We start from the raw sequence: 72089 nt of genomic DNA, 5'->3' as shown, positions 1-72089 counted from the left end.
AACTTTCTGTATAATAGACATGCTTATTGATTGCTAAAATGGTTGTACTAGATTTTCTCCATAGATACATAAGCCTAGATTGGCCAATAATAGCTATTCCCATTGGTTGCCTTGTCAGACTTAGATAGCATGACGTTACGTCATTGTATGGTACCTAATGCTTGGCTGCACTGTTGTTTACAATGGAGCTAATGAGGAGAAAGTGACAAAATCACATTTATTTTTACATAAAAACCTTGGATACATAATCCAGTAAGCCAAAGCGATTCTGTGATAATATCTGATAACCACCATAGGTTAAAACTATAAAAGTTATGAAATGTTGCACACAAATCATGAATCATCAGGGCTTTATTTACCCCGCTCTCCTATCCCACTTCTCTCTTTTCGCCTTCCCTCTTCTCCCAAGAAGAAGTGGGAAGGGGAAAAGAGAGAAGAGGGAAAAGAGAGAGGAGGGGGGGGGGCAAATAGCCCACCCACCCGAAGAGCCAGACCCTGGCTAGGTAAATAGACTAATATCATGCTGAACTAAACATGACTAAATATGATGAGTATGCAAGTAGGCTATGTATTAAGTCAAAAAGGAGACAGAATGATTATTTTACAACTGGCTAGGTATCTCGGTCACTAAAGCTAAAGTGTAATGATTGTATCACTAGCATCGTGGATGTTACCAACTATGATGTCAACCAAGCAACGAGTTCCCTAATCACAGTTAAGAATCGTGGTGGCTTGACTTTGTCTTCGCCTGTGGTCATTAAGGTTTGCAACCACAGTGAGAAAGCGATGAGAGTGTTCCTTAGTAGTGTTGGGTTGGTGACAAACTTTCCCAGGCTAGCACTAATTGCCACCATGGAGAGGTTGCTGAGGTTCAACATCATGCTATTGTTTAAGTGTAATCTTCATGCTAGTAGCCTAGCTCGTGAGATAGCAAATAGATATATTTCGATTAGGGCACATTATGAAGCTAAGAATAGAGCTGGCACGGGTAGCTCGTCTGGTCTTGACCCACCGGGTCAGAGGTGCCCTGGTCAGGCCACCCGACACTCGGGTCGTCTTATACAAAGACACGGGTAGGTTTATGGCTAAATGAGAGCGATTGTATATCGCTTTTTAAGTGCGATTGAAATAGAGTCGAGTATAGTCCTAGCGCAAAAGGACCAGGCAAAATAAAACAAGGTGCGTTCAGACTATATTTTTACGTCTGCGAAAATAGTCTTTGGACTATAGGTTTCACAACGTTTTTCGGCAAGAAATAATCAACATGTCGTTGGTCTGGGAGTTCATGAAGAAGCCGGTCAAGAAAGGAAAATACCAAGTTATTTGTACAAAATGCGAAAGCAAGTTAGGTTACAAAGAAGGGTCCACCTCAATACTATTGAGGCATTTACATCGAAGGCATCCTGAAGAACTTAAAAGTGTGTCTAAGAACGTTCAATCCTGCAAATTTATTTTATTTTTAGTTTCTTTTCAGTAATATCAGAAGCTTTAGGGAAGTGATGGATTTTTGCTCTCCACTATGCTGGGTTATCCATTTCTATATTTGCAAAGTATTTTTTAACTAATCTCTTCTTGTTGATTATAATAGGAGTTGAAAATAAAATCTGTAATAAAAACACTAGCCAAATCATGCTATTAATCTATCACCCATTGAATAGCATTGATCCACCAATGTCTAACCAAAAACTGTAAATTGCATCTATAAACCAAGCCACAAAATATAATGATTGGTGTGATAATAGGTTCTTTTAACTTAGGTTATTGATGTCACAACATTAGGCTGTAATAGAACTATCTCTTAACCTTAAATGAATAAAAAATTAGCCCATGCTGACCCGGTCCGACTCGATCTTGGCCCTCATTGCTGACCCTGAGTCTGACCCGACCCTGCATTCCTTGGTCTCATTCCAGCTCTATCTAAGAAAGCCACTGATTAAACTTCCCAGATCAGATCAAAACTTAACAGGCTCATCATATTTAGTCATGTTTAGTTCAGCATGATATTAGTCTTTTACCTAGCCAGGGTCTGGTTCTTTGGGTGGGTGGGCTATTTGCCACCCCTCTCCTTTCCCCCTTCTTTTTTTTCCCGTTCCCCCTTCTTTTTAGGGGAAGGGAAAAAGAGAGAAGGGGGATAGGAGTGGGGTTGGCAAATAAAGCATGATGGCTCATGATTTGTGTACAACACTTCATAACTTTTATAGTTTTAATCTATGGTGGTTATCAGATATTATCACAGGATCACTTTGGTTCACTGGATTATGTATCCAAGAAGGTTTTTATGTGAACATAAATATGATTTTGTCACCTCCTCATTAGCTCTATTGTAAACAACAGTGCAGTCAAGCATTAGGTACAATACAATGACATTATGTCATGATATTTAAGTCTGACAGGCTTTTTCCCTATTGGCCAATCTAGGTTTATATATCTATGATTTTTCCACTCATATTTGTATAGTCGACAGAGTAAGTGTGATGTCAGTCGTGTACCCATGGACCTATTAACTATACTTCAAGGTTGACTTGCAACAAATTTCACATTACAGTTATTTGGTTTCAAAAGATTCACCATGTCTTACTATGTTGTGTTGTAGGTGCCAAATATGTAGAAATGTGATTACAAGCTCTTAAAAGCTCAAAAACAAAAAGCCACCGTAGATTGGAATCTCTTTATTTCTCTGACGTAGCCATGAAATTTATGTATTGTCTTGTCACGTGATGTTCTCACGTGAATTGAAAGGCCAATATAAGGCTCAATATAAAGCTTTATTGTAGCTATCGTTTATGACAAGCACTTCGGGTTTTACCGAAGGCCCGTATCAAATATAGATGCTCGCTACTTTACAGTTTTGTTTAGGTTTGGTCTAATTGGCAAGTCGTAATCTGATCATGTGACTCAATACTTCACAAATAATTTCTGCAAGGCTTTTCGATTATCACAAGTGACCAACAGGCTCGTCATGATTATCAGACAATGATATGTACTCCTTCAAGCTAAAGCTAAAAAATTAAACGAATTTTTACGGTAAGTTATAAGATATCACTGCTAAAAGTGACAGCATTACAATGACGATAAAACAGACGCGTAAGACGGTAAGAACTATAGACATGGTTTTATTGAATGTGTGAAGTATATTTGTGAATAAGGTTGCATGAAAGTGAAAACAGAAACCATCTCACACAGCTACATCACATTTGAGCCGTTTTGGAAAGAGAATCCAAAATACGGCAGTAATCTACTGTGGGATTATTATTGTAGAACTGTGGATCAAATGAGGTCTGTCGTGTTGACTAGTTTCACACTTGCAGATGCAGGTATGTTGTTCCTGCACCAAACCAAAAACCTAAGACCAGTTCTTGGTTGTTTTGTGTAAGTATAGTCCCAGTAATCAGTACCCTCTCCATGCATATATTATTACTTACATTGCAGTGTGAAATAGACTCTTCGACAGTATTCTTACAGAAGATACCATCAACTATAATAAATATCAGGTTGTTATATGCCTATATGTGTAGTCAACCTGTATAGACACCAACAGGAAATCAACACTGAAGTATAAACACATAAACATAAGGCTACTAATTATTTCCAAGAAATCTTATATAAAGGCCAAACATTCAACCGACATTGGCTCATCGGTTGATGGTTGTCCCATGTCTGCTCCTCCAAAAACTCACAAGAGGTCATCAGAAGTTACTAGTAAGGCTACTAAGTATTTCCAGATGTTTTATCTAGAAATAAGGTAATCTCCCAACATCGGCTCATCAGTTGATAGTTTCCCTTTGATATCTTCTCAAAAGGTTTATAAAAAAAATCGTCAGCAGTTACAGCCCAACGTACTATTGGCACATCGCTAACCCAAACAGCAGCAACGAGAGACGCGTATGTTGAGGCTAGGAAGGGAAGTCCAACCAAATTGCCGTACAATGTCCAGTTCACGGTGCTGTTAATTCGCAATTCAGCATTCACATAATTTTATGCGCATATAACCTTTAACGTTAAAACGCTGCAACATTTCCTGCATTTATTATTCCTTCGTAATCTCTTCTCTTTCCTTTCATTTCCCACCTTCCTGCATCCTCTCTCCCAACTCATCTTCATTGATTGGCAACTGAGAGGGTTTGCTGTAACATACATAACGATTATATAATACATGTACATATAATATATACGTATATAACATAGCAAACTTTGAAAGCAAACTCAACCCAAAAGTTCCACCACATGACAAAACATAATTGAAGAACCTACAAGCACCTGTGACAAAAGAAAGCTAACGATAATTTAAATTAGAGCAATGACCTACAAAGGTAAGACTTCAGTACTTGTAGATGGTTATAATCTGTGTCCGAGTATATTTTTACTTTTGATGAAACCACAACACAATTTCTTTTATTTTCTCGTAAAGTTTTTCGTAATAAAGTGTAATATTTAAACTTTTCAAAAACAACCTGTTTCAAAATATTTATTGTAGTTGGTAAAAGCGAAGCACATACTAGCCGATAGCTATTATTTTTGTTGCATTATTTTGAAAGCTGTCTTTGATCTCTAGCTCTGCTTACCGTGATGATGATGGAAATTCTTTAGATCCTTTCCATGATAACTTCGTCATGGGAGAGTTCATTTTTTGTGTAGCCTGTGTTGTTACCATGCAGTATTGAGTGTACTCCATTGTTTAGCATCGAATGTTACCATGCAGTCCATGAAGTTGTCCAGTCTGTAGAATCTGATAAAACCATGCAGTGCTTATGAGCTCTGTCGTGGTTGCCCCTGATATTACCGCGCAGTGCTTGACATATTCTGTTTTAGGTCCCAAGCATTACTGAGCAGATCAATTTACGAATTCTTTAAAGTTTGTTGCAGTTTTTATTACGTTTTTCTTGCCATGTGGTATGCAAATACACAAGAATGTATTAATATTATTTTAAAACACTACATATACATTGTTAAATTCCTGAAGCCATTCCAGTAAGCTAAGGCATTTTTAACTGATACGAAGTATTTGACTTATGAAGCCATGAGTGATTGTTGGTTTCTTTCTCACTCTTGCAGAAACCACAGCAAGTAACAGTTCACTTTGTGACACCATTCGCTATTCGCTATTCATTCTGTGTAAACCGTGATAGATCTCTTCGGTAAGTCAACTAGAATAATTGTGTGAATTGATTGTAAACTGTAACACATTTTTTCCACTCGACGTTAGTTTCGTGGCTAATTTATTGCAATTGCGGTAGATTTGAGGTTTTTAAAACTGGTCGAACGGATAGAATAACTACATTCATAAAATGGGAAGTAGAATACCTGCAACTTTACATTATATGAAAGGTTTTACAATCGAGGTCACTTGAACTTGATAATAACTTTTTATGGAGCTTCTCGAAGCATTTATTGATTATATTAAATTATTATTAAATTGTTTTACAAAACATGTTAATCCTCAGTTTGTAAGTTCGTTTAATAGTGTGGTTTGCATTCTCCAATATTTAATACCTAGCTAACAGAACCAGCCCAGAAGTTTAGAGTCATATACTGAGAAAGGAAGAAATTTGATATGTTCTACATAAAAGTGGTAAACCTTATTAATTTACAGTAATCTACTGTATGATTATTATTGTAGAAATATGGATCAAGTGAGGTCTTTTGTGTTGACAAGTCTCACACTTGCAGGTGCAGGTATGCTGTTCCTGCACCAAACTAAAAACCTGAGACCAGTTCTTGGTTATTTTTTGTAAGTATACTAGTAATGATCAGTAACCTCTCCATGCATATATTATTACTTACATTAGAGTGTGAAATAGACTCTTTGATAGTATTGTTACAAAAGGTAGCATAAACTATAGTAACTATCAGGTTGTTATACAACTACATGCATATTTAACTTTTCTAGACACTGACAGGAAATCAACACTGAAATGTAGACGCATAAACATAAGGTTACTAATTATTTTCAGGAGATCTTATATGGAGGCAAAAAATTCCCCCGACATTGGGTCATCAGTGGATGGCTGCCCGATGTCTGCTCCTCCAAAGGCACAGGAGCCTATAGCAACTACCTCCCGACGTTCGATCGGAACATCCCCGACACGAACTGCAAGAAAAGATGCATCCATTCAGGTTCCAGCCACAAGTCAACACCTGCCCAGCCAAGTAGCCATAAAGTGCCCAGTTCGCGGTGCTGAAGAAACCATGCAGGTTACAGGAGCTTCAAAACTACCATCAATGTGCCCACACATGCTTCCACCAAGACAGCAGCCAAAAAGTAACAAAGCTGTTTTAAAACCATCTTCTATGTACGCGTTCATGCCTCCAACAGTACAACAACAACAACTTAATGAAGCTGTTGCGATGACCTCTGAAGGTAGGCTGTAACAATTGTAAACATTGTAATTTGTGTTCAGAAAAGTTTTTATTACTCATACATTTATAATAATAAATTTCAGCAATGAAAAATGCAAAATGGGCTGAGAAGCATCACGCTCTTCCTAAATGCACGGTCACGGGAGCTACAAAACATTCATCAGCATGCCCGCACATGCCTCCACCAGCACAACAACAAAAACGGAATGAAACTGTTGCGATGACCTCTGAAGGTAGGCTGTAACAATTGTAAACATTGTAATCTGTGTTCAGAAATGTCTTTCTTACTCATATATTTATACTAATAACTTAAAGCCCTGAAAAATACAAAATTGGCTGTACTTATTTTTTCGGTCATCTGCCTCTCATTTTGAAGTTGTCTTCTCACGTTCAGCTCCCTTCCCTGTTAAACTCCTCACCTTCTTTTCACCTCCTTGTATCCTTTCCCCTTTTTTTTGACTCCATATCACCTGTTTCATTCTTTCCTTCTCATGAGATTCTCATGATTAACCGATCAAGGTTTCGGAGAAATTTTGCAAGAATTGTTGAAACATTTCGTTGATTTAACTGACGATGTACACTGGTATTTCTAAAACCACTGTAACCCAAACTGATCATTTTGCATTGCAGAGATTCTGAAAGACCTTCAGGATTATGTAATGTAAGTACCGTGTGCTACTGCTTGCTCAAATGGCTCAAATGACTAGTTAACCTGTTACTTGTTTAAAGGAATCAACCTTGACTGTTCAGAAACTACTAATAATTCATCTCTAGACATCTTATGGTGGAACTTTAGTTCAATTACCCATAGTTCATCTGATCTTCCTCATTAGTTTCAGCATTCACCTGCATCTCTTCACTTTGGATTATTTTAAACATTGACTAAACTAGCTCTTGTTTTGTACTGCATCTAAGTATCTAAGGTCCCCTTTCCTACCTTTTAGTGACGTGACAGGAGATGACACCCTTGAATATGCCAAGATGATAACCCCTCAAAAATATCGGGATCAGTCGTGCACGTCAAAAGAGTCGCAGGATTATTTGTCTGCTGACGGTCGTGGAGATGGAAAAACTCGTTTGATGATGTAATTTTGTGTCGAAGTATAAAATTACTTAGACTGTAACAGTTGTACATATTAGTTTTATTTTATTCCGAAAATATAATGATTTCTTTCTCACCCAACACGACCATCTCAATTTTTATAGCGCAGTTTCAGGGCAGGACTTCCATTAAACTTTTTTAAAGGCATACAGCCAGGTTATTTTTCTTTAGCGAATAGTTGTTAACTTTTAAAAAATTAAAATATTTCTGCCTTCATGGATTAGCAGTTCCAGATAGCGGTCATACCTTTTCGCACAATAATAAAACATTAATGGAAGTTGTTCATGGATTAGTAGTTTTGAAAACCGGATATTCTTGGGCGCACAATAATAAAATCCATCAATAGAAGTTGTCTGCCTCCATATCTTTGGGTAGTGGTCATACCTGTTCACACAATAATAAATTATTAATGAATAGAAATAAACATAACAGTTATCCTTCACACCTGATGACTTTTACTAATATTATTCATATGTATATCTATAGCACATTGAGATTGTACAGCCATAGTTATCTTTATTCATATCACTGTAAAGTCAACTTATTTAGCTACTGGTGTGTTAACAAGAACCTGTTAGAGATTGACAGAGAAACTGTATCGATCAAGAACTGACAGAGATGAGCTCACGACTCAACTGGATACTTGCAAGAATGCGAAGAGTGTCTATGAAGTACTTGAGTGGCAGACTTGATAGTGTTACTGATAAGGCAGGTGTGTTCAGTTGAGACCATGTAGTAGGTCTTTGTTCAATTCTGAATCTTGCCCATTTTAAACACACTATAGTTGCTAGATAATGGAGTATTCAGCATGTATACATGCTGATCAAAAATTTTTATTAATTTAAAAGACAGGGATATTTAAAATAGTTTGATACAAAATTGCTATAACAAGCTACGATTACCTCTACATTTACGGTTACAATGACCTCTTCCAAGGTCTGTTATTATACTGTTGCTACGCGGTGCCACTTGAAGGCAATACATAGTGATAAGAGCCACTGAGTGGGCCATGTTAGACAAAAACCTACGAGCCCTAGTGGTTTTGAAGCTTTGTCAAAAGTTGGTTGCCAAGAAACAGCGCCCTTTGAAATCACAAATAAACAACCAAATTGCTGATATCTTTAAAAAGCAATGAAAATATTGAGCAAAACATGACATCGCTGTGAGAAAATTTGTACACCTTTGACCCGACTTGCTAGAAACAATTTGTAGTCTTTTGTATTATAAGATTGTCCTCCTTGATGACTCAACAGGCTCTGTGAACACAATAATAGACTCTGATGTACTCTACTTATAAACTTGTTACATAGTGACAGGCTTATTAATAATCCCTTCACAATATCTTTCAAGAAATAAATAAATAATAATCTCTTATAGTGATAGTTTACCTATTGGATGAGATATTTGAATAAAATAGTAATACTAACCGCTGTTTGGTGTCATAATGTTTAATTATTTTTTATTAATATTCATGTCCATCTCGCCAAGGACTTTAGAATAACCACAACTGCAGTAGCTGCTAAGAACACGATACTATTACACCGTATTATAAACTAGCTGAGCACACAACTCCAAATATTTAAACGTATCACTTTTGTACTAACCAATTATTTATGAAAACTTCTCTATTAAGTAGCTAAATCATGGTTATTGTTGAAGTATCTTGGCTATGTTAACGCAGTTATAACTAGAAGCCCAGTGCAAAGATTTATTAAAAATTCAGTTTCACTGCAGTCTAACTTGCAATGCTGGAGGTTATTAACAGACATCACACAATATACTTGAGATGTTAACTTTTTTATTGTCCATGATGCTGTAAAAGATGTTTTTTACAAACTTTTATTGCAATTTTTCTAGATCTGAGCACGATGATAAGATTGTCTGATCTGAAGACAACAAGAGAACAGGTAGCAACATAATAAAGGAACTGTAGAGATGGACAGAGGAAGCTCACAAATAGCTGAAGGTGAAATAACTAAGCCTAGTAATAAAAGGTTTACAAAGTAAAATAAGTAAGTCTACTAAAAAAAGGTTTACAAAGGAGTTTATCGTGAGTTGCTGTTGCATTATGGGTATGTAAGCTTACTTACCATCAGACATCAACCACAAGTAGTTGAGAGTTCTATTCATAAAAGGTTAATATACTATACTAGAAATTATAATTATTAATACTAAACTAGAAATTCCACTGTCATACAGCCCACGACCAAAGTAATAATGGGAAAAAGAAAGGGTACTGTTGGTTGTTGAAAAAGTAGTTCTCAGCAGGAATTGACAGAGTATAATGTAAATGAGACTTGTTTGAGATGATATAAAATAAATTTGAGGGAGCACGACTCTAAAATGGCGCAACAGAAATAACAGAAATGTAACAGAAATAAATATTAATAAAATAAATAATTAACTATCTCAAACTTATGTTTTACAATGATAAAATAAATATTAATTCAAGCTGTAGACCTAACCTACTTTACGTAATTTAACTAACAACAGCAATAATGAAATATGTTTATTAAATCTCTTATTATATTGAAATGCAATATTAAAAGTAAAATGGCAAGCTGCTGTGTAATACACAATTTGAAAGTTGGCTGTTGGTTAAAATAAATATTAATTCAAGCTGTAGACCTAAACTACTGTACGTAATTTAACTAACAACAGCAATAATGAAATATGTTTATTATAGCTCTTAAATGCAATATTACAAGTAAAATATATTGGAATATACAGTTTGAAAGTTGGTTGTGTTGAATGCAGAATAGTTTTGACAACGATATATAACATAAATAAATATTAATAATAAATATTTAGCTATCTCAAACTTATGTTTTACAATAATAAAATAAATATTAATTCAAGCTGTAGACCTAACCTACTGTACGTAATTTAACTAACAACAACAATGCCAACAATAAAGAAATATGTTTATTATATCTGTGAAATGCAATATTAAAAGTTAAACGGCAAACTGATGCTTAATATACAGTTTGAAAGTTGGTTGTGTTGTGATGAATGTAGAATGGTTTTGACAGCGATATGTAACAGAGAGCAAGCATTGGCATTTACGCGTCTGGAAGTTTTATGCAAATTGGAGTGAAATAAAGAAATATTCTTGTCATAAAAGGGTGTTGTAGTAACGCCCTACCTTGTAGATAAGATGTAAAGAAATCTGGCTGATGTTCTAGATAATTTGAAAAACCTTCGGTAATTGGACAAAAACGTAGACTAATAAACTGTGTACCACATTTTCGTACCTGTAAATCGGTCTACGCCTCAAACAGTACACGGTAAACAGTTCTACTATCTGTCGCACGGCTTTATTGGCGTTTTGTAGGTCGGTCGAAACTATTAATAAACCAAGCTGTTCAAGCGTTTTGTGGCGATTTGTGGCAAGACTTTATCGTTCTATTCTCTGTCGCTCGGCGTTTTAATTTCCGGTCTTAACTTTTATTAAACGAAGCTTTTCAAGCGTTTTGTGACGATTTTCGTCCTAATAAATCTGTCTATTTATGTATAATCCGATCAGATGGGTTAGTTTTAGGAATTTGCGGTAACCTTTCAAAGGCTTGGTAACATATTTAAATAGGTTTATATGCGTTTTGTATCATTATTATACTTAACCGACTTTACTGAAAAATAGTTAAATTTGTTGATAGGATTTCGTTGCAAGGGTTTGGTGACGGCAGTTAACGGATAACTTTTCAGGAGTTGTGTGCACATGTGCATTTATCATAATTCTCCCAATCAATCGTTTCACTCTTGTTTGGTCGTGGGAAAAGTGGGTCTACCTGTGCGTCGTCTATCCGTATCCAGGGATCAAGATTAGGATCTAAATTATATCTACTAAATTATAATTTATTCTTATTTTTGAAGAATTAGAGTAGAATTAGAATAAGAATTAGAGTAGTTTTCATTTTTTGGATCAGATTTAATACCATGAAACTTAACTACTTGGTTGGCTACACGACTGCGGCTTGAGATCAAAAACCAATAAACCTGTTCTTTTCAGTAAATTTACCACGATAAAAGCTTTCAGAATCCGTTTTGATGTTAGCCAAAACATAAAATTTAGTAAGACAGAGACGCTTTTTAACTTGATTCTGCTTTTTAAAGGAGTTTCTCTTCTTAATATTTGACACCAAGATTAGAGAGCCAGCCAAGAGTTCTGATGTAGAATCCTATACTGAAAAAGGAAGAAAGTGATGTTTATTTTATATAAAAGTAGTAAACTTTATTTACAGTAGTCTACTGTAGAATTATTACTGTAAAACTATGTATTACTTGATGATGTTAAACAATGGCTGGTGCATGTGAATTGTTTTTTACATATATTACAATCATAAATCACTATCATATATTATTTACATAATCAAATTTGAAAATTATAGTTAGTTATTCTGTATAAAAATTAAAGAAATAAAAAGACAAAAACTTGACTCAGTTATAATAGATGAAGATTTAAAGAACCATAAAGATAGAGCATTTATTATTATAAATCAATTGATATAAACAACTGGTAAAGTTCGACAACCATGTAAGTTGTACTTTTCAGTTTGTTAGTTTATGGATTTACTTGAGATGCTATGAGAATAGATGTTTTATATACAGTGGAGGTCTCTTCAAAATATTTGGAAATTGTCAGCCTTGCAGTAATCACATCGAATGACAGTTGATTTTATAAATTTTCCTATTATCATTTACACAAATTAATAATCTCTGTTCAAACTGCTGCACCTTCTACCAAAACCTTTTTCTTTACCAACCACCTTCAGCAAATAACAGTCCACGTAGATTCCTTATTGCAACTCATCATCGTTAAAAAATAAAATGGTTTTGTATTCAACTTGAAAGCTTCTTTATAAATAACATTCTCTTTTATTTTGCTCTAAATCCTCTATATATGAATCTAAAGATCTGTTTATTGTCTGTATGTCCAACTATTTCGATTAAATTTTAGCAATGGTAAAACCGCATAACACTGGATTAGAACTCTAAACTACTATTTGCCAATGCAACACTCTAACCTATTAAGCTACACAAGATACAATGTTTGATCTAGCAGATAGTCATAATCTGGATTATTTTGCGCATAATGGCGCTCTGTTAAGCTTGTATGAAACATAACAGAGCTAAAGTCACTAAAGCTTCCTCTCGCGGCTGTTATTAGTAGGTTTAGCAAAAGGATACTAGCTCACTCAAACTAGCCAATAGCAACTGCATTGCCTTTCACTTTTTATAAGCTGTATTTAATACCCGCACTACACTGGACATTCAACTAGTGAATATATATATACATAAGTAATGATTATTTGTTGTTTCCACATCTGATGCTACATAAAGTTGGCCATGAGAAAAGCACGATTCTTCAAGTTGGATCCAGTGGCCTAATACCAGTAAATATAACAATAAAACATTTTATATCGGATGAAAAGTATGTAAATGAAACATCTTTGATTAAAACATTACTCTCTTTTAAGCACCAGATTTGCCTTCTATTTAAATTACTAATATAATCTATCTCATTCTCTAACGTTGAAACTCTAGTGTGCCATGAGAGATTGTCAGTGATGCGGGGGATATTATCAATAATTTACCTTTTCTGTTAATGTTGATATTCTTTCCTCTAGCTTTTTGTGTCAAAGCACAGGCACCAGCATGATTTTACACGTTTCTCATCAACTGTCAGATCAGAAATAATCGCGAGATAGTATTTTAATGTGAGAGTTGCTTTCTTTTTGAGTGAGTGCCAATAACTCCCATCGTTTAGTTTAGTTCAACAAAACTACTATAGTTCCATTTTCTCTTACTTATTTTTTGCCATTTGATATATAACATAATGTATTAAGTTTATTTTGGTAATCTTCATTTTTAAACTCATAGTCTTTTGCACAATGCTAAAACATGTTCAATTATGTTGTTCCTGCAGCAAACCAAAACCTTAAGACCAGTTCTTGGTTATTTTTTGTAAGTATAGTACTAGTAATGATCAGTAACCTCTCCATGCATATATTATTACTTACATTGCAGTGTGAAATAGACTCTTTGATAGTATTGTTACAGAAGATACCATAAACTATAATAACTATCAGGTTGTTATATACCTATATGTGTAGTCAACCTTCATCGACACCAACAGGAAATCAACACTGAAATATAAACACATAAACAAAAGGCTACTAATTATTTCTAGGAGATCTCATATGGAGGGGAAGCACTCGTCCAACAGTGGCTTTTCAGTTGATGGTTCACTTTCCATGTCTTCTCTTCAAAAATGTGGTAAGGAGCCAACAGACACTACCTCTCGGAGGAATATTGAAACCGAGACAACCGAAAGAAAACAGCACAAGTCTAGCCATACTGCCAAAGAAACAACTAGTGTTAGGACTGAGAATCATCATGTTCCCCCTATATACCCGCTCACAGGAGTTTTAAGACCACTATCCATGTACACACGTACATGCCTCCAACAGTACAACAACAAAAAAGGTCATCGTACTCGTCCACGTACTCACAAGAGGTCATCAGAAGTTACCACTAAGGCTACTAAGTATTTCCAGATCGTTTATCTAGAAATAAAGTAATCTCCCGACATTGGCTCATCAGTTGATAGTTTCCCTTCGATATCTTCTCAAAAAGTTTATATAAAATATTCAGCAGATCAGCAGTTACAGCCCAACGTACTATTGGAACATCGCTGACCCAAACAGCAGCAATGAGAGACGCATATGTTGAGGCTACGAAGGGAAGTCCAACCAAAATGCCGTACAATGTCCAGTTCACGGTGCTGTCAATTCGCAATTCAGCATTCACATAATTTTATGCGCATTTAATCTTTAACGTTAAAACACTGCAACATTTTCTGCATTTATTATTCCTCTGTAATATCTTCTCTTTCCTTTCATTTCCCACCTTCCTGCATCTTCTCTCCAAACTCATCTTCATTGATTGGCAACTGAAAGGGTTTGCTGTAACATACATAATGATTATATAATACATGTACATATAATATATACATATATAAAATAGCAAACTTTGAAAGCAAACTCAACCCAAAAGTTCCATCACCTGACTAAACATAATTGAAGGACTTAAAAGCATGGTGACAAAGGAAAGCTAAAGATAATTCAAATAAGAGCATTGACCTACAAAGGTAAGACTTCAGCACTTGTAGTTGGTTATAATCTGTGTCCAAGTATATTTTCACTTTTTATGAAACCAAAATCTCTTTATTTTCTCGTAAAGTTTTTTGTAATAAAGTGTAATATTTAAACTATTCAAAAAAAAACTTGTTTCCAAATATTTATTATTGTTGGTGAAAGCAAAGCATATACTAGCCGATAGCTATTATTTTTGTTGCGTTATTTTGAAAGCTGTCTTAGATCTCTAGCTCTGCTTACCGTGATGATGATGGAAATTCTTTAGATCCATTCCATGATAACTTCATTATGAGAGAGTTCATCTTTTGTGTAGCCTGTGTTGTTACCATGCAGTATTGAGTGTGCTGCATTGTTTAGCATCGAATGTTACCATGCAGTCTTGAAGTTGTCTATTCTGTAGAATCTGATAATACCATGCAGCACTTATGAGCTCTGTCGTGGTTGTACCTGATATTACCATTGAGTACTTGACATATTCTGTTATACATTCAACGTATCACTATGAAAATTAATCTAGAAATACCTTAGCAACTTTTGATTACGTTATGAACAGAGTTATGTTGAACTGTACACTATACGTCAGGCTTATTTGTATGCAAATGGCTGATGAGAAAGCAATTGTAAGACGTATCATTTCTATAGCTGTCTATATGTTATTGGCATATCACGACCAATTTATGCCATATTGTTGAAGAAAACTAAATCAAATTATGCGTACTGTTTGCTAAAAACAGTGAATTTCAGAAAAACTCACTATAAATGTTTTTTTTTTAAATTTTACTAATGTGAGATACATGTTTGCTAATGCCTTTGTTTTCCTTTTAAAATTTCTTTTAGCTATGTAAGCTGTTCCGCTGTAAAACCTTTTCAATCAAGTCACAAGAGTTAACAACTCCTAAATCAAGAGTTTTTGAGTATAAGACGATAATCCAAAGACTTTTATACATTTGATGCACTAGGATAAAACCAATTTAACATTCTGGGTTTTGTCTTGATGTCCTTAATATACAATAATTTAACTTATCTCGAAATGGCACAATTTTCCTGATTAGTTTCTGTGTGAATAGCGCAAGTACATGCTGACTGCATCACAAAAGGCCAAACACATAGAATAAAATATTGCAGCTCATGAGAATTCTTCTTATTAATAATAGAGTTAAATAATTCTCCTTGTTTGTTACACTAATAATTTCTCTGTTGATAATTTTTGATTAAACCAGCTGTTATTCATTACAGCAGTTTAATCAAAGTACTGCTTAAAAGAGTATTATTATTACTATAATAAGTAAAAATAGTAATATTATATGCTAATAAAAACCTTTATTTAAACAAAACTTTTATTTGACACCCACTACTGGAGAAAGGTTTAAAGATAGAGCGTCATACTCTCAGTGAACCCAACCTCTATTTGTCCACTACATCGATCTTTGAAAACCCATAATAGCCAGTGATGAGTAAAACGGTGTCCACAGAACGGTATTAATATATGACACAGTTACATCTATAACAATTAATTCTTTCCTGATTACTATTCGTATCGTATAACTGAGAACTTGCTGTAAAATAGACATGCTTATTGATTGGTAGAAAAGTTTATATTAGATTTGTCTACTTGTATTTGTCTAGTTGACAGAATAAATGTTATTTTAATCGTGTATTATTGAGAATTGTGTGTAGAAGTTAGCTCTGAGTTAATAGGTATGCATGGGCCTATTAGCTTGTGTTCATCATGTACCACCCAGAGGAATACTCGCATGCAATAAAGAACCTGAGTACATATATCTTAGCAGAATTCTGCACAGTAGGTAAACCAGGATTTAATTAAATTTTTTGGAGTTAGATTTTCTGATATATTTTCCTAGTATACCTATTGGATGAGATAATTGATAAAGTAGTAATTACTAACTGTTATATATTGTTATAACTGTGGTTTGTGTTTTAACTGTTATATAATATTAACTGTTATAAATTGTTATAACTGTTGTTTGTGTTGTAACTGTTATATAATATTAACTGTTATATATTGTTATAACTGTTGTTTGTGTTGTAACTGTTATATAATATTAACTGTTATATATTGTTATAACTGTTGTATGTGTTATAACTGTTATATAATACTAACTGTCATAGATTGTTACAACTGCTATATATGTTATAACTGTTATATAATACTAACTGTTATATATTGTTATACTGTTATAATGTTTAATTACATCTTATTTATACCTTCCTTATTCCAACGCAGTTATAACTATAAATTCAGGTCAAAATTTATTAAAGGAGTTTGGTTTTCTTATTTAATTCCTGTATTGCCTGAACTCGAAACTAGCCAAAAGCCAACCAGCCAAACCAGAAAAACTTTCTGAAATGAAGCCATCGGGAACAATCAACAACAAACTGAGATCTAGTTATCGTCTGCTAAAGTGACTTGTAAATTCCGCAGGAGCCAGAGCAAGACAAGCATGCCAAGTAAAACGAACAACTGTCGGGTCAGATGAGACCAGAAGAAAACGAAAAGATGCCTTTCCAGATTCTATTGTCCAGCAAGTGAAATGTTTTTACCTGCGCGATGATATAAGCCGACAGCTACCAGATAATAAGAGCACTATGAAAAGTGATGGAGATAAGGTGAGAGTTCCAAAGCATGTTATGAGGTTCACTCTAGGGGAAACACTTCAAAAGTTCAATGAAGAAAATCCAGTATCAGTTGGGTATACAACCTTCTCGAAACTTTATCCCCGCAAGTAAAAATGGTCGGTGAAACGGATGGTAAAACTTGTCTGTGTCAGATATGCTGCAATGCTGCGCTCAAAGCTGAGGCAATGGAGAAGTATGTGAAACTTCATGGTCTAAACATTTCTGTGGAGACATCGAAGTCACAGTTGGCAAGGCTCACACTTAGTGATTATTCAACATGGCCTAAGCAGAATGTGTCAAACTGGCTTGTCAGCAGTGTGGACCGGCCATGTACATAGAAGAGATCAAGCCACTTCTAGATCTGTCCACTCACATTGAGTACTACAAATGGGGTCGAAGGTCATTTGACAAAGCGGATGGAAAATCAAAAGCAGTGACCACATGTGAGAAGTATGCCCCAAGTCTTGGGGAATTTCTTGAAGAGTATAGCAAAGATTTGAGAGAGTTGGCAGCCCATCTGTTCAGGGCAAACTGGCAACGTAAGCAGCAAATAGTGTAGTGATAGTGTAGTGGCCTTACCCAGGACATTTCATGTACTAGTAGCTGTTTATCTTTGTTTGTTTATTCCAGACTTGAGACTGGAGAGTGGATTGCTGTAGCATATACAAACAGCATCTATATTGGTGTGGTCAAAGAGTGTGAAGGTCGAGATGTCACTACGGATTTCATGGAATTGAAGAATGGAAAGCTTAAACGGCCAACCCACCCAGATGTAGACACTCACCCAAAGAACATTATCCTGCAATGCACGGCAATAGTTTGCCCAGACAAAGATGGCAGATACAGGTATTTCATTCCTGGAAACCTGGTTGAGATTCAGAACGCTTACAACATCTTTAAGAACAAATAACTGTAATCATATTCTATGTAGTGTCCGTACCCATGAGACAAGTTATGCCTACTGCCTGAAATTTTCAAAGGAAAGTAACCGCATTGCAATAATTCATTTTGTTTAGAATAAACGTGTTCATTCACCGATAAATAGTTAAATGAGAGAAATAAAGATTTTGTGTTTCCATCTAGTTAATGCAAGCTTTCAACGTTTAAAATCGCATGAATATTATGTAAGACCCTTACACTTCGACATCTTGGGTGTGCAAATTACAATCTCCTAAATGGGAAAAAATTACTTTGGATGTATATTGTTGAAAAGTGTCTATGCATTGTTAGGGTTGTTTTTCTATCAAAATGTTGTACAATGGAAAGAAAACATGTTTACTGACTCCATCACCACATGATGTAGTGTCCGTATTCATTCCTACGTAGGTCTGTTTGACCAATGATTTTTCGAAGACACTAGGAGTGGTGTGCTTTCCCACTTGGATATTATTAGCAAGTGTCTTCTGCTGTCCAAAATTAATCAGCATGACAAATTTGGTTGGGGTTGATATTTTGACCTAATGTGACACACTATGTGTACACTTGATTGTGAAATAGCCGTTACCGTGGTGATGCTGGAATTTCTTTAGATCCATTTCTTGATAACTTTATCATGAGAAAGTTCATCTTTTGTGTAGCCTGTGTTGTTACCATGGAGTATTGAGTGTACTCCATTGTTTAGCATCGAATGTTACCATGCAGTCCATGAAGTTGTCCAGCCTGTAGAATCTGATAATACCATGCAGTGCTTATGAGCTTTGTTGTGGTTGCCCCTGATATTACCGCGCAGTGCTTGACATATTCTGTTTTAGGTCCCAAGCATTACTGAGCAGATCAATTTACGAATTCTTTAAAGTTTGTTGCAATTTTTATTACGTTTTTCTTGCCATGTGGTATGAAAATACACAAGAATGTATTAATATTATTTTAACACACTACATATACATTGTTAAACTCCTGAAGCCATTCCAGTAAGCTAAGGCATTGTTAACTTATGCGAAGTATTTGACTTATGAAGCCATGAGTGATTGTTGGTTTCTTTCTCACTCTTGCAGAAACCACAGCAAGTAACAGTTCACTTTGTGACACCATTCGCTATTCGCTATTCATTCTGTGTAAATTGTGCTAGATCTCTTCGGTAAGACAACTAGAATAATTGTGTGAATTGATTGTAAACTGTAACACATTTTTTCACCCGACGTTAGTTTCGTGTCTAATTTTTCGCAATTGCGGTAGATTTGAGGTTTTAAAACTGGTCGAACTGATAGAATAACTACATTCATAAAATGGGAAGTAGAATACCTGCAACTTTACATAATTATATGAAAGGTTTTACAATCGAGGTCACTTGAACTTGATAATAACTTTTTATGGAGCTTCTCAAAGGATTTATTGATTATATTATATTATTATTAAATTGTTTTACAAAACAAGTTTATCCTCAGTTTGTAAGTTCATTTAATAGTGTGGTTTGCATTCTCCAATATTTAATACCTAGCTAACAGAACCAGCCCAGAAGTTTAGAGTCATATACTGAGAAAGGAAGAAATTTGATATGTTCTACATAAAAGTGATAAACCTTATTAATTTACAGTAATCTACTGTATGATTATTATTGTAGAAATATGGATCAAGTGAGGTCTTTTGTGTTGACTAGTCTCACGCTTGCAGGTGCAGGTATGCTGTTCCTGCACCAAACCAAAAACCTGAGACCAGTTCTTGGTTATTTTTTGTAAGTATACGAGTAATGATCAGTAACCTCTCCATGCATGTATTATTACTTACATTAGAGTGTGAAATAGACTCTTTGATAGTATTGTTACAAAAGGTACCATAAACTATAATAACTATCAGGTTGTTATACAACTACATGCATAGTCAACTTTTTAGACTCTGACAGGAAATCAACACTGAAATATAAACGCATAAACATAAGGTTACTAATTATTTTCAGGAGATCTTATATGGAGGCAGAAAATTCCCCCGACATTGGGTCATCAGTGGATGGCTGCCCGATGTCTGCTCCTCGAAAGGCACAGGAGCCTATAGCAACTACCTCCCGACGTTCGATCGGAACATCCCCGACACGAACTGCAAGAAAAGATGCATCCATTCAGGTTCCAGCCACAAGTCAACACCTGCCCAGTCAAGTAGCCATAAAGTGCCCAGATCGCGGTGCTGAAGAAACCATGCAGGTTACAGGAGCTTCAAAACCACCATCAATGTGCCCACACATGCTTCCACCAAGACAGCAGCCAAAAATGAACAAAGCTGTTTTAAAACCATCTTCTATGTACGCGTTCATGCCTCCAACAGTACAACAACAACAACTTAACGAAGCTGTTGCGATGACCTCTGAAGGTAGGCTGTAACAATTGTAAACATTGTAATTTGAGTTCAGAAACTTTTTTATTACTCATATATTTATAATAATAAATTTCAGCCATGAAAAATGCAAAATGGGCTGAGAAGCATCACGCTCTTCCTGAATGCACGGTCACGAGAGCTACAAAACATTCATCAGCGTGCCAGCACATGCCTCCACCAGCGCAACAACAAAAACGGAATGAAGCTGTTGCGATGACCTCTGAAGGTAGGCTGTAACAATTGTAAACATTGTAATTTGTGTTCAGAAAAGTTTTTATTACTCACATATTTATAATAATAAATTTCAGCCATGAAAAATGCAAAATGGGCTGAGAAGCATCACGCTCTTCCTAAATGCACGGTCACGAGAGCTACAAAACATTCATCAGCGTGCCAGCACATGCCTCCACCAGCGCAACAACAAAAACGGAATGAAGCTGTTGCGATGACCTCTGAAGGTAGGCTGTAACAATTGTAAACATTGTAATCTATGTTCAGAAATGTTTTTTATAACTCAAATATTTATAATAATAATTAAAAGCCCTCAAAATTACAAGATTGGCTGTACTTATTATGCAACTATGATCTCCTCTTTCCTTTTTATTTTTTCTGTCATCTGCCTCTCATTTTGAAGTTGTCTTCTCACCTTCAGCTCCCTTCTTTCTTGTTAAACTCCTCACCTTCTTTTCACCTCCATGTATCCTTTCCCCTTTTTTTGACTCCATATCACCTGATTTATTCTTCCCTTCTCATGAGATTCTCATGATTAACCGATCAAGGTTTCGGAGAAATTTTGCAAGAATTGTTGAAACAATTCGCTGATTTAACTGACGATGTACACCGATATTTCTAAAACTAATTTAACCCAAACTGATTATTTTGCATTGCAGAGATTCTGAAAGACCTTCGTGAATATATGATGTAAGTACCGTGTATTACTGCTTGCTCAATTGGCTAGTTAATATTGGCAACCAGTTAACTAGTTAACCTGTTACTTGTTTAAAGGAATCAACCTTGACTGTTCAGAAACTACTAATAATTCATCTCTAGACATCCTATGGTGGAACTTTACTTCAATTACCCATAGTTCATCTGATCTTCTTCATTAGTTTCAGCATTCACCTGCATCTTTTCACTTGGGATTAGTTTAAACATTGACTAAACTAGCTCTTGTTTTCTACTGCATCTAAGCAGGTCCCCTTTCCTACCTTTTAGTGACGTGACAGGAGATGACACCCTTGAATATGACAAGATGCTAACCCCTCAAAAATATCGGGATCAGTCGTGCACGTCAAAAGAGTCGCAGGATTATTTGTCTGCTGACGGTCGTGGAGATGGAAAAACTCGTGTGATGATGTAATTTTGTGTCGAAGTATAAAATTACTTGGACTGTAACAGTTGTACATATTAGTATTATTTTATCCCGAAAATATAATGATTTCTTTCTCACCCAACACGACCATCTCAATTTTTATAGCACAGTTTCAGGGCAGGACTTCCATTAAACTTTTTTAAAGGCATACAGCCAGGTTATTTTCTTTAGTGAATAGTTGTCAACTTTTAAAAAATTAAAATATTTCTGCCTACATGGATTAGCAGTTCCAGATAGCGGTCATACCTTTTCGCACAATAAAAAACATTAATGGAAGTTGTTCATGGATTAGTAGTTTTGAAAACCGGATATTCTTGGGCGCACAATAATAAAATCTATCAATAGAAGTTGTCTGCCTCCATATCTTTGGGTAGTGGTCATACCTGTTCACACAATAATAAATTATTAATGAATAGAAATAAACATAACAGTTATCCTTCACACCTGATGACTTTTACTAATATTATTCATATGTATATCTATAGCACATTGAGATTGTACGGCCATAGCTATCTTTGTTCATATCACTGTAAAGTCAACTTATTTAGCTACAGATGTGTTAACAAGAACCTGTTAGAGATTGACAGAGAAACTGTATCGATCAAGAACTGACAGAGATGAGCTCACCACTCAACTGGATACTTGCAGGAATGCAAAGGTTGTCTATGAAGTCCTTGAGTGGCAGACTTGATAGTGTTACTGATAAGGCAGGTGTGTTCAGTTGAGACCATGTAGTAGGTCTTTGTTCAATTCTGAATCTTGCCCATTTTAAACACACTATAGTTGCTAGATAATGGAGTATTCAGCATGTATACATGCTAATCTAAAATGAATAGATAAATTTAATTAATTTAAAAGTCAGGGATATTTAAAATAGTTTGATACAAAATTGCTATAATAAGCTAGGATTACCTCTACATTTACGATTACAATGACCTCTTCCAAGATCTGTTAATATACTGTTGCTACCCGGTGCCACTTGAAGGCAGTCCATAGTAATTAGAGCCACTGAGTGGGCCATGTTAGCCAAAATCCTACGAGCACTAGCGGTTTTGAAGCTTTGTCAAGAGTTGGTTGCCAAGAAACAGCACCCTTTGAAATCACAAATAAACAACCAAATTGCCGATATCTTTAAAAAATAATGAAAATATTGAGCAGCAAAACATGACTTTGCTGTGAGAAAATTTGTACACACTTGACCCGACTCGATAGAAACAATATGTAGTCTTTTGTATTATAAGATTGTCCTCCATGATGACTCGACAGGCTCTGTGAACACAATAATAGATTCTAATATACTCTACTTATAAACTTGCTACATAGTGACAGGCTTATTAATAATCCCTTCATAATATCTTTCAAGAAATAAATAAATAATAATCTCTTATAGTAATAGTTTACCTATTGGATGAGATATTTGAATAAAATAGTAATACTAACCGCTGTTTGATGCCATAATGTTTAATTATTTTTTATTAATATTCATGTCCATCTCGCCAAGGATTTTAGAATAACCACAACTGCAGTAGCTGCTAAGAACACGATACTATTACGCCATATTATAAACTAGCTGAGCGCACAACTCCAAATATTTAAACGTATCACTTTTGCACTAACAAACTGTTTATGAAAAGTTCTCTGTTGAGTAGCTAAATCATGGTTATTGTTGAAGTATCTTGTTTATCCTAACGCAGTTATAACCAGAGGTCCAGGTCAAAGATTTATTAAAAATTCAGTTTCATTGCAGTTTAGCTTGCAATGCTGTAGGTTATTAACAGACATCACATAATATATTTGAGGTGTTAACTTTTTTTTATTGTCCATGATGCTGTAAAAGATGTTGTTTACAAACTTTTATTGCAGTTTCTTCAGATCTGAGCACGATGATAAGATTGTCTGATCTGAAGACAACAATAGAACAGGTAGCAACATAATAAAGGAAGGTTATCATAATAAACTATAATAACTATGAAGTTGTTATACACCTACATGTGTAGTCAACTTTTATAGACTAAAACCAGGCAAACTTATGTGGAGTATTTGACTTATGAAGCCATGATTGATTGTTGGTTTCTTTCTCACTCTTGCAGTAACCACAGCAAGTAACAGTTCACTTTGTGACACCATTCGCTATTCGCTATTCATTCTGTGTAAATTGTGCTAGATCTCTTTAGTAAGACAACTAGAATATTTGTGTGATCTGATTGTAAACAGCAACAAATTTTTTCACCCGAAATTAGTTTCGTGGTTAGGTTTTTAAACTGGTCGAACTGATAGAATAACTACATTCATAAAATGTGAGGTAGCATTAGCCGCAACTCTACATAATTATATGAAAGGTTTTACAATCGAGGTCACTTGAACTTGATAATAACTTTTTATGGAGCTTCTCGAAGCATTTATTGATTATATTATATTATTATTAAATTAGTTTACAAAACAAGTTTGTCTTCAGTTTGTAAGTTTGTTTAATAGTGTGGTTTGCATTCTCCAAGATTTAATACCTAGCTAACAGAACCAACCCAGAAGTGTAGAGTCCTATACTGAGAAAGGAAGAAATTTGATATATGTTTTACATAAAAGTGGTAAACTTTATTCATTTATAGTAATCTACTGTATGGTTATTATTGTAGAAATATGGATCAAGTGAAATCTACCTCGTTTATTAGTCTCACACTTGCAGGTGCAGGTATGTTGTTCCTGCACCAAACCAAAAACCTAAGACCAGTTCTTGGTTAATTTCTGTAAATATAGTACTAGTAATTATTAGTACCCTCTCCATGCATATATTATTTCTTACATTGCAGTGTGAAATAGACTCTTTGATAGTATTGTTACAGAAGTCACCATAAACTATAATAACTATCAGGTTGTTATACACTTACATGTGTAGTCAACCTTTATAGACACAGACAGGAAATCAACACTAAAATATAAACACATAAACATAATGTTACTAATTATTTCCAGGAGATCTTATATGGAGGCGAAGCACTCGCCCAATAGTGGCTCTTCAGTTGATAGTTCACTTTCCATGTCTTCTCTTCAAAAAAGTGGTAAGGAGCCAACAGACACTACCTCCCAGTGGAGTATTGAAAACGAGAGAAAACAGCACAAGTTCAGCTATGTCTCAAAAGAAACAGCTAGTGTCGAGACTGAGAATCATCATGTTCCCCCTATATACCCGCTCACAGGAGTTTTAAGACCACCATCTATATACACCCGTACATGCTTCCAACAGTACAACAACAAACACTCAATGAAGCTGTTCCGATGACCTCTGAAGGTAGGCTGAAACTATTGTAGACGTTGTAATCTGTTTTCAGAAATGTTATTATTACTCGTATACTTATGAGTAATAATAACATCTCTTCTCATGAAATTCTTAATCATGATTAATAAATCAAGGTTTAGGAAAAATTGTGGTGCCCTTTCCTACCTTTTAGTGATGTGACTGGAGATGACACCTTTGAATATGCTAAGATGATAGCCCCTCAAAAATATTGGTATCAATCTTGCATGTTAAAAGTGCCACAAGATTATTTGTCTGCTGACGGTTGTGGAGATGGAAAAACTCGACTGATGATGTAGTTTTTTGTCTAAGTATAAAATTACTTGGACTATTGTACATATTGGTTTTATTTTATCTTGATAATGTAATGATTTATTTATCTCTTAACACGACCATCTCAATTTCTATAGCGCAGTTTCAGGGCAGGACTTCCATTAAAATTTTTTAAAAGCATACAGCCAGGTTATTTTTCTTTAGTGAATAGTTGTTAACTTTTAAAAAATTAAAATATTTCTGCCTTCATGGATTGGCAGTTCCAGATAGCGGTCATACCTCTTCGCACAATAATAAAACATTAATGGAAGTTGTCTGCCTTCATGGATTAGCAGTTTCGAAAACTGGACATGCTTGGGCACACATTAGTCAAATCTATCAATAGAAGTTGTCTGCCTCCATATCTTTGAGTAGTGGTCATACTTGTTCACACAATAATAAAATATTCATGAAAACAAATAAACACAACAGTTATCCTTCACACCTGAGAGCTTTTACTTATATTATTCATATGTAGATCTGTAACACATTGAGATTGTACAGCCATAACTATCTTTGTTCATATCACTGTAAAGTCAATTTATATTTTAGATAATCAATAATGCCCAGGGATCGTGCTAACGCCCGACCAGTGCAAACACATGTTCTGGGTTAATTAATTATGTGTAAATAAATGTACTGCCGTTAATAAAGGTAATGAAATCACATCGATGCGTGGCCCTAGGACTAAATGTCAATCGCACTTTCGCAAGATCACGCAATGCTTGAAATTAATTTGTCTCAGTCGTCACCCTCAACACCGCATTAAAAATAAAGAGCTAGTGCATAATATCATCGGGAAAATATAGTATGGTTCTTGGAGTCTGAGATACTTATCATAGAGTAATTTGAACCTGGCGAACTAATGACACTGATTCCTTTGTCATTTTCATTCATTCTTTGGAGTTGTCCTACCTTCGCCTGCCACTAGCGTCATTATCGTAGTTGATAAATAAGCGGTAAGAGCACACAACAACGAAAATCAAAATTGTGACGTCACAATTTTCGAGACTATGCTAGTAAACATTTTCGCGGTAGAGCTCTGGAGAAATCCTATAAACACCAACCAATGTTTGTCTCAACATGGCAAACAATAGCTCATTCAAAAGCCAAGACTCTGATGTATTGAAATATACAATAAGAAAATGTAATTATGTTATGTATATGTTATGTTATGTATTATGTAATTTATGTGCTTTAATATACTGTTGCTACGTGGTGTCGCTTGAAGGCAATCCATAGTGATGAGAGCTACTGAGTTGGGCATGTTAGCCAAAAACCTACGAGCACTAGTGGTTTTTAAGCTTTGTCGATTGCCAAGACACATTGCCCTTTGAAATCACAATTAAAAAACTAATTTGCTGATATCCTTCAAAAATAATGAAAGCCTTGAGCAGGAAAACGTAACTTTGCGGTGAGAAAATTTGTACGCTTTTGACCCGACTCGCTAGAAACGATTTGTAGTCTTTTGTATTATAAGATTGTCCCTCTTGATGACTCGACAGGCTCTGTGAACGCAATAATTAACACTGATATACTCTACTTATAAACTTGCTACATGATTAGATTAACCACAACTGCAGTAGCTGCTAAGAACACAAAACTATTACACCATATTATAAACTAGCTGAGCACACAACTCCAAATATTTAAACGTATCACTTTTGTACTAACGACTTCTTTATGAAAAGTTCTCTGTTGAGTAGCTAAATCATGGTTATTGTTGAAGTATTTTGACTATCTTAACGCAGTTATGACCGGAGGTCCAGTTCAAAGATTTCTTAAAAATACCAATGCTGGCAGTTATTAACAGACATCGCACAATATAGTTGAGATGTTAACTATTTTTTATTGTCCATGATGCTGTAAAAGATGTTTTTTACAAACTTTTATTGCAGTTTCTCCAGATCTGAGCACGATGATAAGATTGTCTGATCTGAAGACAACAAGAGAACAGGTAGCAACATAATAAAGGAACTGTAGAGATGGACAGAGGAAGCTCACAAATGGCTGAAGGTAAAATAATTAAGTCTACTAAGAAATGGTTTACAAAGGAGTTTATCATGTGTTGCTGTTGCACTATGGGTATGTGAGCTTACTTACCATCAGACATCAACCACAAGTAGTTGAGAGTTCTATTCATAGAAGGTTAATCCCATGACCAAACGAGCGGAGTGAAGTGTTGGAGTTTTTATGATAAATGAATGTGCACGCAACTTACGAAAATTATTCATCAACAATGAGACGAACATTTGTCTAGAAATTTCATCAACAAATTTAAGCATCGTTTTGTAAAGTCGTTAAAGTATAATAACGATACAAAACACATTTAAACTTATTTAAATATGCTACCAAGTCTTTGTAAACCGTCGGTATTATCTTAAAACTTACCCATCTAATCGGATTATACACAAATAGACAGATTAATTTGGACAAAAATTGCCACAAAACGCTTGAAAAGCTCGGTTTAATAAAAGTTAAGACCGAAAATTGAAACGCCAATAAAGCCGTTCGAAAGATACTAGAACTATTTAGCAGTGGACATTTCACGAAAAAACCGTGCTCATTTCACTAGTCTATGGTATTGTTTACTTGTAATCGAATTTATTCGAAGGTTTCTGTAATAAACGTAGACCGTTTGAGGCGTAGACCGATTTACAGGTACGAAATTGTGGTACACAGTTTATCAGCCTATGTTTTTTTGTGCAATCACCGAAGGTTTCATTATTTAAAACGTTAGCCGAAATTCTTTACAACTTATGTACAAGCTAGGGCCGAACTACAACGCCCCTTTATGACAAGAACATTTTTTATTTTGCTGCAGTTTCAGACGCGTGAATGCTCATACTCGCTTTCTGTTAAAGATCGCTTATCAAAACCATTCTACATTCAACGCAACCAACTTTCAAACTGTGTATAGTACACAATAGCTTGCCATTTTACTTCTAATTTTGCATTTCAGAGTTATAATAAATATATTTCTTTATTGTTGTTGAATTACATACATTACAGTAAATTAGGCCTACAGCTTTATAACACTTTTATAACGGCTTTTATTTTGCTGCAGTTTGCAGAAATCTTCCAGACGCGTGAACGCTCATAGGTTTTCTATTATTGCTGTATTACTATATTAACAATATTGGTTATTCTAATAATATCAGTGCATTTTACTTCTAATATTGGCCACTATTGCATTTCTCCTATTGCAGGGGAGAGATATGAACATATAATATTTTCCTTTCATTATTGCTGTCTGTCATGACCAAACACTTTTAAATAAATTTTCTAAAAATCTATATAAATACCACAACTTCTCGATATTGCTAGCTATGACGTTATGAAATGTAAACAAAATTGTGCATTGGTTTTCTATTATTACTATATTAATAATATTGATTATTCTAAAGATATCAGTGCATTTTACTTCTAACATTGGCCAATATTGCATTTCTCCTATTGCAGGGGAAAATATAAACATCTTTTCCTTTCATTATTGCTGTTTGTTGTATATAATAACACCCACACCCAGTAATGTACATTACAGCTACCATTGCAGTTATCCTGTTGCGCTGCAGTGCCATTTGACTGCTAATATTGCATTACTCAACCATCAGTACCCTTTCTTTTTTTCCAATATCACATAGTATATAAATGTATATGATATGTTTCTAGTATACTATATTATAATTTATTCCTAATTGGTGAATTAAAGAATTAATTAAGTACCACAAATTTTAAGTTGTGTAAAATGTAGTAAAATAATATCTTTCATCAGTATTTATTATCCTTTGTGTTACTACTGAAAGTGACAAGTGTCGCAGGGAGATGGACAGAGTAAGCTCACAAATGGCTGAAAGTGAAATAATTAAGTCTACTAAGAAATGGTTTACTAAGGAGTTTGTCATGAGTTGCTGTTGCATTATGGGTATGTAAGCTTACTTACCATCAGTCATCAACCACAAGTAGTTTAGAGTTCTATTCATAGAAGGTTAATCTATTAAATTATAATTTATTCTTATTTAGTGAATTAAAGAATTAATTAAGTACCACAATTCTCGGGTTGTGTAAAATGTAGTAATATAATATTTTTCAACAATATTTATTATCCTTTGTGTTACTACTGACAGTGACAAGTGTTGCAGGTGCCTTGAACTCGGTCTCAATAGTTAGAGAAGTTTTCATTTTTTGGATCAGAGTTAATACCCTGAAACTTAACTGCTTGGTTGGCTACATGACTGCGGCTTAAGATCAAAAACCAATAAACTTGTTCTTTTAGTAAATTTACCATGATAAAGGCTTTCAGAATCTATTTTAATTTTAGCCAAAACATAAAATTTATTAAGACAGAGATGCTTTTCAACTTGATTTTGCCTTTTGAAGGAGTTTCTTTTCCTAATATTTAACACTAGGATTAGAGAACCAGCCCAAAGTTCTGATGTAGAATCCTATACTGAACTAAAAAGGAAGAAAAGTTATGTATATTTTATATGAAAGTAGTAAACTTTATTTACAGTAGTGTACCGTAGGATTCTTATTGTAAAACTATGTATTACTTGATGATGTTGAACAATGGCTGGTGCACGTAAGTTGTTTTTTACATATATTACAATCATATATCGCTATCATATATTTATTACATAATCAAATTTGAAATTTATAGTTAGTTATTTTAAACAAAAATTAAAAAACTAGAAAGACACGAACTTGACACAGTAATAATAAATGAAGATTTGAAGAACCATAAAGATAGAGCATCTAATATTATAAATCAATTGATAAACAACTGGTAAAGTTCGACAACCATGTGTGTTGTACTTTCAGTTTGTTAGTTCATGGATTTACTTGAGATGCTATGAGAATAGATGTTTTATATACAGTGGAGGTCTCTTCAAAATATTTGGAAATTGTCAGCCTTGCAGTACTCACAGCGAATGACAGTTGATTTTATAAGTTTTCCTATTAACATTTACACAAATTAATAATCTCTGTTCAAACCGCTGCGCCCACTACCAAAGCCTTTTTTCCATGACAACCACTTTCATGACACCATCCATGACACCACTAGAGCTGCACCTACTACCAAAACAGTTTTCCTTTACCAACCACCTTCAGCAACCAACAGTCTATGTAGATTCCTTATTGCAACTCATTATCGTTAAGAAATAAAATTGTTTTGTATTCAAGTTGAAAGCTTCTTTATAAATAACGTTCTTTTTTATTTTGCTCTAAATCCTCTATATATGAATCTAAAGATCTGTTTATTGTCTGTATGTCCAACTATAGCGATTAAAATCTATCAATTGAAAAACCGCATAACACTGGATTAGAACTCTAAACCACTAGTTGCCAATGCAACACTCTAATCCATTAAGCTACACAAGATACAATGTTTCATCGGGCAGATAGTCATTATTTGGATTATTTTGCGCATAAGGGCGCTCTGTTGAGCTTGTATGAGGCATAACACAGCTAATGTCATTAAAGCTTCCTCTCGCGGCTCTTATTAGTGAGTTTAGCAAAAGTATACTAGCTCACTCAAACTAGCCAATAGCAACTACATTACCTTCCACATTTTATAAGCTGTTTTTAATACCCGTACTACGCCGGGCATTCAACAAGTGAGTAATAAGTAATAATTATTTGTTGTTTCCACATCTGATGCCTCTACATAAAGTCGGCCATGAGAAAAGCACGTTTCTTCAAGTTGCGATCCAGCGGCTTAATACCAGGAAATATAATAATAAAACATTTTATGGTATGTAAATGAAACATATTTTATTAAAATATTACACTCTTTTAAGCACCAGATTGGCTTTTTATTTAAATTACTAATATAATCTATCCCATTCTCTAACCTTTGTCAGTCTAGTGTGCTGTGAGAGATTGTCAGGGATGCTTGGGACATAATCAATAATTTACCTTTTTTATGAATATTGATATTCTTTCCACTAGCTTTTTGTGTCATAAAGCACAGGCACCAGCATGATTTCACACATTTTTCATCAACAGATTAGACATAATAGCTTGATAGTATTTAAATGTGAGAGTTGTTTTCTTTTTGAGTGAGTGCCAACTCCCATCATTTAGTTTGTTTAATAATTTAACAAAACTACAACAGTTCCATTTTTTCTTACTTATTTTTTGCCATTTGATATATAACATAATGTATTAATTTCATTTTGGCAATCTATATTTTTAAACTCATAGTCTTTGCACAATGTTTAGGCCTTTTAAATTATGTTGTTCCTGCAGCAAACCAAAACCTTAAGACCAGTTTTTAGTTATTTTGTGTAAGTATATTACTAGTAAAGATCAGTAGCCTCTCCATGCATATATTATTACTTACATTGCAGTGTGAAAGAGACTCTTTGACAGCATTGTTACAAAAGGTACCATAAACTATAATAACTATCAGGTTGTACACCTGCATGTGTAGTCAACCTTTATAGGCACAGACAGGAAATCAACACTAAAACATAAACACATAAACATGAGGCTACTAATTACTTCCAGAAGATCTTATATGGAGGCGAAGCATTCAACCGACATTGGCTCATCGGTTGATGGTTGTCCCATGTCTGCTCCTCAAAAAACCTCACAACAGGTCATCAGAAGTTACCAATAAGGCTACTAAGTATTTTCAGATCTTTTGTCTAGAAATAAGGTAATCTCCCGACATTGGCTCATCAGTTGATAGTTTCCCTTCGATATCTTCTCAAAAAGTTTATATAAAATATTCAGCAGATCAGCAGTTACAGCCCAACGTACAATTGGAACATCGCCAACCCGAACAGCAGCAACGAGAGACGCATATGTTGAGGCTAGGAAGGGAAGTCCAACCAAAATGCCGTACAATGTCCAGTTCACGGTGCTGTTAATTCGCAATTCAGCATTCACATAATTTTATGCACGTATAACCTTTAACCTTTAAACGCTGCAACATTTCCTGCATTTATTATTCCTTCGTAATCTCTTTCCTTTCATTTCCCACCTTCCTGCATCCTCTCTCCAAACTCATCTTCATTGATTGGCAACTGAAAGGGTTTCCTGTAACATACATAATGATTATATAATACATATACATGTAATATATATGTATAAGTATATAACATAGCAAACTTTGAAAGCAAACTCAACCCAAAAGTTCCATCACATGACTAAACATAATTGAAGGACTTACAAGCACCTGTGACAAAAGAAAGCTAAAGAGAATTCAAATAAGAGCATTGACCTACAAAGGTAAGACTTCAGTACTTGTAGATGGTTATAATCTGTGTCCAAGTATATTTTTACTTTTTATGAAACCACAATCTCTTTATTTTCTCGTAAAGTTTTTCGTAATAAAGTGTAATATTTAAACTATTCAAAAACAACCTGTTTCAAAATATTTATTGCTGTTGGTGAAAGCAAAGCATATACTAGCCGATAGCTATTATTTTTGTTGCGCTATTTTGTAAGCTGTCTTAGATCTCTTGCTATTCTTACCGTGATGATGATGGAAATTCTTTAGATCCATTCCATGATAACTTCGTCATGAGAGAGTTCATCTTTTGTGTAGCCTGTGTTGTTACCATGCAGTATTGAGTGTGCTGCATTGTTTAGCATCGAATGTTACCATGCAGTCCTTTGAAGTTGTCCAGTCTGTAGAATCTGATAATACCATGCAGCACTCATGAGCTCTGTCGTGGTTGTACCTGATATTACCATGGAGTACTTGACATATTCTGTTATAAATCTAGTGTATCACTATGAAAATTAATCTAGAAATACCTTAGCAACTTTTGATTACGTTATGAACAGAGTTATGTTGAACTGTACACTATACGTCAGGCTTATTTGTATGCAAATGGCTGATGAGAAAGCAATTGTAAGACGTATCATTTCTATATCTGTCTATATGTTATTGGCATATCACGACCAATTTATGCCATATTGTTGAAAAAAACTAAATCAAATTATGCGTACTGTTTGCTAAAAATAGTAAATTTCAGCAAAACTCACTATAAATGTTTTTTTTAATTTTACTGATGTGAGATACATGTTTGCTAATGCCTTTGTTTTTCTTTTAAAATTTCTTTTAGCTATGTAAGCTGCTCCGCTGTAAAACCTTTTCAATCAAGTCACAAGAGTTAACAACTCCTAAATCAAGAGTTTTTGAGTATAAGACGATAATCCAAAGACTTTTATACATTTGATGCACTAGGATAAAACCAATTTAACCTTCTGGGTTTTGTTTTGATGTCCTTAATATACAATAATTTAACTTATCTCGAAATGGCACAATTTTCCTGATTAGTTTCTGTGTGAATAGCGCAAGTACATGCTGACCGCATCACAAAAGGCCAAGCACATAGAATAAAATATTGCAGCTCATGAGAATTCTTCTTATTAATAATAGAGTTAAATAATTCTCCTTGTTTGTTACACTAATAATTTCTCTGTTGATAATTTTTGATTAAACCAGCTGTTATTCATTACAGCAGTTTAATCAAAGTACTGCTTAAAAGAGTATTATTATTACTATAATAAATAAAAATAGCAATATTATATGCTAATAAAAACCTTTATTTAAACAAAACCTTTATTTGACCCCCACTACTGGAGAAAGGTTTAAAAATAGAGCGTCATCCTCTCAGTGAACCCAACCTCTATTTGACCGCTACATCGATCTTTGAAAACCCATAATAGCCAGTGATGAGTAGAAAAGTGTCCACAGAATGGTATTAATATATGACACAGTTACATCTATAACAATTAATTCTTTCCTGATTACTGTCAGTATCGTATAGCTGAGAACTTGCTGTATATAGACATGCTTATTGATTGGTAGAAAAGTTTATATTAGATTTGTCTACTTGTATTTGTCTAGTTGACAGAATAAATGTTATTTTAATCGTGTATTATTGAGAGTTGTGTGTAGAAGTTAGCTCTGAGTTTATAGGTATGCATGGGCCTATGAGCTTGTGTTCATCATGTACCACCCAGAGGAATACTCCAAGCAATAAGGAATATGAGTACATATATCTTAGCAGAATTCTGCGAATTAGGTAAACCAGGATTTAATTAAATTTTTTGAAGGAGTTTGATTTTCTGATTTATTTTTCTAGTTCACCTATTGGATGAGATAATTGATAAAATAGTAATTACTAACTGTTATATATTGTTATAACTGTTGTATGTGTTATAACTGTTGTATAATACTAACTGTTATATATTGTTATAACTGTTGTATGTGTTATAACTGTTGTATAACACTAAGTGTTATATATTGTTGTAACTGTTATATATGTTATAACTGTTATATATTGTTATAATGTTTAATTACATCTTATTTATACCTTGCTTATTCCAACGCAGTTATAACTATAAATTCAGGTCAAAATTTATTAAAGGAGTTTGGTTTTCTTATTTAATTCCTGTATTGCCTGAACTTGAAACCAGCCAAAAGCCAACCAGCCAAACCAGAAAAACTTTCTGAAATGAAGCCATCGGGAACAATCAACAACAAACTGAGATCTAGTTATCATCTGCTAAAAATAAATAATATAAGCCGACAGCTACCAAATAATAAGAGCACTATGAAAAGTGATGGAGATAAGGTGAGAGTTCCAAAGCATGTTATGAGGTTCACTCTAGGGGAAACACTTTAAAAGTTCAATAAAGAAAATCCAGTATCAGTTGGGTATACAACCTTCTCGAAACTTTGTCCCCCGCAAGTAAAAATGGTCGGTGAAACGGATCGTAAAACCCGTCTGTGTCAGATATGCTGCACTGCTGCTCTCAAAGCTGAGGCTATGGAGAAGTACGTGAAACTTCATGGTCTAAACATTTCTGTGGAGACATCGAAGTCACAGTTGGCAAGGCTCACACTTAGTGATTATTCAACATGGCCTAAAGCAGAATGTATCAAACTGGCTTGTCAGCAGTGCAAGTACATAGAAGAGAACAATTGCCACTTCTAGATCTGTCCACTCACATTGAGTACTACAAATGGGGTCGAAGGTCATTTGACAAAGCGGATGGAAAATCAAAAGCAGTGACCACATGTGAGAAGTACGCCTCAAGTATTGGGGAATTTCTTGAAAAGTATAGCAAAGATTTGAGAGAGTTGTCAGCCCATCTGTTCAGGGCAGACTGGCAACATAGCAGCAAATAGTGTAGTGATAGTGTAATGGCCGTACCCAGGACATTTCATGTACTAGTAGCTGTTTATCTTTGTTTGTTTATTCCAGACTTGAGACTGGAGAGTGGATTGCTGTAGCATATACAGACAGCGTCTATATTGGTGTGGTCAAAGAGTGTGAAGGTCGAGATGTCACTACAAATTTGATGGAATTGAAGACTGGAAGGCTTAAATGGCCAACCCGCCCAGATGTAGACACTCACCCAAAGAACATTATCCTGCAATGCACGGCAATAGTTTGCCCAGACAAAGATGGCAGATACAGGTATTTCATTCCTGGAAACCTGGTTGAGATTCAGAACGCTTACAACATCTTTAAGAACAAATAACTGTAATCATATTCTATGTAGTGTCCGTACCCATGAGACAAGTTATGCCTACTGCTTGAAATTTTCAAAGGAAAGTAACCGCATTGCAATAATAATAAGTGCTTGACATATTTTGTTTTAGGTCCCAAGCATTACTGAGCAGATCAATTTACGAATTCTTTAAAGTTTGTTGCTATTTTTATTATGTTTTTATTGCCATGTGATATGCAAATACACTAGAATGTATTAATATTATTTTAACACACTATATATACATTGTTAAATTCCTGAAGCCATTCCAGTACGCTAAGGCATTTTTAACTTATGCGAAGTATTTGATTTATGAAGCCATGAGTGATTGTTGGTTTCTTTCTCACTCTTGCAGTAACCACAGCAAGTAACAGTTCACTTTGTGACACCATTCGCTATTCACTATTCATTCTGTGTAAACCGTGATAGATCTCTTCGGTAAGACAACTAGAATAATTGTGTGAATTGATTGTAAACTGTAACACATTTTTTTTCCACTCGACGTTAGTTTCGTGTCTAATTTATTGCAATTGCGGTAGATTTGAGGTTTTAAAACTGGTCGAACTGATAGAATAACTACATTCATAAAATGTGAAGTTGAATACCTGCAACTTTACATAATTATATGAAAGGTTTTATAATCGAGGTCACTTGAACTTGATAATAACTTTTTATGGAGCTTCTCAAAGCATTTATTGATTATATTATATTATTATTATTAAATTGTTTTACAAAACAAGTTAATCCTCAGTTTGTGAGTTTGTTTAATAGTGTGGTTTGCATTCTCCAATATTTAATACCTAGCTAACAGAACCAGCCCAGAAGTTTAGAGTCATATACTGAGAAAGGAAAAAATTTGATATGTTTTATATAAAAGTGGTAGGCCTTATTAGTTTATAGTAATCTACTGTATGATTATTATTGTAGAACTATGGACCAAATGAGGTCTTTCGTGTTCACTAGTCTCACACTTGCAGGTGCAGGTATGCTGTTCCTGCACCAAACCAAAAGCCTGAGACCAGTTCTTGGTTATTTTTTGTAAGTATACTAGTAATGATCAGTAACCTCTCCATGCATATATTATTACTTACATTAGAGTGTGAAATAGTCTCTTTGATAGCATTGTTACAAAAGGTAGCATAAACTATAATAACTATCAGGTTGTTATACAACTACATGCGTAGTCAACTTTTAAGGACACTGACAGGAAATCAACACTGAAATATAAATGCATAAACGTAACGTTACTAATTATTTTCAGGAGATCTTACATGGAGGCAAAAAATTCGCCCGACATTGGGTCATCAGTGGATGGCTGCCCGATGTCTGCTCGTCCAAAAGCACAGGAGCCTATAGCAACTACCTCCCGACGTTCGATCGGAACATCCCCGACACGAACTGCAAGAAAAGATGCATCCATTCAGGTTCCAGCCACAAGTCAACACATGCCCAGCCAAGTAGCCATAAAGTGCCCAGTTCGCGGTGCTGAAGAAACCATGCAGGTTACAGGAGCTTCAAAACCACCATCAATGTGCCCACACATGCTTCCACCAAGACAGCAGCCAAAAAGGAACAAAGCTGTTTTAAAACCATCTTCTATGTACGCGTTCATGCCTCCAACAGTACAACAACAACAACTTAACGAAGCTGTTGCGATGACCTCTGAAGGTAGGCTGTAACAATTGTAAACATTGTAATTTGCGTTCAGAAAAGTTTTTATTACTCATGTATTTATAATAATAAATTTCAGCCATGAAAAATGCAAAATGGGCTGAGAAGCATCACGCTCTTCCTAAATGCACGGTCACGGGAGCTACAAAACATTCATCAGCATGCCCGCACATGCCTCCACCAGCACTACAACAAAAACGGAATGAAACTGTTGTGATGACCTCTGAAGGTAGGCTGTAACAATTGTAAACATTGTAATCTACGTTCAGAAATGTTTTTATAACTCATATATTTATAATAATAATTAAAAGCCCTCAAAATTACAAACTTGGCCGTACTTATTATGCAACCATGATCTCCTCTTTCCTTTTTATTTTTTCTGTCATCTGCCTCTCATTTTGAAGTTGTCTTTTTACCTTCAGCTCCCTTCCTCCCTATTAAACTCCTCACCTTCTTTTCACCTCCTTGTATCCTTTTCCCTTCTTTTTGACTCCATATCACCTGTTTCATTCTTCCCTTCTCATGAAATTCTCATGATTAACCGATCAAGGTTTCGGAGAAATTTTGCAAAAATTGTTGAAACAATTCGCTGATTTAACCGACGATGTACACCGGTATTTCTAAAACCCCTGTAACCCAAACTGATCATTTTGCATTGCAGAGATTCTGAAAGACCTTCGTGAATATGTGATGTAAGTACCGTGTATTAATGCTTGCTCAATTGGCTAGTTAAGATTGTCACTTGTTGAAAGTAATCAACCTTGACTGTTCAGAAACTACTAATAATTCATCTCTAGACATCTGATGGTGGAACTTTACTTCAATTACCCATAGTGCATCTGATCTTCTTCATTAGTTTCAGCATTCACCTACATCTCTTCACTTATGATTAGTTTAAACGTTGACTAGACTAGCTCTTGTTTGTTACTGCGCCTAAGCAGGTCTCCTTTCCTACCTTTTAGTGACGTGACTGGAGATGACACCCTTGAATATGCCAAAATGATAACCCCTCAAAAATATCGGGATCAATCGTGTACGTCAAAAGAGTCGCAGGATTATTTGTCTGCTGACGGTCGTGGAGATGGAAAAAATCATTTGATGATGTGATTTTGTGTCGAAGTATAAAATTACTTGGACTGTTGTACATATTAGTTTTATTTTATCCCAAAAATATAATGATTTATTTCTCACCCAACACGGCCATCTGAATTTTTAGCGTAGTCTCAGGGCAGGACTTTCATGAAACTTTTTTAAAAGCATACAGCCAGGTTATTTTTCTTTAGTGAATAGTTGTTAACCTTTAAAACATTAAAATTTTCCTGCTTTTATGGATTGGCAGCTCCAAATAGCGCACATACCTTTTCGCACAATAATAAAACATTAATGGAAGTTGTTCATGGATTTAGTAGTTTCGAATAGCGGTCATATTTGGTGCACAATAATAAAATATCAATAGAAGTTGTCTGCCTCCATATCATTGGGTAGTGGTCATACTTGTTCACACAATAATAAAATATCAATGAAAACAAATAAACATGACAGTTATCCTTCACATGCGATGGATTTTACTAATATTATTCATATGTAGATCTGTAAGACATTGAGATTGTACAGCCATAGTTATCTTTGTTCATATCACTGTAAAGTCAACTTATTTAGCTACTGGTGTGTTAACAAGAACCTGTTAGAGATTGACAGAGAAACTGTATCTATCAAGAAATGACAGAGATGAGCTCACGACTCAACTGGATACTTGCAAGAATGCGAAGAGTGTCTATGAAGTCCTTGAGTGGCAGACTTGATATTGTTACTGATAAGGCAGGTGTGTTCCACTTTGACCATTTAGTAGGTCTTTATTCAATTCTCAATCCTGCCCATTTTGCTCCTGTCAATCGCTCAGAATTTAATATTTTAAAAAAATTTGCAATTCTATTGTAATTGTTTCTGGCTCTTTTACCTCCTGCGTTGAAAGCACTTTTCGAAAACCATATCGGAAATAATCGCAGGTTTTTATCCGACAGTCATAGCATCAAGCACAAGATGTAATTGGTAATAATTTAATCGGTAGAGAATAAGGATAACCTCAAATAAATAAATAAATTAGTTTAAAAGACTGAGATATTTAAAATAAGTTGATTCTAAGTTATTGAAATTGGCTACAATTACTTCTACATTTATGGTTATTATTATTCATGTTTGTCTACCTTAACAGTTAGACGCTAAAGTTATAAGCACGTGAGATATTATTAAACAGTTGACAGCCTTACATCTTTCTTATATCTTATGTTTCTTCAAGTACCTAGATATGATTTCAAGGTTTTTGCAATGTTCAACAAACCTATTAATCTTTTATTTATTGATTTTAAATGTTTTCCTGTAATATCTTAAGGTTTACAGAACAGATCGCTACATAAGAAAGACCTCCAGAAAATGAATTTGATATTTAGAACTTTAGAAATTTAATCTACTAAAATATTATTTATTTTCATGAACTTATAGTCTCAATAGTTAAAATAGCTTCTATTTTTTAAATAAAATTTAATATGTTGGAATGTCACTGCTTGATTGGCTACATTTGGCCTATAAAAATAACTGTAGTAGATACAAAATGTTAAATGGTCTGGAAAAACAGACCCTCTGGATAAATGTTATCTTTGAATAGACAGGCAAGAATACTGCTTACATGTTAAAAACTCAACCGTAAACACCTTCATTAATTTATCCTTATTTAGGCTATGAAGTTACTTGAAAATAAAATGAATCTCTAGCCTCCAATAATATCTTCATTGAAGAGTTGTTAACGAATAATTCCAAGGCTGCCCTTCTATCAGTTACACATGCCAGCGTAGTCATACGACCTTCTTGTCAGCAGGTTTTCAAACCCAGCTGTAAGTTGTGATATGAGCAGTTATTTATGGGTTAGGAGGAAGATGATGGATTTGTAGTTTCCCCCTAGGATTTCTAGAATGATCTCTGGAGATACCACGATCATGAGCATCAAGAATATCCAATGCACTTGATACTATCCCAATGTCTGCAGTAAAGCAATTAGTTTCCTTATTTAGTCCAATAGGCTTCTTCTCTTATTCACATATGGAATTAAGTTGTGTATCATACAACCTAATGTGTAGGTAATGATACAGAGGTATGTAATACTTTAAACAATGGTGCCTGGTTAGTGTTACCAACAGATGCATGATACAACCTAATAATGATGCGATAACAATGACACTTGGATCTATTATGGGGCACTGTGTATCATTATGTGCAATATTATAGCCTATAACTATTACAAAATTTTCAAGGGTAACAAAGTTGACTAGCAAATTTATTTTTAAAACGTTAGATTGTTAGAGCTGGTGCAGTTACTGTAGTGGTTTGGACTGTAATATATCTGTACGGTCAATATGTTTGTACGATCTGTATCTGTACGATCAATAAGCTTGTACGATCTGTATCTGTACGATCAATAGACTTGTATTCAAATCTTGATGGTAAATTTGGCTTTAAGCTGTATCGTTGTAACAGATAAAATGATAGTTGTACGACGCTGCGATCATCTAATCAACATCAGGTAATGTTGCTATAGAAAAAACAAATTATTTACTAGCAAAAGAGATAGCCAAGATTGTAACTAATCACAGCTGATAATTAATAAAAGTTTAACTGATAACAAAGGAAAAAATTCAAAATACATATACATTAGCAGCTCACTCTTAAGATTGTCTAACGCCTGTTATAGTTAGCAATTACAGTAATGTGATACATGATTATCGTGACACCTGTCACTGAATGGCAGGCAAGTGTCAACAGGTGTGAGAAGTGATGCACTAAGAACTTAATTGAGCTGAGACTGATTGTAGGAACTGAAATACCGCAGCTGTCGTGCTCTATTTCACGTAGTATTCATGCAACTTAGGGAAGGCGCGACTGGCATGCCCATACACTTTCAAGTGATAGGTATACCAAGCTAGGCTGTACATTTCTTGTGGATTTACGTAATGGAATGTGATAGGGTAGTCGCTGACCTTGTCCACCCCCTGCAACACAAGGTCATCATTTTTTATGATATTCCTGGAAGAAATTTTATGGTTTGGCATGGCGCTCAAACTTTACATGCATAATACTCACATGCACTGCACCATGGGAGTCATACTGCAGGTACCAGTCAGGGTAGCCTCCATGTAAATGGGTGCCGGGGTTGAAGCAGTGAAATCGACTGGCTCCTCTTTCATCATAAGATTCAGCCGTGTGTACCCCAAGATTCTGCATGCCTGCATTACATGTCACATTGCTCAAGTGAAGACACAGATTTTAGAGCTCATGATTGGACAGCCCAAACTGAAAGCTTTATACCAAAAACCAATTAGCTGTGAATCAAACATGCCGGTTGCCTAACAACTATGCAAACATTTGAATAAGAGGTACTGAACCCACAGATGAATGGATTTCCCCAAAATATGAAGGATAGGATTTTCCCAAAATATGAATGATAGGATTTCCCCAACATGCTACGTACAGGATTTCCGAACATACGATGCATAAGATTTTCCCAACTTACGATCTGTGGGATTTTCTAAACAAAATGTATATTTGGGTAAGAGTTCTTACTACATGTATGAGAATCACCAGATTTCAAAACCTCGTATTAAAATTTGGCTAAAAATGTACTTGAACAGGTAATTTTACAAAAAAAGTTCTTTATTATCATAATCTCCACATTTATTCTACAACCTGTACGATATAATATAATAATACAATATAATAGAGATTACCATAAAAATTAAATTACAGAGCACCCTCAGGATACGATTACCCTGATACACGATTTTTTTCACCTTACGAAGTGGAACATGATGATTTTTTTCACCTCATCATACCAATCTTATTTCACCATAAAAATTCAATTCGCCGGATTTTAAATTTGGCAGCCGGTGTACGTATTACGCACGTCAACATAACAAAGACACCCCAATGCTGTTCGCTGAAAATATTTTCACAACGCCTGAAAGAGAAACGATAAACAATGAGTTCAGTAATTCTCGTGTGTGAAACGGTGATACTTTCCCTTTTAAACTGGTAACAAAATGGGAGTTGTGATTCTTTCAAAAAGGATTCAAAAGTGGTCAGACAACTTCTCTTAACATACTAACAAAAATCTACGTCATTACGAAAACAGCAGCGTTTGGGTTTTCTTGCTGAAGTAGGTTGAAAAAGGTTTTAATGAGACCGGCTAAAATTATATTAAAAACCTGGAAACTACTAGGTCAGGGGTTCCCAATTAGGTTCGCTGGTTTTTCCCTTTTCAGACTATGAAAACTTTATTCCCCCTATTCTATCAGGCTTTGCTTTGCTTTCAATCTGCATACTTCTTCATATTTTGTCATTTCTGCATTTCACAGCACCAAATATTAAGTATCACAACATTTAGTAGTTTAACTATCTTTATAAAGGTCTGGTCAGCATCTTATTGGTGAAAACGAAGTGAAAATTCCCCAAAGTTATAGAAAGTATGATGAAACTATGAATCACAAGATAGTACACAATGAAATAAACACCCAGTTTATTAACAAAAAACAACAATATGCAGCGTGTAACTATTATGCACAGCTTTGCAAATACAATGTATCAGCAAAAATGTATAAATAAAGGCTGAAATTCTCCCCTGAAAATGAAAATTTGCCTCTTTGGGGAATTCCCCACCATTTGGAAACCACTGTACTAGGTGATAAAAATTTAGTGATAAAAAGTTGCAATTTAGTAAAATAGATAAAAATACATATTAAAACTTAGCTTTAAGTTTGTGTTTAGTAAGCTAAACTTATTTAACGTGAATTCAAAATTTATATTATTTATAAGTGCCTCTGTCTTGAAGGTAAGCAGTCTCAACTGTACACACTACACAGCACATTGCAACGTTATATTTTAATACAGATCATAACCAATAAATACACAAAATACAATAAAGTTACTGTAGGTAATTATAGTTACTAAGGTTGAAATTCTGTTACTAATTTTTAATATGTACAGCACTTAGATAAAATTTTAACAATTTTTACCAGAGGATGTTTGCATTATATAATTACTATGGTTTCTATACTCCTACATATGGTGCCAACCCTAGAACGAACGAAAATCGTACCCTGAGGGTGCGCTATAAAGTAAAGTGTTTTTATCGGTTGTTGAGGTGGTGATGGCACTGCGTCTGGTGATATCATTCAGTTTTTACCGTTGTTGTTCGCTGTATAAAGATAAAGTATAAATTCCAAAATATTCAAAAAGTGAAACAACTTTAGTTAGTTTAAATATAATTCACAAGAATTTTAATCTCCAAGCACCAGTTTTACAATTATTAACACCTGCAATACAGCATCATGCTCGTCATTGAAATTTGCTGTGATCATCGCTGTGATCATCATTGTAAAATTATTATAATTACTTAACTACTCCATCCAGACAAACTGTCAATAAAATAGGAAATTTGAAACTTCTAGCAATTTTTAATAATAATAATAATTGGATTCCCCAACATGTAATGCATAGAATTTCCCCGACATAACATGTACTAATTTCTTCAAGAGTCAAAGCTTTGTAATCTCAATAAAATGGAAAAATAAGGAAATATAGAAATAATAAAAAATATCAGTGAAGATAATTTATACTTAACATAGTTGAGGTTAAAACAAAGTAAAATTAGAAACAGGTTTTTATTCTCATGAGTTTAATGTAATGCATTTATTTTAAAACAAATTGGAATTAGTTACCTGCATCATTTAGGATTGTTACAGGGTTTTGAACTGTAGAACAAATTAGTATACTGTTATACTAACTGAATGCCCTGCATTGCACGGGTAATAAAAACAGCTTATAAACATTACATTACCTACATTACTTACTACATAACCCGCAACTGTTTATAAACTGTTTTTATCACCCGAGCAATGCCGGGCATTCACCTAGTGAGGCCAGCTGGTGATTGTTACGTGTGCCACAATGTCATTATGCGCTTTTAACCGATGTAATGAATATCTTCACCATTATTAATCACAATTCTCAGGGAAACTTGTAGTCTAATAGGTAATTTTGATGCCTCCAGAACTGGAGGTTGCGAGATCAAATCCTCTGCAAAGTGGAGTTTTCATTTCTAAAGCTTTATCGCTATATCTGGACAGATGAATGACATACAAACACTGAGAAATATACAGATGAATACTTGCTCCAATATGTGATAGATTTAAAGATGAACTTCCTTACAATTTTAAGAGATTTTTCTATTATTTGCGATTGTTTTTGATGGTTTAAATGGGCTGACTGCCAGGATGTTTCTAGATCCCGGTTAAACTGCTCAGATTAAGCGAAAGTGCGATTGGAATGTCAATAGTTACAAAGAGACCAACAAAATAGATACGCGTAACGCTGCAACTTGAACACGATAGCTGATATCAACTATAGCGACGATAACAACTAGTGACGTATTTTTCTTCTGAGCGTTTTAATCACGATCAAATTTTATTGATTTTAATCTTGAAACACCCTGGCAATTAGATCATCTCAAACATCAAAAGCAATCACAAATGATAGAAAAATACTGCTACTTTCTGATAAATTCTACTCAAATTTTGTGCACGTTCATCTTTAACATATGATTATAATTTCGCGTGTAGAGGTTAGATTTTATTGACAGGGAGTGATATGTGACAGGAAATGACAAGTGATGGTCACATTTTCATTTTTTCTCTTGATCCATTTCTTCTCAATTTATTTGAACTCCACAAAACACTTTTCTCATGATATGAAGTTTGAAAGTTAGAATGGTACATGTTGTTATAAGTTAAATACAAATAAACTTTCTGTGCAAAGACTTTTTTATTAACCGGGTAATGCCGAGTAGCACAGCTAGTCTTTATTATAATAGGAGCTGTGTTCGCCCATCCATCTGTCTGTAGCCACACCAATAGGAATAAAATTGTACTCGGGTATTCAGATTTACAGCCCCAAAACACTGCTAAATTACCTACCCTATTGTATTTGTGCTTGAATGAAAGAAAACAACTATCTGCATGTGTTGAGCCAATAAAGATATCTTAACCACCCATTCTGAGTGTAGTTTCGCTTTGCAAAAACTTTTATTTTTCATCACAATTTATTGTTAGTTCTGACCAGTCGTGCTAGACACATTACAGCTAAGAACCTAAATACTAATTTTAGATCTATGGACTTTGGGGGATTTTTATTGCACAGTACTACTGAGAGTTAGTATTGATATTTCATCAATAATAAATAATAAATAATAACAATGCTCTAATCTGCAATAATATTGATAAATCATCCAACTTGGACATCCTCAGTCTTTTTGAAAATGGCCAAAAATGTTTGTTCTCATTCTGCAACACATTTGTGGTAATTTTCACAGCATCAGCTGATCTAACATTTTATGATGATTAATTGGGTATCAAAATATTTTTATAAGCTGTGTGGTTCAAAAGTTATTAATAGTTGTCAATTATTAGGTTTTACAGAATACATAATTACGTTCCGGTACAGAATTTGATTTGATAATAAAAGAATCAATTATGCACGTATTTATTTATGATCCCTCACGGTGCACGGGATTGCCGAGCGCACTAGTAGTAACAATGTGGGTTATGTTTGTAGTGGTTGACGCAGATGACTAGCCCAAACCAAAAAGCAGCAAGATTACCAACTTACACTTGCCAAACTCGGCATCCTCAGCTCCCCCATCCTCTCTGCAGACGGCATCGTTATGGAATCCCTTGTCATTGAACCGCTGCAAGGCCTCTTTGCTCAGCACGTAGCCGCCTCCTGTGGTAAGGTAGAACAACTTCTACTGTACTCCATAATACCCCCATTCCTACTTACTAATAGCTCATACACTAGATAATATTTAGACGCAACCCTAAAACCTGCATTTCGAACTGTTCAGTGTTGCTCAATAAACTAACCATGGAGAACCTACCTCCGCTGTAGTAACCCTGTGGTTTGACGATTGTCTTAAAATGGTGGCCATAGTACACAGGATCCTTAGGGTTCTTGTCTGCCAAGAAATATCTTAGATTCTCCATGATAGCGAATGTGTCATCATCAGCCTAACATACATTTACATACATTGTCGTAAGACATATATGGTCAGGTGGCTGGGTACAAGAACGGACATTAAGCTAGACTAGTTGTGATGGTGTGTGAGGATGATAGAACCTTGAGTGGTTATAGCAAATGAATCTGCATAGCTGGATTGGCGAAGTGAACGATTTGAGGTCGGATACCTTTCCTGTCTTTGACCTTTTGTAAAGAAGCGAACCCTAATACGAGGATATTGCCCACCCAAGGCCCACTGCTCCACCAAGTCTCGTCGGCTCTCGGCTAGTTTCTGGCATCAAGTACAGCAGACGCTCCTATAACGTATGCCTCCTATACCGTAAATTCCAGATAACGTAAAGTCGGTGCAAGTTCTCAAATTGTATTTGAGTAATGAGAGTCTTGTAATTAGTCTAAAAATATCGCTTTCTTTGTCGCACTTGGAAAAAGAAAAAGCGACGTACGTACAGCGTTATCTCTTTTATATACGCCAGTTTCTTGACGGTCTAGTTCACCGCCATAGATCGTCAGTTGTGTCGACAAAGCACAGATAATAAGCAGCTGCACAATGGCTCAGAAATACTTATAGGCGATCGATCGGTGCAGGTGTGGCAGCGCCGGTCTACCAATCTGAATGTCATGAGTTGGAGTATCATCAAAAGCTATTTTTTATCACAACCTTGACCCTGAAAATGGATAGACGACGGACAGATAAAAACCACTCTTATTACAGTAAAAATATTTTTTTGTTTTACTCTGAACAAGAATGGTGCATCGCGTAGGTGTTTCGCTTCCAAACAGCGACACTGAATCACGACGGAATGAGAGTGATACAGCTGTTTTCATGATGGCATTGCTGCAACATATTAGAATGCGTATGCTATCATGTACCTATGCTATCGTTGTATGGAAACTTAATCTATGACAGATCATTGTATTGGCTAGTTCATACCATGCCTGATCATAAATCACCTACCTTCATAAACCAATCAGCATCTGTGAAATGATTGTCATAAATATATTTAAATGCATGCATTGTCTTTGCTGTGAGATGCTCTCGTCCCTCCTCTGTCTCTACTCCTGTAAAATTCAAACAGAAAAATTCTAGTAACAAAATATTAATTTTTCTCGTTCGTTACATATTGACGACCCAATGAGCACATAAAAAGCCTAATGAGCACATAAAAAGCCCTAACACATAAAAATCGATCACAAGAAATTGAGTTGACAAGATTTGTATATTTCTGACCTTTATTGAGAGATAACAAACTAAAATTCTATGTATTGTTGGGTAGTATATGTGGCTTATTTTTTAAAATATTTTAATAATAGCAGAATATTTATGAAAATGCTTCAAAAGAATAACTAAAATTAGTCTCATCACATGGTACACTTGGAGTCATCAAACAATCTTGCAGTCAAGCAATCTGGAGCAATGTTATTACAGTAAGATAGCTCATAAACTGATGCACAAGGAGATGTCTGATTGCGGGTGGAGACAACTTACGTATAACCGGGGCAGGGAAAGTCTTGTTTTCTTTACTGCTAATAAACAACAACTTGTTACACTTGTGAGCCCAAGTCTTATATACGTGGATGGCCTTCTTCTCAAGGTTGTCGGGAGAAGTCATGACCCAGCAGAGGATGCGCACCTTCGAGTATAGCATATCGGCCAGAGAAGTGTCATCTTCTGCAATAATACATCCGAATGCAATAGTTTGTTAGTACAACTAAGATCTATTGCGGAATTAGTTTTTTCTTTTTAGAAAAACAAGCCAAAGTCTGATCCCATTTCTATCCGCTAATAAATTACTTATTGCAACAGCGCAAACCTTTGCTCTTTACTATAATAAGAGCCGGCTCTGTTTGTCCCAAGCCATACGAAGAACGTTAGAAACAAATCCAGCATTTGAGATTTAAACTCAGATTTCCATCTTGGCAGCCACACAGGCTACCCCTGGACTGTCTTGCAACATCATGGAATAATTGTGCACATAGTGATTACAGGGGATAATCTCTCACGGTTCATGGGACTGCCTGGCTACTAATATCAATAAAAAGTGCTCCATGTATGTGAAATAAGTGACACTTGGTAGAGAATGGACATGCAAAACTTCTAAGTGAATATATTTTCTAAATGGAAGCCATTAAAGACAACATCCAATCACATTGTGGCAGTAGCTGTTGTAGAAACTGATACACTTAAATCAATACAGCTCTTAAATGAAGCGTAAAAGCAGCCTAGATTACGCATTTGGCAAAGCCAATTACAACCTAACTTTAATCAGGAGTTATTGTTTCATGAAATAATGCTCATGGTTCATCAAGCTGGCGCAGAAGTCGAAGGCAGAATAGCAGGTGAATGGCAAATAAACAATACTGTCATTATATAAATACAATTGACTATTTACTTACGAGATGCCATAAAAACTTTGATGCCATGGGTAACTTATTGTTTCTGAGCTGTTTTCTTGCACTCAAAATTTTGTAGACGCGTTTAAGATAGATGTTTAATAATAGATGTTGGTGCTTTTTTATCACACCTAATTTTTCAGGCGAAAGAATGCAAGTCTAGTCCATACCTCGGTAAACTGTTTTAAAAATGTTTTTCATCTGCATATGATATTCTTCCAGTTTAACATGCAGTATTTCCTATCCTCTGACAAATGTAATGCAGAGTTCGATCTATAAGGATTTATTTTTAAACATTTGCTCATGATTATGGCTCCAACCTGAAAAAATAGCTTTTCAAAATAATCGACTCAATGATTAGATACTAAGCTAGAATCAATGTAAAACCAGACAACATCATCTTAGTTTACATTGTGTATTTGTTATCATATAATAAACTACCGATTATAAAGTTCAACAATCCATATATTAGGTCCAATCCATACCCTAGGACACTTAAGTATTCGCGGCATCTAACTTTCGCGTTTTCGCGGAGTGATCATCACGCGAAAAATTCATGCGCGAAACTAAACTATCATAACGAACTAGCGAAAATTCGAAATTAAATAGCTATGTTCTACGCAGGCCTGTATTCACTGGTTGCAAGTTGGGGGGCTAATGTTAGACGACTAGTTATGAACATCTGGGGTGTGGAGAAGGGGGGGGGGTGCTGTAAGCTCCCAACAGGTTTCTCTTATGTAGGGCCTCAGCCGGGCCTCTCACGTGAAGTTTTAAAAAATTTTATTGGCAAGTATCAACATTTTTCTATTTTTTGAGATTTGCTTTGTTTTAGCTGATGTGACTGACAAAACGTTTTAAAATTAAACCAGGCAAAACTTGTATGCAGTTAAAAAGCTCAGAAAGAAGACATCTTTTTTTAAGCGTTTTAACAAAGATCATTTTTGCCGATTTTATTTCAAGTTCATTAAGTAGGATATGGGCAAGCAGATGTTTGCTAAAACTTGATATTTTGCAAACCTTTATAAAAGTCGTTAACAAGAATATTTTGCCGCTGATGAAGATAATAATGACGCCTAAGAACTACTAAAAGTTGACGTTTGTATCTATGGCTTCGAATAAAGTGATATTCTACAGCGATAAAAACCTTTCTATAGCCGTTGGACTATGAAATTCCTAAAAAGTTGGGGCGTCTTAGCCGGCCAGCTGTCCAAGGGAATACGGCCCTGTAGTTCATTGATATCCACAACAAAATCGTGATATTAGAAATGCAGATAATTTTGTGTGTGATTGAGCTCATTGGGAAATTTATAGTAAATTCGTTAATACACCGAATGAGCAGCATGGCAAAGCAAATTAAGATAACAAGTTTTTTTGGAAAAGCCAAGACAAACGAAGAAGATGATGATATCAGTTTAGTCACCGAATTTGTAACTGATGAGGATGAAAGTCTGGTAGGTGAAGTCATACAATTAAATAATACTTATTGTAGTGATGAATTTTACTGCCAACCAAAAACGATAACAACCCTCACCAGGTCCAACCATGTAATACAGTTCTGGTTGTGATGTTGGTTGTTATCTATTTTCTTTTTTATGAGACATGTACTGTATTTGATTTTTTTAAAATTTGAAATATTGTGAACTCAAAACGTGCCATGGCCATCGCTTGCTATAAATACTTGAGATCTAATATTGGTACCATATCGGTCACGACGGAAAGGACCGAGACGTCATTGATAGTCCAAGAAACAAATGGCAGCAAGCGATCACGTTGAATTATCGATTTCTGCCATACATTTATACCTGCGGGTTACAAATACAAACTAGTCGCAAATATAACAACTTTTTTTACTAGAGGACCGGACCTGAGGAATCTAATTTGTTTGTTCCACTGTATTTATTTTCACATCACTATATTTTCGCACTCATCAGAGCTGCGAAATTAAGTTGCAGCGAAATTTTACTCTGTGTGCTACTCACGAAACTAAATACTAGCGAAATATAAGTGTCCTAGGGTATATTATATGTATTCCAACAACCAAAATATTAGGTCTAGCTGACACAGCATCGTGCAGCTAGAGGAGCAGCAAGATAAAGTTTTACTATAATATTTACTATAATAAAAGCCGTGTCCGTCTGAAGCCATGCTAAGAGCGTTAAGAAAAAAGATAATACCGTCCTGGGAATTGAACCCGGATGTCCGTATTCCCAGCCCAGTGCGTTACTATCTGCTCTGCTCAACTACCTTGTTGAACATCTAAGAATTATTGTGTACCTAGATATTACATTTCACTATCTCACACGGTCAGCGAGACTGCCAGCGAACTAGTTACGATAATTTCCAGAGCGTTAAAATACTAAATATGGTTTGTTACACAAAACTATATCATTCTCACTTTTTTGACAAAGCTGCAAGTTGCATCCAATTCATCTAATTCGTTTAAATTGATGACAAAGACACATGTATGAATACAAACCAATTATAATCATTGAATATTCAAAAGTAAAAAGAATAAATAGCAGAACATTACTACCAGCCATCTTGTCACTCTTCTTAAAGACTGTGCTCCAAAGTTTCAACAAACAAACATAAACACTTGATAATCTTATGATCTTCACCTATTCCCTACCTCGTATTACAAAAATGCTTGTTGACTTGAAAATTCAGTGGAAATAGACTTCCAGAATAATCCATAGGATATACAGTGCTAAGATTACAGTGTTGTCCTAAGATTTTAGAGATGTCCTAGAGATTATTAACAAAACAATATTATTGGTTCCTAGAGGAATTGTTACACTTTAAACACCAGCCATAAGCTCAAAACGGAGAACAGATGCCGAGATACTTATAATTGCCTTTCTCAACTCTGTTCTGCCTCATTGATTAGTTATAAATATAACATATTTCCTTGTTGACTCTTCATGATGGAAGAATGTGCTTCCCTCAGGGCTAACTAAACTTGGCAGGGGAGCAGTAAGACAGGAGCAGACCATAATTTACATTTTAGGCACATAACTTTAAAACCAGTGCATGAGGTGAAGGTATATAAAGGTTTATAAGTTATTCTATGATATGTTAAAGGTTGACTTGCAACAAAATTCACATTACAGTTATATGTTAAGGTACTGCAGAAAATCTCAAGCAGAATAACCCATTGATGAAGTGATGCGGCTCAAAAATTCTGACACTGCCATGAACATTTGTAATGTTACTATTATATTATTGTTTCACTGCTTATTAATAATGGTGACAAGATTATAGATCTGTGAAACCGCTTTCTTTAAAGATGAACTTACCCAAAATTTCAACTGATTTTATCAAAAAGTATCAGTATTTTTCTATCATTTGCAGTTGTTTTTGATGTTTGAGGAGATCTAACTGTCAGGATGTTTCAAGATTAAAATTGACAAAACTTGATCATGGTTAAAATGCTCAAATCAAATGAAAGTGTGATGATGATGTCTGTATTTGCTGAAACCAAATAGAGCCCCATAACACTGCAACTTGAACGCAACAGCCAATATCAACTAATATCAACTTTAGCAACGATAGCAATTACTGACGTCGTTTCGTATATTTTGTTTCTCTGAGTGTTTTAACCGCGACAAAGTTTGGTTGATTTTAATCTTGAAACATCCTGGCAATTAGCTGACCTCAAACATTAAAGCGCAAAAGCAATTGCAAACGATAGAAAAATACCGAAAAATACTTTCTGATAAAACCTACTAAAATTTTGAGCAAGTTCATCTTCAAAGGAAGTGAGATATGAAAGACTTTCCAGGAGAAAACAATTGCTTTGTAATAAAAATAGTTCCGTGTGGCACACATAAATGAGGTTAACAAGCGAGATAGCCTAGGATCATACCTTGGTGGTTGTCAGAGTGGTGAGGAAGAAGTCCCTCTATCTCTGGCAGAGGGGCATATGAAGGGTCTGCTGCTCGTTTACCCTGCAGTGAACTTTGTTCATTCTTCAAAGCGATCTCCTGTTTCCTCAGAGCATCCATGTGCATCTGGACAGCCGCTGAATCCCCCGCTGATCCACCAAGACCTGAACAATTTGAAATGTGTCACATGACACTCAACCATGTTTATTGGTGATGCCAAAAGAAAAATTCTGTTAACAAATTGCTGTCAAAAACCGTTGTCATGCGATTCATGCTGGTCAGCTTACTAATGATTATCGACCAATTAGACAAATTCATAGCAATAAACTTGTGTATCCACTAAGCCAATTCGACCAGCCAATTCGACCAACCAATTCGGCCAGCCAATTCGACCAGCCAACTCAACCAGCCAATTCGACCAGCCAATTCAACCAGCCAACTCGACCAGCCAATTCGACCCGCCAACTCGACCAGCCAATTCGACCAGCCAACTCGACCAGCCAATTCGACCAGCCAACTCGACCAGCTAATTCGACCAGCCAACTCGACCAGCCAACTCGACCAGCCAACTAAACCAGCCAATTCGACCAGCCAACTCAATCAGCCAATTCGCCCAGCCAATTCAACCAGCCAATTCGACCAGCCAACTCGACCAGCCAACTCGACAGGTTCTCCTAAAAATCAGGAAGTGTTTAAATCATTGGCGATCAGAAACTCTTCAAGCAATCATGCGCTCTGTTCAAATAACCAAACAGAAAGGATTTCTGACGGGTGTGGTTTCTAACATTGGTGAGAGCTCACCTCAGAGCTTAAAACCAGTGTTGATAACATAAAGACTGTTGGATCTAAATTTTTGAAAAGAACCATTACATATCATTAAAATAATAGAAATGTAATATAGAAACCATTAATCTAAATACAGATGTAGTTTATGTACAATTAAAGGAAGGCTAGCAGTAGGCCTGGTGATGCCCAGGATTTCCGTCATTTCCAATCAGAAAGTCTGCAGGTTGGTGTTTAAGAGGCTGGTTCACAGGAACCAGACAGAATTTTGAAACCAAGTATTTCTCGCGACCTGGTGGAGGCACCGAGCCTACGTGTCTAAAGTTTTGGATCAAATCTGCCAAGAAATCTGGAAACGCACAGTGTTTACGCAGACTAACAGACAGACAATGAGGAAATTATTAATATAGATTTAGACATTTTGAAAGTCTCAGTTCACTATCCTCTATAGGTTAGTGTTTGAAAATGGCTAATCAGCTGTTGACATAGAGAACGACACAATGATTACCTCCGTGAGTAGGTGGTGCAATAGCATGGAGTCGATGATGAGGCAAGACGGAATGCGTGTATCCATAGCTAGTGAGATAAGTTAGTAGATACTGACAAATCAACTAACCATTTATGTGCAGATAGTAAGATATGGAAACTCTCAGCAAAAATTTGGGAATTAGGTTCCTTTTAATTGATTTTCAAATCCAGCAAAAGTCACAAATCAAAAGATTGTGTGACATTTAACGCTATGAAATCATAAAGGATATAAATGTCGTTAACTTAATTCTCTCGATATCTATCAGCATGTCCGGTAAGTCATACATGATGCAGTTAACACTGGGTCATTAGACGGGCTGATATCACCGCAAGCAACAGCTAACACAAGCTCTTATGCCAATTCATGAAGGCATAGAGGATGAAGCAACCAGATAAGTTGGCAAGCCCTAAACGCAGTCCTAGTAGATAATAGTACGCTATGGCAGCAGTAACTGTCCATGATTGGTTGGTTACACACACAATCACTTGCTTGTTTACGGCTCCACATACATTTTTAAATGCAATCTATTTGCAATAACAGTACCCCTGGTACAGCTAAAAAAAATTATCATTATTAATAAAAGTAAAACATAACCATAATGGTAATGATTTTATTATTAATTATTATTAGTATTCACTTCTGCAGCCTTCTGTTGTGATAGGTGTGTACGACGTGTTACTACTTGTAGGGGCAGCTTACACACAAATTTTTATAAATTCACCATGTAAGGCTGTTTTTCTAGTATTGGCTTATATGTGAGACCCGCTTTTGCAAGGATATATGGTAATACACAAGTACTGCCAACATGCGTCAAAAGTAAGATAATTTGATAAGGTTGGATGGCAATAATTATCAGAATGGTTGTATCCACACCTAGCAGCGTAGATGAGTCTGCAGAGCACCCGCATGTGATTAATATCTCAGGATAAAAACCGCCATTACGTATGTTTATTTTTTGCACGTTAAAAATGGCTGCAAATAGTAGGAATGAGCTTCTCTCAAATTTAGATTTAATGTTAAGATGTGTAACAAAAAATGTGAATATTCTATTACTGGTAATATAATACTACATATAATATAATATATATGTAGTATTATACGAAGTATAATACTACATATTATATTGTACGTATAATTGTATTACATAATTGTATTATATTGTAATATTAGTATTACGCATATCATTATACTATAATACATATAATAATACTCTAGTACCTCGCAATATTTTCTTAAAAATTTGGGAAAAATGATCCACTGAGTCACGTCACTCAGATGCATAGAGTTAACACACCTAGTTAAGCTACTTTACCTCTAAGGTTGGAGAAATTAGGGGTGTGCAAGTCATCCCGACCATTGTGTGAGCGCAGAATTCCAAGAACAATAAGACTGACGATGATCCCCGTTATGATTCCAACGAAAAACTGATTCCTGTATGCCATAGGACCTGCCTGGAAATGTCAAACAACAAATACAGGGACAAACTAACAGCATAGTAACTAGGTTCTCCCTAAAATAAGATTTTCCCAGACATTTAAGAGTTCCGATATGCATAAGCAATCGTATACAGAGGGCAATAATGGGCTCACTCAAATATCTCTATGTCTAAGTTCCTAAAAACCTCCTCTGGAAACTACAGTAAATATAGCAACTGCCATTGTTGTTATTTACAGAGTAAACATATCAATATCAACATGATTTAAAAGATAGAGGTAACACAGTCGATGTGAAGACAACTACTTGATAGTCGAATATTCCTGTCGCTGGTTAATAAAGCTGGTGTCATCAGCTTCACTAACATCCAATAAACCAGTAGTGTCATTATCTAAGACCCAGTAGAAATATATAAATAATCAAAACCACCGATATATAAATATATATCAATGGTTTTGTGCACAAGCATTTATTACAATAGGAGTCAAAGATGAACAAACACAAAATGTTAGCAGATCTTATCAGAAAGTATCGGTATTTTTCTATCAATTGCGATTGTTTTTCATGTTTAAGGTGATCTGATTGTCAGGATGTTTCAAGATTAAAATAGACAAAAGTTGATGCAGTTAAAATGCTCAGATCAATCGGAAGTGTGATTATGACATCTATAGTTGCAGAGAGACTGACAGAATAAAAAAGTGTAACACTGCAACTTGACGCAATAACTGATATCAACTGTCGCAACTAGTGACATTATGTCGCACATATTTTTCTCCTGGCAGTTTTAGCCGTGATCAAGTTTTGTCGATTTCAATCTTGAAACATCCTGGCAGTCAGATCACCTCAAACATCAACAACAATCGCAAACGATAGAAAAATACCGATACTTTCCGATAAGATCTACTAAATTCTGTGCAATTTCCATCAATAAAACGCGACAGCAACCTAAAGGTCTGGCTGCACTCACCGATGGAATACATCGCCAATGCGTAGTTTAGATATTTCGGATGATTGCACACACTGACGCTACAAAACGATGTGACATGTTGCCAAATAGATTGATCAATGACAAACAGTGACGGCTACAACACTCTTGCTATCTTTCTAGTAGTGTTACCTAAAGTATCTTCAGGATACTTGTATCGTAGTGGACAGTGTAAGTGTGTATACATGATACTTGTATACATGTATTATCCATCAATGATTTATTATAGCAATAGCATTCGTGCCGCTACTTGTAATGCTGCATTTTGTTCCAAGGAAAACTACATGTTAGTGATGAAAGCAGCCAAGTATAACAATCTATATATATATTTCTCAAAGTATGTGGATCTGTCTGTGATTCCGGCTATAGCTATAGCGCACGCTAGACCTGCATGATTTGTCTCCCCATGCCAATTTGGTTATCGCCCTCAATTTCAATCAAACACCATTTATAACCGACACACATGATGACTCACCACGGTGTCAAACGATGTCACAATTGCTTGCGGTTAACCTAACACCGAGGCCACCTGAACATCCTCATTTCATAAACCTTAACTTCAGATTTTTGTAATGAAATATAAATAGCTTTCGAGAATGGATGTGATATCTATGTATATGTAAAGCAAAGATTAAAAAACCTTTCAAGAGAAATTAGTGTCAATTTCCTTGGAAGATTCTGTGTATCCGGTCCAAGCACGCAGGCGCAGTTTTTATGATATGGAAACGGAACCCGCACCAAAAAATCGCACCCCAAACTAGCACTGGTTCAACCGGTGTTTCCGGTTTTGTCTGATGTCAGAAAATAAAAGATTCGACTCGATTTAATAGAAACTAACCGCAACCACCGGATCAAACTGAAACATGGTGCAGGTCTAGCGCACACTGATTATTTTACTAATGAGGCCACGCGTTACGATGCACCTATTAAGAAATATTTTTCGTAAGGTTCAATTACTATATCTGGGGTCAAGGCCAATTCTTCTCACACAGACAATTATATTGTCTCCGTATATCGTCGTATTTAAAATTTTGATTAATAGCTTCTGATGGAAAAGTAACCTTTTGATAACACACACACTTCTATGCAACGAATTGTTATTATTAATTCTACATATTCAGGATTTTTATATTGTTTTCTCAGTTCATATTAATTGCATCATTAGCAAATCATCTTTTATCGTAATCATAGCAAAACAGACTTAATTTAGCCATTACTTGGTAATTATTTCACATTTATATTTAAACTTTTTATAGTCGTTTTATTTTTTTTTAATTATTTGACCTGCATGAAACATTTTCCTTATGATATGAAGTTTAAAAGTTGTTTGATAAAGTTTGAAAACTTTTACAGTTGCTTTTATTTTTTCTCTTAATTTATTTCTATTACACAAAATACTTTTCTCATGATACGTAGTTTGAAAATTAGAATGACAGATGTTGTTATATGTTAAATACAAATCAATTTTCTGACCAAAGACTTTTTTATTACCCGGGCAACGCCAGGTAGCACAGCTAGTACTTTAAAAGTTCATGAGATAAATTGAACTAATAAATAGGATTTCAACATATTTAATTACTAAAGAAATATCTAAAATGTTTTATAAACAATTTCAATTTATACTAAGGACTTCCGCATAAATGTTGCAAGAATATTGTCCATATTTAAACAGTTGTATGTGTGATGCCCTGTTTTCACCATTATTTGAAAGCTGATCTTGCACACAACTATCTTGAATTGGCAATTAATAAAATTGAACCGAGATCATTATAATGAAGTATTTCAGCCATTCACACATTGTCAATTTTTATTTCCATTGACATACACCAACATGCTTAACTCGAAACGAAGAATTAATAAAGCATTGCCGACGTGCAGCTAACTGTTGGCGACGCAAAAACGCATTACATCGGATTGTGTAGCCAGGCCTCTAGCCAACTCTACGCGCTATGTCAGCTCGTGCACATAATACAAACAAACAATCGACAGAAACTATCTGTAAACAAAAGTATTCGTGGAAATGATCAATACACTAGTGACAGAAAGAAACTCTCCCAGAATCTGTGCACTGGAGTGACCCAGATCTACTCGAGATTACTGCAAACTAGAAAAATAGCACAACACACGAAGAAGCGTCAGAGAAAATTGTGCCTAATGTAATGTTTTGTTATAATTTTTTTCTTTTTTACACCAACTACCAGATATGAATAGTTTTGTCTTCAAAAATATACCATATAATGTAATACTATATACCCTAAATACACCATCTCCCATAGCGTGATAAGCGGCCATTTACATGCTAGCACAAGTCATATCATAAGGGATTAAGGGAACAGCTCTCCTAAATTCCATCTGTCTGGTTACCACCACCACTTCAACAAAATAAGGAAAACTCTAAAATCGTCAAATCATGTAGTCTTATCAGCCTTTGGTAGTAAGTTGACCTTGGCCCTATAGTTTAGAGACGATCTTAAAAAGGATTGATAGAGTTAGTGAGCCCCCACCATCCACAACAGCATAGTTAAAAGAGGTGTGACAGCAGCAACGTTTACACATCGTATAAAAATCGATACGGACAGAAAAATATGTCTTAATCATGAATAACCTCTTGGTAAAACAATTTGTAATCTTACAGACGCTTGTGAACGAGCGACGGCACAGATGAATGCCAGACACAGATTACCGCTACCATAGTCGACTATGTGGTACCATGTGGTCGACCATCTATCTGATAACCTTTACTATAATAAAAACCGTGTCCATCCGCCTGAAGCCATGGTTGAAGGTTGGGAAAAAAGATTGCATTCTACGAGAGTCGAACTCGCCACTATCAGCTTGGTAGACCAACATTTTACTTTTACATTTTACATTTTACTACCGTTTACTATTTCAACATACCGGTAATTGTGTAAATAGTGATTTACTGCGCTCTATTGACACACCTGAAGATCTATCGTAGCGCACTGGACTGCCAATGCAGGAATTACTAGGAGCCTTATTTATCTGTCTGGGGTTGGAGGTTAGGATAAAATATCGTTATCAACGGGGCTTGAACTCATCATATTCAGCTTGATAGACCGACTCTGTAACACCCGTGCTAGTCAATAGCCTTAACTCTTAGAAAAATAATTGCACAGATATTCAATAGCCATGCTATTGTTGAAGAATTCCATAGGACTTCGTCTGTAAAACAGCCTAGTATTTATAATTACAATGCGTTTTAATAAAAGCGTATTTTAGGTTTTTTAAAGTAATAGAGAAATAGAGTATTTTGATGAAAAAGTGCTAAAAGTTTGAACTAAACAAAGCCGCTGTCTATCAATACAAGTCCTATTACATTCCATTGCAATAGTTTGAAAGACAGCCAAGTGTAATATTACTCAAATATTTGCTTTATTTTTATCGAAATGATATAAATATTATAAAAAAACAGTATCTCCAAAATCTACATTTTTTAGCCACATTAAAATATGCAAATAATCCGTTGTTTAAAATTTTCATATGAAGCACAGTAGTCCCTCGCTACTTTGCGGCTTACTTCTAGCAGTTTCGGTACTTCGCAGTTAAAAAATAAAAGAAAATTATTGGAAAAACATAAATCTCTCTTAAATGACTTCCTTCTTATAACGTACACAGTTAATCACAAGTACGAATAATCAGACCAGATGAAGTCCAAAGTGCACCCATACTATGTAAGTGCGTTCTTTAACTTAAAATTCTGAAGCTGAAGTTGAAATACAAACTAAAAGTCAATCAAGATAACTTCAATTTACTTACTTATATAGGAAATAAATATAATATGTTTAGAATGCAGTTCAAGTGTTCTAGTGTTAAAATTTAACTCATATAAACACTTTAAAACATTATTTTCCATTTTTCGGATGTTCACTTGTCATGGGGGACACCGGACGCATTAACATAGAAAGTCAGAGATTACTGTGCGGTAGTTGTATAAATGCTTATGAGCAGCTTTTGAATGCGTCATTGCTCAAGGAGCCATCAAAAAAAAAATTTACAATTGGGTTCAACAGTAGCCCATGCGTAAAAATGTTCTTACGATATGTAGCTTCTAAAATACTCCTGTCACACCTCCTTTCAACTTGTTACAATAACATATCAGTTTAGACCCTTTACTCTTGACTAGCCAGATAAGCACGACAATCACGCTATCCTTCCATTACAAGTTTACCACTTCAGAAAATTCCCAAGCGAGCCACGCCCAACTTACCATTCTGGGTGATAACTACAGACACAACTGAGTAAGAAAACCAAATTCTTACAGAAATTTAAAACACTATTTTGACTTTAGAAGGATTTCATTATTTAAGAATTTAGGGAAGAATGGAGGCATCTACAAGCGCAAAGACACGATAGAATCAACCAAACGAAACAATATTGATCAAGTAAATAAATAATGAAGCAGTATACATGTTTGGTTGTTTGGTTGCTTACATTTCTACCTGAAGCCTTAAGAAAAAGACAACAAAAGAGCCTCGGCAATACAATAGCAAAGGATTGGGTTGACTGCTTTAAGGTATCCAACGTAAGAGACAAACCGCTCGTCCATACCTCTGACTATTATCACATTACTTTCAAGGCTAACTAAAAAGTTCTTACTACTGTATGTAACGACTTCCTAAAGAATTTACATACAAATAGGGTGCAAGGGAATAGCGCTAACTGCAGCATAGGAGGTACAGCAGTTTACAACTAAATGAAAAGTTTCCACTACAGATCAACGGCAGAAAGACAGCAAGGGTCTGCACTACTAGTGGAGTACCACTTTCGACGCTCTAACCAAACAGAGAAGGAGCTGAGACAAATACCAACTATTGTTTTACAAATCAATAAAACTAGGCAATGTATTAACAAAGATTTCAATTTCAAATGCTCGTAACTGAGAGAAAGTCCAAGCTTGCATTCCAAAAAGGTGTTTGAATCGATATTTACGTCACATCACCCAACATTTGTCGCCTCAGTAACACTTATGCCAAGCAAACACAGGGTGGAATGGTAAATTATAGTCGACACCCTTGCCAGGTAAACAGGGCTTTTCTTAGCACAACGAATTTGTTTAAAGAAAGCAAGCAGCTGATAAGATATGACGTGGCACTACGAGACATTTGCACACAGGCTAATGAGAGCACTTACGGAGTGGATGTCTGCTTCGCAAAGAGGATAGTTGCAGTCCTTAGACTTGAATGGACTAGTTGATTGTTAATAAATGGCTGCCACCCACATCACATCTCTGCCGTCGCTATCAAAAGCAATAGTAACACAAATGACTATTAGTCTAATGGCCACATGCGTATCGATGAAGTCAGTGACAAATTTGCTACATCATTGATTTTTTGATAGTTGAAGAGCTTCGCATAAGGACCCACTTGAAGTACTATGTAATAAGCGTTAGAGCTACTTACCTATCTTCATCAAATTTAATTTAAATGGTAAAACAATCATTTTAATCATTCATAAACATTACCATTTCGAAATAAGTATTTCTTGATGCATCCGTTGAGACTGAACAGTCAAATAAAACCTATTTTAGTGAGATTTTTATTAAACCTTTTTAAAAATGGACTTTTTTAAAAGTCCATCTTTAAAACTGAATCTGTTTACGAAATATGAGTATGGTAGTTTTCACTGATTTTTATAGCAAAAACTTGTTTCCATGCTGCAATGTTTCGTATCTCTGTCCTAGCAAATTATGAAAATGCTACGTGCAAATGTAACAGCAGAAGAGAGAATGTCAATAAAAATAGAAGACATATTTTAATGGTACATCGAAGTAAGCTACAGACATACTAATTTGTTTAACATCAAATAATTTATATACCAGTAATGAAACAACATACAATTGGCATAAAACATAATTTCCAATCAATAGGTATGACCATATCATTTCCTCTATAAAGATGCTAGATAGCATTAGATCGCCAGATTCTATTTTAGTTTGAGCTATTGTATTATGTACACATCTGAATATTTATCACTCACAAATAAAAAAGAGCAAATGTAACTGGGAGGTATAGAACTGTATTCTAAGTCACTTGCAATAGTTGCTCGGATCAGTGAAGAATTCCTTGCATGTTTAATCACAAGTACATGTACAGTAAGCTCCGGACAGTAAACAGGAATCACTAACCTGTCACATAAATTGTCAATGCCTAAGTGTGGCATTTACTATGAGATCTGTAGGTGTAACAGTAACATAAGCAACTAACACAAAGTTTAGTTGTACTTTATCTGGCTAGCCAGTATTTACCTTACCTACACTACATTAATAACGATTGTCTTGTATGTATAATAGTCGTTCAAGCTAGTGTCAAAATGGTAACAATTGGCTAACTATGAGACTCATTCTTGCTAGCCCCCAATGCATTGTAAAGTTTTATTCACGCATGTAACAGCAGCACATCCCTATACGAAACAGCATGTTCAGAGCCATTACTATAACTGTTTGGTATCACTCATTGAAAAGAGGTTTCAAGGTTTTCTATATCACAGTAACTAGCTGTAGTTAAAAAAATTTAGTCATCGAAATCAGCAAAAACCTGTAGGCCTAATAATAGACAATAGTGTTACACTAAGCAATGTAATGACCTATACCACCATTTTTTATGTTAACTTCCAGACACTCTTGCCTAATATAAGACATGAACGTACAGCTGTTATTAAAGAATAGGTACCTAAATTGACTGCTACACATTAAGATTTGCAAACGCTTGGTGTAGCAACCACATTATGAATACTGGACAAGTAAGCTGCCAGCAATGAATAGTGCCACCCCGTATGATTATAACCACAAACAAATGCCTTACTGTAACCTTGTGATGTGTTACTAGTAAATAAACATATAGACTACAAGGCTCAAGTATTATGATTAACAATTTATCATAACGCTAGCTCTGAAATTACTACTTAATGGCTGGACTTATTTACTTAGTTAATTTAGCAAACACCTGATAGGTAATATGATGCCAACCAATGGCAAATATAGAATTTTCGAAACAGTTTTCATCTAAAGGAAAATGGTGCGCATGAAAACCTCAAGGTTCTCATTCGTTAATGGAAACTATAAGGGCACTGCACACGCGGCAATCAGAAGTTTTTTTATGATGACTTGTAGCAGATGATGAATGTTGTCAAGTGCCACTACAAGGCCAGCTGTGTATCATGTATTATATCATAAAAACTGTTCACTGGAAGTTACAGCAAACTACAGTCTGACTAAAAGTTTATAATACATTTTACAAATAAAGCTATATTTTGCATTCAAGAACTCATGAAAGCGATAAAATTTTTGTTTGAAATGGCCTTGAAAAAAAAATGTTTGAAAGAACGTTTCTTGATGATTTCACATTCACTTTAAAAATTTCAATGATGCATCTTACAATAGGGGAAAACAGTCCCAACATCGACAAGTCCGAACCTAGACAAGTCCCAATCTCGACAGAGGTTGGTCCGAATCTAGACAAAGGTTGGTCCGAACATCGACAAAAGCTGATGCAGTTTTACAATAATTTAATCTTCAACAAATAATAAATGTCTTTTTGCAGTTATATCCTCACGTCAAGAAATAACAATCAAAGCTACTCACTGAAGTTTAGATTTCAAATAAAACATTTTGCTAGCTTAACAGTCAACCATATTTATGATTGTTACTTGTTTTAGCATTCTTTCTATATTTAGGTCGGGCAAAATATTGTTAGGCCTACAAAAGCTGGAGAGTGCTGCATCAAATGGATCACAAGATATTTTTGCACAAATAAATCTTTTACATATAAATCGCTCATTTATTATGAAAATAGTAGATGGTAAAATAGTAAAACTGCTGTCGAGATTGGACCAACCGTTGTCGATATTCAAACTCGTCGAGTTTCAAACCAGTCGAGGTTCGGACTATAAACCTACAATAGGTAAAGTCAGTGCAAGCAGCTTTACTTACACAAAGCATGACATATTAATGTCAAAAATCAGTTTTTTGTCATTATTGTATGTTTTATTTTCAATTACATCTCAAGTAAATCGAATACTATTCATACAAACATATGTACATGTATGAATATATTGATTGAATTGCTAAACAACCTTGATAAAAACCCAAATAATTTTCGTATTAATATTATGACTGCATTACATATCATTCTAGCACCCTAATTCTATATGTACTTCAAGTAAAATTAGGTAATCCCTTGGTCTCTGAAAGAGTAATTATAAAGCAAAGCATTTAAAATTTTATGACAGCCGCAGTAGTTCACAGTGCTTGCCCAGTAGCTGAATTCAGCTACAAACCATCTGATTTTGACAACTCAAACCTTTCGGAGAACTCGATAAGTATTTTTAATTGAGCAAAAACCAACCGTGTCTCATTTGTTGAGATGTATACGCAAAGATTGATTAAACCATTATAAATAGTAACTACAAAGATAAAATAGTTACTTGTCACAAACGAAATGCTGTTATCATCTAGTAGTATAAGGCTCACTTAATAAAAAGCGAATGCAAACCAGACAAAACTGACTTGAAAATGGCATTTCCGTAGGACCACTTCGCAATCTTCCAAATGATTTTGCAACCGTTAAAGAACATTAAAAAGTTATGTAAGATTGTAAGAACGAACACTATTACGACAAGTGGTATATCGGTTCAAAACCAAAAACATCCTAGATATATGAAGTCTGTTTCCTCAATTTACGATAAAAACAATGATCAGTGCAATCATATGGTGCGTTTGATTCAATGCGCTAATAGCAACTTCACATCAACGAGCTAATCAGTGAACAAATTTAATTCGTGATTGTTTTTATTTACTTACCCTTTTTATTGCTAACGCATTACGGTTTTCAATTGAAAAATGGAAGCGGATGTTTGTACGATAGATATTTGCTGTAGGTATCTACGAAACCTTTCGGTCGAATTATAACAATGCGAAGCATTCAATACGAATAGTCGTTAGTCTATTGTTGAAGTTGTTTGCTTTCTAATAATTTTGTTCGAAAGCTCATGAGAATATAACTCTCATTCATTTATTTGGCTTTTATTCAAAGCCATTTGAGATGTTTCTAAGTTAGAAATAATTAAAGCAACAGTTCTTTATTTTTTGAAACTGATTAGCGATTTATTTAGAATAGCCTTACAGGCAAATCACAGAGACATTTGCTAAAACTACATTTTTGAGAAGCAACCTTAATTTAGTTGACTTACTTAAATATAGTAAACATGAAATGAAGTAAAATACCCAGCAATTAGTCTGACCAGACTTTCCAGACAGTGTGCCATGGCCAAAGTCAAAATATAGATAAACTTATTCTTCGGTTAGCCGCTTCAGCAGACCAAAGATGCCAGTAAGTCCGGACCTGTTCCTGCCCACTGGATTACATCATTGTACTGCCAAGAGAGGGACTCTAGTAATGCAAAAGCTAGAGTTCCTTAATGCCTTTTGCATGTATCTTTAGAAGAATGGCACAAACAAACAATAGTCATGGTGCTCTCGTTCTGGTACCCGAAGAAAAATCAGCTATGAAGGAAACAAAAAAGTGAGAAGGCTATCTAAAAAATTGTAGTAAGGAATGTGGGAGCACTTCTTGATAGAGATCACTCAAATCGATTAAAATGACAAACTGCACTGGTGCGAAAAGAACTTCAAAGATATCATATTGATATTGCAGCACTCTGCAAAACTGTCTAGCACCCTCAAAGAATTTGGTGGACTCCAGTGGTCACACATTCCACTGGAGTGGCAGAGAAGAGCATGAACAAAGAGAGGCTGGAGTTGGATTTGCCACTAGACAAGTCAAAGGAATGGAACCAGCCCCAATTGCAATGAGTGACAGGATGATGACTCTGGGTCTGCCACCAAAGAGGAATGCTTACTTGTCTATCATAAGCGCCTAAGCTCCCGCCATGACAAATTCTGATGAAGCCAGAGACTTTTACAATCAATTAAGATGTGTGACGAAAAGCATCCCTGGTACAGATATGCTGCTCATTGAAGGTGATTTTGATACAATGGTTGGGCGTGATCACTAGAGTTAGCCAGGAGTTATCAGATATCACGGTTTAGGAAAATGTAACTCTAACAGTCAACCTCTACACACTTTCTGCTCTGAGCATAATCTCATCATTACCAACACCATCTTCCAACACAAGGACTATCATAAGACAGCATGGAGGCATTCAAGGTTCAAGTATTGGCACTTACTAGACTGATTACAAAACAAATGAGCTGGTGAAATGTTTCGGACACCCTGTTTACAGAGTGTCCGAAACTTCTGCACAGACCCCAACATGGTCTGTTCTACGATAACAATCCAAAAACAAATGAAACCGAACAAGACCCGTCCAAAACAGTTAAAGAAGCTGAATGTAGTAAAGCTAAAAGACAACAAAAATTGAGAAGGCCTAGAGGAGAAAATACATGTTTTGTTAAACAAGGAGGTAATAGGAGAGATAAGTGAACGATGGAAGACTTTAATGAGTCTGGCTTTCAACGCAAGTACTAGTAGTCATGTGTACAGACATACTTGAGGTACTAGTAGTCATGTGTACAGACATACTTGAGGTACTAGTAGTCATGTGTACAGACATACTTGAGGTACTAGTAGTCATGTGTACAGACATACTTGAGGTACTAGTAGTCATGACTAGTACTAGTAGGCAGACCATTTAAAATACACCCCAAATGTTTCAAAGAAGATAATATGAAGCTGAACCAGCTGCCTGAAGAGAGAAATGCTCGTGAAGTCGATATCTGTCACGCTGCACCAGAGCAAACAAGATAAAACTTCCAACCGTGAGGAACAAACTCTAGCAATGCACCAAAGAACTGAAGCCACATTGGTGGGAAAACAAAGCAAAAACCTACAACTCGCTGCCAATTACAGCGATATGATGGAATTACACCATGGTCTCAAGGAAGTATATGGCCTACAGAAGAGAGCAACAGTCCAGCAAAAAAACATTTCTTGAAAAACAGTCATGCAAGATTAGAATCAAATTCTGGATAGCTCTGCCGAAGATTACAACCAGCTCCTAAATGTCTCTGAAAGGACAGAGCCGTGTGCTTTAGATTGACTCTGCAAAAACCAATTATGAGTTGTCTGGATGAACCACTTTATGAAGAAGAAGTCATCGCTGCAATCACCATAGTGAAAAAATAGAGCTGGATGGTATTCGATCACAACAGAACTAGGAAATATGATGGTTATTGGCTGTAAAAGACACTGATTAGAGATATATGGCAGGCCATGTCACAGGATTGAGAAGATGCTAACATCACACTTATCTATATATACAAGTTTCAGTGTGAGTTTCTTTGTTAAACTCTGTGTCCTGTTACAGCAATAAAAAATCTAGCCATGAAAAATCTGCACGGCGGCAAACCTAACCGTTAAGCTACACGGAATACAATGGATTCTTGAGCAAATAGTCATTACATTGGTTAATATACACTTAAAGCTCTTGCTTAAGGTTGATAACAACCACTGTTGACCGTGACGCATAACGGTTGTTAAGCCAGCCCAAAAAGTGGGTGTTGTTTTAATAAAGATTTTAGTAAAGATCTAGTTTTTTAGGTAAATTACTCAAACTCATTAGGAAATTATTCCATTACCTGTGCAACGTCAGGCATTTGGCTAGTATTTAGTAAAAGGAGATCGTAAGGACTGGGAGCTGTTAAGGCATGATATCTCTCTTGTTGATTGCTAGAAAGATTACGACTTGCGTACTGCTGACAGAATCAATAAAGTGATATAACCAAATGTACTCCGAGTATATTTTGTGAGGGATGTACGTAGCACATTGGATGTAGTGTTGAGAGTGTTGAGATGTACCTGTATCAAGTGCAGGACAAATGTCTAGAACAAAATATGCCTTTGTAAGTTGTTTTCATTGACTTAACCAAAGCCTTTGACACAGTCTCAAAACAAGGTCTCTGGATAGTTTTGAACAAGGCTGCACTGACAAGATGATACACCTGATAAGATCCTTGAATGATGGAATGCAGGCTGAAGTAGTCCAGGCGCTTCATGCTTAAGAGAAGTTTTTCTGTAGAAAGTGGTGTCAACAGAGCTCTGTCTTGGCAACAACACTTTTTTCACTACATCTTGGTGCTATACTTGAAGTTTATTTGAAAGCTTCCGAATTGCTTTGAAGGAACAAGCATGTAACCATTCAGGCTAAGTGTAAGGTATACAGAACTCTAATCCTTGCAGCCCTATTATATGGAGCTAAGACTTGGACAGTGCACCAAACACAAGTGAAGAAACTGCACATAGTCAGGATGAGACAACTATACAGCATCATGAATCTCACCTGGAAAAATAAGGTCAATAAATGGCCTCCTATCCATGGCGGACATTTTAATAGAAAAAGGCCTTAGATAGCTGGGGCATGTGCACAGGATGAGTCACGAGTGATCATTAAGTCAATTATTATATATTTACAACTCTAAGAAGGAAAGAGGAATCAGGGCAGACTCAGATTGAGATACAAAGATGTAGCTAAGCATAGCATGTAGTTGAGGGAACTAGACACAAACAAATGGCAAGAGAACAGAAAGCAGAGCTGCATGGAAGTCAGTGATAAAACCTGAACCACAAAACAGTTATTGTCGAATCGAGCGACAGCAAGAGAAAGACTTAAAAATAGCACACTAATATATAAGATTTTCTCACCACTGGCTCTTGTGACCAAGGTTTTCTAAGCTTTTATTTAAGACTTAGATAATTAAACGGTTTCCATCAAAGGCAATAAAAGTGGCTAATAACAAGACTGCTACGGGATATTGTAAAAGGCATGATTGAATATTTTGGGTAGCAAAACATGCATTGAGAAAAGCAACTTTTAAACGGTCAGTGTTATAAATCAATTGACAAGCTTGGACAATAATGTGCAATTAAAGTAGGCTCTTTGAGCAAAAGATCCAATGGAACAGCATCTTCTACATGTATTATACACAAATTAATGGCTATACTGATACCATATAATTCAAAGGTTCTGCAGTCATAAAGGACAATAAATACCAACACAATACTAAGAAAGCATTTTATCCTTGCCAGCTTTTATTCGATATCAACGCCATCAACAAATGAACCATACTAAATGCACATAAGTGTTACAAATTCCTTGGCAAGTAACTGACATTCATAGCCTTTTGATTAGTTTAAGATGCTCTCTGTTCTAATGCCATATCATGGTTATTTTCACCATAATATAGTGGCTTACTTTGATCGACAGCTGTAGCTAAGAACATCCAATACGCTTTTTCTGAGTAGTGAAGAAGGCAATGATTAAATAAATTTCTTGCTTTAAAAAAGTTCAACAACTGAGGTAATCATTTTATGGTGTTTGTGTGTAAAAATTATAATACAACTTGATTGGGAATGATGCTCAGTAACCTTGTACCACCAGCCTGCCAGTTATGCTTGAAATAGCTTTTCTGATGGTGCGGCATCTACATGATATGTATAAGTCTCATGTGCGAGCTTCTGCTGATAGGTTAAAGGTCACAGATGCTGTCATTGGTCATTGGAGCTGTTGATAGGCTGGTTAAGAATGAGATCAAGATAGTAAATGAGGTTTGATGAAAAATCAAAAATCCTGAGATAAAATTTTCCAAGTTTTTTATCAGACTTGGTGAAAAAGGTAAAACAATAACGAGAATATGAGTGTAAGATAATTCAATTTGGTGAGATTTTTATTTTTGAGTGACAAAGTAAGATTTTATGTACACTTGTCTTATCTTAGAGCAGAAAATATTTAGCAACTGTTCCGTAGCACACGAAAGATTTTTCACTTAATCTTCGTTTCGAAAATGGCGTCCAAGCTGCTATTTTATTAATGCAAGGTCCCTGATATTATGGGAGTTTTTTTAGCAATGTTTATCCTACCAAAAAATATACTATCCAGAACATAAGTAGGGATGCCACAAGTACTTGATGCTGCAGTCATAATTCTTTCTCAGCCCTGACCGAGCTGTTCAGCCTTTGCTATGGAAGACCATTATCAAATGGTCTTCCACACCATTTTCACACGAGCCTCACCTTAATATTTGCCACTACGCTTTCTATACTCATCATTCAGGAATTGTTTAGAGACATTAGCAATTGTAAAGTTGGATAGTATGAATGCACATCACGGTATGGAATGATAACTCCAACCTACTTAATAGCATACTCTAAGCTACATGTCCATATACTTGTTAGCAAACAGCTACTTGAGGAAACATGGAATTATTCATAAAATGAACATCAGTTTTTTTATACTGTAACGAGTTTGAGAGATGTTCACACAACAGGCTGCCGTCATGGTAGTTATTGATTGGCTAACTTCAATGGTATGAGAGTTTCTTAACTTCCAAATTTGGAGCTTAAGAATTTCAAATTTTGTGCACTAAAGATGAACTTGCACAAAACTTTAGTAAATTTTGTCAGAACGTTTCGGTATTTTTCTGTCATTGTTTACGAGGTTTGAGGTGATCTGACTGTCAGGATGTTTTAAAATTAAAATCGACAAAACTTGATCGCAGTTAAACTGCTCAAAGCAAGCGAAAATGAGATTAGGACTACTATAGTTGCAAAGAGATTGACAGAACAAAGATGCGTAATGCAACGACTTGAACGCAATAGTCGATATCAATTATAGCATAACTTCGTAAGTATTTTTATTCTGGATGTTTTAACCGTGATCAAATTTTATCAATTTTAATCTTGAAACATCCTGGCAGTCAGATCACCTTAAACATGAAAAACAATCACAAATAATAGAAAGATTCAGGCACTTTCTGATGAAATCAACAAAAACTTTGGGCAAGTTCCTACTCTATGATATAATCTATAAAGACCTGTATTTGCGACTAGTGATGAATTTTAAAGAAGAGATCATGTTCAAGGCAGACTCATATACTGTAATAGTGCTTCTAAACTGGTTTTGGATATAAAAATGGGTAATAGTGTTATAAAAAATCTTGCAAATGACTAGAAATTCTAAATAGAAAATGTCACAATAAAAAATGCAACGATTTTTTGTGGGTTGTTTATTTAATAAAAATACATCAGTGACAAAGATTCTACAAAAGCATAATACCAATATGCAGGCAAAGTGTAGCACTTACATGTATCACATGCATGTAAATTAAAAAAAAAGTATAAATAGCTACGAAATCTCACTGGTATAGTAAGAATGTAACTCGGGTCGTGACCTGTCAGTCACTCCATACACTCGCAAATGGTAAACAT

The 72089-nt window shown here is 35.3% G+C and overlaps 2 protein-coding genes across 4 annotated transcripts in view; both read right to left on the bottom strand.

Annotated features, from left to right (window-relative positions):
• Positions 1 to 41186: 41186 nt before the first annotated feature.
• On the bottom strand, positions 41187 to 65723 carry LOC137408882 (glycoprotein-N-acetylgalactosamine 3-beta-galactosyltransferase 1-like). Of its 3 annotated transcripts, none has more exons than XM_068095486.1 (11): positions 65669 to 65712; positions 62002 to 62107; positions 61079 to 61093; positions 55744 to 55882; positions 53101 to 53283; positions 48331 to 48513; positions 47800 to 47903; positions 46705 to 46834; positions 46437 to 46550; positions 41859 to 42001; positions 41187 to 41767 (listed from the first exon to the last, which is right to left on the bottom strand). In XM_068095486.1, the coding sequence occupies exons 3-11, from the start codon at positions 61079 to 61081 to the stop codon at positions 41618 to 41620; spliced, it is 1149 nt and encodes a 382-aa protein (XP_067951587.1). In that variant the 5' UTR covers positions 61082 to 61093; positions 62002 to 62107; positions 65669 to 65712; the 3' UTR covers positions 41187 to 41617. The 3 variants fall into 3 exon arrangements, with proteins under 3 accessions (XP_067951587.1, XP_067951588.1, XP_067951590.1); XM_068095487.1 differs by having other exon boundaries at positions 61079 to 61105; positions 65669 to 65709; XM_068095489.1 differs by lacking the exon at positions 61079 to 61093 and having other exon boundaries at positions 65669 to 65723.
• A 6143-nt stretch (positions 65724 to 71866) lies between these two features.
• LOC137408310 (glycoprotein-N-acetylgalactosamine 3-beta-galactosyltransferase 1-like) overlaps positions 71867 to 72089 on the bottom strand; it is a 20591-nt gene continuing 20368 nt past the window's right edge. Inside the window, exon 10 of the mRNA XM_068094793.1 lies at positions 71867 to 72089. This exon is cut by the window's right edge and continues 76 nt beyond it. Coding sequence (XP_067950894.1) covers positions 72007 to 72089 — 83 coding nt within the window. The 3' untranslated portion in view covers positions 71867 to 72006.

This window comes from Watersipora subatra, chromosome 11 (genome assembly GCF_963576615.1).
Source record: "Watersipora subatra chromosome 11, tzWatSuba1.1, whole genome shotgun sequence".
In the NCBI taxonomy this organism is placed as follows: Eukaryota; Metazoa; Bryozoa; class Gymnolaemata; order Cheilostomatida; family Watersiporidae; genus Watersipora; species Watersipora subatra.
Note: the sequence above shows the minus strand (reverse complement) of the source record. Positions and strands in the feature narration are given on the sequence as shown.

What these genes read in the sequence shown, in the direction of transcription:
- LOC137408882 (XM_068095486.1), bottom strand. An exon ending in ACAGGGTTACTACAGCGGAG is followed by an intron (nt 46,551 to 46,704) that starts GTAGGTTCTCCA and finishes ACCTTACCACAG; the next exon opens with GAGGCGGCTACGTGCTGAGC. An exon ending in GGATGCCGAGTTTGGCAAGT is followed by an intron (nt 42,002 to 46,436) that starts GTAAGTTGGTAA and finishes CATGTAATGCAG; the next exon opens with GCATGCAGAATCTTGGGGTA.